Source organism: Aegilops tauschii, chromosome 3, assembly GCF_002575655.3.
Source record: "Aegilops tauschii subsp. strangulata cultivar AL8/78 chromosome 3, Aet v6.0, whole genome shotgun sequence".
Lineage (NCBI taxonomy): Eukaryota > Viridiplantae > Streptophyta > Magnoliopsida > Poales > Poaceae > Aegilops > Aegilops tauschii.
Window position 1 is genome coordinate 599,523,990 of NC_053037.3, and position 72,089 is coordinate 599,596,078.

Genomic DNA, 72,089 nt, shown 5'->3' on the forward strand with positions numbered 1-72,089 from the left:
GTGATTCCTCCCAACTTGAGGTTGGCGACTGGAGTCAGCAAGTTCACTGGTGAGTCCAAGCCTGACACTTGGCTTGAGGACTACCGAGTGGTTGTGCAGATTGGTGGTGGCAATGATGAAGTGGCCATGAAGCACCTTCCTCTGATGTTAGAGGGCTCGACCAGAGCATGGTTGAATCAGTTAGCACCTGGCAGTATTTATAGCTGGGAAGAGCTTGCCCGAGTGTTTGTCAGAACATTCGAAGGTACATGCAAACGGCCAGCAGGGCTAACAGAGCTACAGTCCTGTGTGCAAAAGTCGAATGAAACTTTGAGAGATTATATCCAGAGATGGATCACGTTGCACCACACGGTGGAGAATGTGTCTGATCACCAAGCAGTTTGTGCCTTCAAGGAAGGCGTCAAGTATCGAGAATTGAATCTGAAGTTCGGTCGAACCGGAGATATGTCTCTGAGTCGAATGATGGAAATTGCCACCAAGTATGCTAATGGTGAAGAGGAGGATCGACTCCGGAGTGGCAAGCACAAAACAGTCGCCCACGAAACTGGGGGAGGGAACTCTAGTCGGAAGCAAAAGCGTAAAGCCGAGCTAGCTGTTCCCGGAGAAGCCTTAGCCATGACTCAAGGAAAGTTCAAGGGGAAGCCCAAAGGGCCATGGAACCCCAAGAAAGTAAAAGATCAAGATGGAAATGATGTGTTGGATTTACCATGCCACATTCACACCAAAAAGGATGAGGAGGGTAATCTCATTTATCCGAAACATACCACTCGACAATGTCGGATCCTAATCCAGCAGTTCCAAGAGAAACATCCCAAAGAAAAGGAGAAAGAATCGGACAAAGTTGAGGATAAGGAAGAGGACGATGATGGTTACCCCCACGTCAATTCCACTCTGATGATTTTTGCTGATGTTGAGAGCAAGAGTCGACTGAAAGTCATCAACAAAGAAGTGAACATGGTCGCTCCGGCGACGCCCAATTATTTGAAGTGGTCTCAGACTGCCATTACATTCGACCAGTCTGATCACCCGACACACATAGCCACCCTTGGGAGGCAAGCGTTGGTGGTCGACCCAGTCGTCGAAGTCACTCGGTTGACTAAGGTTCTGATGGATGGTGGCAGTGGCCTGAATATACTGTATGCGGAGACCTTGAAAGGAATGGGCATTCCGATGTCCAGACTCAGTGAAAGCAATATGAGTTTCCATGCATTCCGATGTCCAGACTCAGTGAAAGCAATATGAGTTTCCATGGGGTTATTCCTGGCAAGAAGGCTGAGTCACTCGGCCAGATCGCCCTCGATGTGGTTTTCGGTGATTCCAAGAATTACCGCAAAGAAAAGTTGACGTTTGAAGTCGCCGATTTCCAGAGTGCTCAACATGCTATTCTGGGCAGGCCAGCTTATGCACGTTTCATGGCTCGACCATGTTACGTTTACCTCAAATTGAAGATGCCTGGTCCTAAAGGAGTGATCACTATCACTGGCAATCGGAAGAAGGCAGAAGAGTGCTTCCAGAAGGGCTCAAAGATCGCCGATGCGCAAATGGCAGTAGTGGAATTGCAGGAGTATCAAAAAAATGCAGATCTGAGTGATTTGTTGCGAGCTAAGAAGCCTGCCACGGATTCAGCATTTCAGTCGTCTGGTGAAACGAAGCCGATTCATATTCACCCGACCGATCCCAATGCTGCTCCGACTCACATTTCGACAACACTCGACTCCAAATAGGAAAAAGCGCTCATCCAGTTCCTCCGTGAGAACTGGGACATCTTTGCATGGAAACCTTCTGACATGTCGGGTGTTCCCAGGGGGCTGGCCGAGCACCGTTTGCGAGTCGACCCAAAAGTGAAACCAGTCAAAGAACATCTTCGACGGTCCGCCGTACAGAAGAGAAAAGCAATCGGTGAAGAAGTGGCTCGGCTCCTAGCAGCTGAGTTTATCCGAGAGATTTACCACTCCGAGTGGCTAGCCAATGTTGTCATGGTCCCGAAGAAGGACGACTCACTTCGCATGTGCATTGACTTCAAGCATATCAATCGGGCCTGCCTGAAAGATCACTTTCCTCTCCCCCGCATCGATCAAATAGTCGACTCGACTGCAGGGTGTGAGCGCTTGTCCTTTTTGGATGCTTATTCCGGGTATCATCAGATCCGACTGTATGGACCCGATGAGATAAAAACAGCTTTCATCACTCCATTTGGGTGCTTCTGTTATGTCACCATGCCATTCGGCCTGAAGAATGCTGGAGCCACATTCATGAGGATGATTCAGAAGTGTTTACTCACTCAAATCAGTCGGAATGTGGAAGCATACATGGATGACATTGTGGTCAAGTCACGTAAAGGTTCCGACCTGTTGACTGACCTTGCTGAAACTTTTGCCAACCTCAGAAGGTATGATATCAAGCTTAATCCATCAAAGTGCACATTCGGAGTTTCGGGCGGAAAATTACTCGGATTCCTCATTTCCGAACGGGGGATCGACGCTAACCCAGAGAAAGTTGGTGTCATTCTCCGAATGAAATGCCCTGTGCGTGTGCACGATGTCCAGAAGCTTACAGGTTGTTTGGCCGCCTTAAGTCGATTCATTTCTCGCCTCGGTGAAAAGGCATTGCCTCTTTACCGACTGATGAAGAAGTCTGATAAGTTCGAGTGGACTCCTGAAGCTGATGCGGCATTTGCAGAGCTCAAAGCCCTGCTTTCCACCCAGCCGGTGCTTGCTGCCCCAATCAGCAAAGAGCCTTTACTGCTTTACATTGCAGCCACTGGACAAGTCGTCAGTACAGTACTTACGGTCGAGCGGGAAGAAGAACGAAAAGCCTATAAAGTTCAGTGCCCAGTATACTATGTTTCTGAAGTTTTGACTCCATCAAAGCAAAGATATCCACATTATCAGAAGCTTGTTTATGGGATTTATATGACCACGAAGAAGGTTGCACATTATTTCTCTGACCACTCCATTACAGTCGTCAGCGACGCTCCATTATCAGAGATTCTGAACAACAGAGATGCAATCGGTCGAGTGGCAAAGTGGGTGATTGAACTCCTTCTCTTGGATATTAAGTTTGAGGCAAAGAAAGCTATCAAGTCCCAAGCAATAGCAGATTTCCTCGCCGAGTGGATCGAACAGCAACTGCCAACTCAAGTCCACTCGGAGCACTGGACCATGTTCTTTGATGGTTCCAAGATGCTGAATGGTTCCGGTGCTGGGGTGGTACTGGTATCCCCCCGAGGAGACAAGCTCAGATATGTTCTCCAGATTCACTTTGATTCCTCCAATAATGAAGCGGAATATGAAGCACTCTTATATGGGTTACGTATGGCCATCTCGCTCGGCGTCCGTCGCCTCATGGTCTACGGTGACTCAGATTTGGTAGTCAATCAAGTGATGAAGGAGTGGGATGTCAGAAGCCCAGCTATGACTGGTTACTGCAATGCGGTGAGGAAGTTGGAAAAGAAGTTTGAGGGGTTAGAGCTCCATCATATACCCCGACTGAAAAATCAAGCAGCCGATGATTTGGCAAAGATAGGCTCCAAGAGGGAAGCCATTCCCAGTAACGTGTTTTTGGAACACATTCATACACCTTCAGTTTAAGAAGATCCTTTCACTGAAGAGCCCCCGCAGCCTAAGAGTGCCACAGATCCGACTGAAGTCGAAGTCCCAGCCGTGGTCGACCTGATCACAGAGGTTTTGGTCATCACTCCCGACTGGACAGTGCCATACATTGCGTATATCCTTAGGAAGGAACTCCCAGAGGATGAAGAAGAGGCTCGACAGATCGTCCGTTGATCCAAAGCCTTTACTGTGATAAGAGGACAACTGTTCAGGGAAAGCGTAACCGGAGTCAGCCAGAAATGCATAACACCAGAAGAAGGTCGAGTGATCCTCAACGACATCCACTCGGGGACCTGTGGTCACCATGCGTCCTCTCAGACCATTGTGGCCAAAGCATACCGAGCTGGATTTTATTGGCCACGAGCAAATGAAATGGCAAAAGATATAGTCGACAAATGTGAAGGCTGCCAGTTTTACTCCAATATGTCCCACAAGCCTGCGTCAACCCTGAAGACTATTCCACTCGTCTGGCCCTTTGCTGTTTGGGGATTGGATATGGTTGGACCCCTGAGGACTGGCAGGAGCGGCTTCACTCATGTTCTTGTAGCAGTCGACAAGTTTACCAAATGGATTGAAGCCAAGCCTATCAAGAATCTTGAAGCCAGTACTGCCGTCAGCTTCATCAGAGAATTGATATTCAGATATGGAGTTCCGCACAGCATCATCACTGACAACGGGTCAAACTTCGATTCAGATGAGTTCAGAGCCTTCTGTGCTTCCCAAGGCACACGAGTCGACTATGCTTCAGTCGCCCATCCCCAGTCGAATGGACAAGCAGAAAGAGCAAATGGCTTGATTCTCAAAGGACTGAAACCCCGACTGATGCGTGATCTCAAGCACGCAGCAGGCGCCTGGGTCGATGAACTTCCATCAGTTCTTTGGGGATTGAGGACAAATCCCAATCGGTCGACTGGCCGAACTCCATTCTTCTTGGTTTATGGAGCTGAAGATGTTCTACCGAGTGACTTGCTTCACAATGCACCCCGAGTCGAGCTCTTCTCTGAAGATGAAGCAGACACAAGCCCGGCAGGACGCAGTCGATCTCCTAGAGGAGGAAAGAGAGATGGCCTTAATCCGGTCGACCATTTATCAGCAAGACTTGAGTCGGTTCCACGCCAGAAACGTGAGGGGCCGGGCCTTTCAAGAGGGAGACTTGGTTCTTCGAGTGGATCAGCAGAAACCACACAAGCTCGCCCCTTCTTGGGAAGGTACCTTCATTGTCACCAGAGTTCTCCACAATGGAGCATACCATCTTTACAATGTCGAGCATCAGAGAGACGAGCCACGGGCTTGGAACGTGGAGCTGCTCCGCCCCTTTTATACTTAAGTACTCATTCGGATGAGATGTAATAAGAAATACCTTTGTAGTTTGTTTATCAAAGACAAGAGCTTTACAGTCTTCCTAAATGGTTGTTGTTGCTTTTGTTTGCGTCTGAAATCCCCCAGTAGGTGACTTTGCCGCGAATCCGTTTCGCCTAAAGTTTGAAAAATCGTACCGAGTAATGAGCAAGCCTCTCACTCGGGGGCTTAGCCGCGAATCCATTTCGCCTAAGTCTGAAAAAACCTACCGAGTGATGAGCAAGCCTCTCACTCGGGGGCTTAGCCGCGAATCCGTTTCGCCTAAGTTTGAAAAAACCTACCGAGTGATGAGCAAGCCTCTCACTCGGGGGCTTAGCCGCGAATCCATTTCGCCTAAGTCTGAAAAAACCTACCAAGTGATGAGAAAGCCTCTCACTCGGGGGCTTAGCCGCGAATCCGTCTCGCCTAAGTTTGAAAAATCCTACCGAGTGGTGAGCAACCCTCCCAATCGGGGGCTTAGCTGCAGTCCAGTACTCGTCTAAGTTTGAAAAATCCTACCGAGTGGTGAGCAACCCTCCCACTCGGGGGCTTAGCTGCAGTCCAGTACTCGCCTAAGTTTGAAAAATCCTACCGAGTGGTGAGCAACCCTCCCACTCGGGGGCTTAGCTGCAGTCCAGTACTCGACTAAGTTTGAAAAATCCTACCGAGTGGTGAGCAACCCTCCCACTCGGGGGCTTAGCTGCAGTCCAGTACTTGCCTAAGTTTGAAAAATCCTACCGAGTGGTGAGCAACCCTCCCACTCGGGGGCTTAGCGGCAGTCCAGTACTCGCCTAAGTTTGAAAAATCCTACCGAGTGGTGAGCAACCCTCCCAGTTGGGGGCTTAGCTGCAGTCCAGTACTCGCCTAAGTTTGAAAAATCCTACCGAGTGGTGAGCAACCCTCCCACTCGGGGGCTTAGCTGCAGTCCAGTACTCGCCTAAGTTTGAAAAATCCTACCGAGTGGTGAGCAACCCTCCCACTGGGGGGCTTAGCAGCACTCCAGTACTCGCCTAAGTTTGAAAAATCCTACCGAGTGGTGAGCAACCCTCCCACTCGGGGGCTTAGCTGCAGTCCAGTACTCGCCTAAGTTTGAAAAATCCTACCGAGTGGTGAGCAACCCTCCCACTCGGGGGCTTAGCTGCGGTCCAGTGCTCGCCTAAGTTTGAAAAATCCTACCGAGTGGTGAGCAACCCTCCCACTCGGGGGCTTAGCTGCAGTCTAGTACTCGACTAAGTTCGAAGTCCATCCCTATCCGCAAGGACGACGAGGTGCAGGTCGACTGCAACTTTCTCCTTCAGAGCTGCGCCACAAGTACAACATGCGCTCCACCCTTATCCGCAAGGACGACGAGGTGCGGGTCGACTGGAGCATCAACCTCAGAGCTACATCTCAAGCACAAAGATTATTCTGTGTGAAGAACAAATTCCACTCGAAGACAAATACAAGCATATTAAGAGATAAATCAAGTTCAGATAAATCCTAAAGTCCAAGACCACGGATCAAAGTACTCGGGCATTCAGCCCAAAGGAGATTAACGGTTACAAAATCACTCGGCATTCCGAGGCAAATTTAAGGCAGAGCATAAAAGTTTGTTCACTCCGCAGGAGGAGGGCTCAGGCTCGACGAATTCGTCCAGGTCGATCCCGTCAGCAATCCGAGTGGCGGCAGCAATGAAAGTCTCCATGAAGGACTAGAAGTCGTGCCTCTTGGTGTTAGCAACTTTAATCGCCGCCAGCTTCTCTTCCCGCGAGCTTCTCGACAGTGGACGCGAACCAGAGATAGAGCCACATCAGCGCCGCACCGGGCAGAAGATTCTTCCATTCTTGAATTCGACTGGGAGCTTCGTTGAGCCGAGCCATCATAGACTCGAGGTCATTCTGAAGTGTTGCCATGGGCCAGAGAGCTGTGTCAATCCGCGACATCGCGACTTTCAGTCGGGCGAGATAATCGACAACACCAGTGATGCGGGATTCCAGTCGGAGCACGTTCATGGCAGCTTCATCCTTCACTGGAGAGTTGATGGGGTCCAAGCTTGGTTCAATTCGCCCGGTCTCTTCCTCGAAGTCCCGACAAAACTCTGCATACACAATTCAAGGGTAAGCCAATGATCATATGTCGAGTCAACAAGAACAAACCAGTCGGATGAAAGGAAACACCTTCAAGCATGACGAACAACTTCTTAGCAAGGCTTCCCAGATAATTCTCCAGATCGTTCCTCCTGTGGGCAATACCTTCCATCTTCTCGTTCAGATTTTCCTTGTCCTTCTTTAGGCGAGTCGCTTCCTTATTGGCTTCGTCAAGGGCAGTTTTGAGCCTAGAGTTTTCTTCCTCCGATTTGCCGACTGAAGCCAACTTCTATTCAGCGAGCGCGGTTTTCTCATCAGCTTTTTCTACGCGGCCGCCAGATCTTGATCCTTTTTCACCAGAGCTTGGTTCAGTTTCTCTGAAAGAAATAATGTTGGATTCAGAAAAAGCAGAATGAAATCCGGTTCAGGGAAAACTCAGTCGATAGGTCTTCCTTACTAGCGGCGTCATCCTTGGCTTTCTGCAGTTCTGTCTTGGCCAGCTCCAGATCGAGGTTGAGCTGAATCTGTTGCTTCTCCAGGTCAGCAAAACGAGCTCCAAGATCACAAGATTTCTGCAACCAAAGAATAGGTCAGTCGACTGGTGAAAAGATTGGTTATTTCGGAGAGGTAAAAGGATAAAGCCAACAAATTCTAAGACTACTGCCGAATCAAACATCCAACAGTAGTCTCGGGGACTACACCCAGTGGGTGCACTTAGCGTGCCCCCACTGGTTCAGTTTACACTCGACAAGGCCTGTCCAGCACACAGAGTCTTCAGACCATAGTTGACTGCCAGCAGTCGACCACGGTCTCGAGGACTACACCCACTGGGTGCACTCAGCGTGCCCCCACTGGTTCAAAGTTCCACTCGACATGGCCCGACCAGACCGAGTGAAGAAATTCAAATTCTGATGCTTAGACCATAGTCGACCGCCCGCAGTCAATTATGGTCTCGGGGACTACACCCAGTGGGTACACTCAGCGTGCCCCCACTGGTCAAAAGATTCAATCGACAACAACATTATCAGCTCAAAGTGCGAATTTGTTCAGTGACAAATCAAAACACCCAGTGGGTGTATAGATGCAAGGCGCAGACAGATGCAAAGATTCTTGGAAAGAAAGTTTTCAGGTACCATATCCTAACAGAACAAGCCAGTGGAGTCAGTCGACGATCTACTAACCTGGACGTTGCTCTGGAGAGCGGAGCTGGCATCATAAGCAGCTTGGCTGGCTTCCCACACCATCTTCATCTTCTCCATCATAATGCCCGCCTGGCGTATAGCCTCTTTTGCAGCACCCACTTGGTCCTCTGGGACATGATGTGTAGCAAAAAGTGAAGGTCGATCGGTGGGAGTCTGTGCAGCTAACGAGGAAGGTTGAGCACTCGACAGCGGTATGGCGAAGGAGACGGAAGTCCGATTGGCATCGCCGGCATCCTAAATTACCGATTCCGCCACCGGTGTGGATTGAAGCGTCTTGCCAGCGGAAGTTTTCCTGTTTCTTCTCCCCAAGGGCCTCTATGGCTTGTCCTCGTCGTCGTCGGGGAGGTCAATGATGTTGAGGGCTGTAAAAAGATCAGTCGCCAAAGTTTCATCACCCGATTGGATATATCGCAGTTCAATCGACAAATCGAAGATAAAATCACGAGGATTGTACCCGGATTGGAGGTCACCGCATCTTCCATTTCCTCATCCTCGTTCTTATAAGCAGAGGTCCCAGAGGTAGCGGCACTGCCAGTTTCAAGATTCATTCGGTCAAACCAAGGGAAAAATAAACAGCACAGAACGTCGAGTAAAAGCGAAAGAAGAACACTCACGCAGAAGCAACGGGAACGTCAATCTTGATTCTCGGCAGCGCCTTCCGAGTCTTCTGCACTACAACCTTGGACTGCTTTGGAGCTTTTTCAGTTGGTGCCGGAGAGGACGTCTGAGGACGCTTTGACGACTACCCGGTCTGAACGGTCGCCTTGTCACGGGCGCTCGCCGGGTCGTGGGTAAGTTTGGATCGCCTTTCCCTGCGGGGAGGAGAGTCGACCTCTTCTTCGTCACTCGGGTCGTCGCTCTCCTCGTCCCCCTCTCCGTCGGAATGCCAGTCGCCGCTTTCACCTCCGCTTGCCTCCCCCTCCGGGTCCTGCTCCTGCTCTCCGTTGGGCATCGAATACATTTCAGTAAGGGCCTAGAAGAAAACTAGCAAGACAAAGTCATTCGGTGAAGCATAAACAGTTGCATGTTAAATCAAGATGACACTCGGTAATTCGGAATCGGGCCTTGTCTGGTTCATAGGATTGGTCAAGTGGAGGGATTCTCCTGGCTCCTCTGGGGTTGTCCTTGTTGCCAGTGGTACTCCTCAACCACTTCTCCACCGTATCCTCGTCGACTTCTTCTGGGTGCACCCGAGTGGAATCTTCAATGCCCGAATACATCCACATCGGATGGTCGCGGGCTTGAAGTGGCTGAATGCGTTGTTTGAGGAAGACTTCCAGCAGATCCATTCTAGTTACACCCTCACGGATGAGATAAACCACTCGCTCAACCAGCACTTTCACCTCCGCTTTCTCCCCTGAAGTCACTTTCAAGGCAGAGGGCTTCTCTACGCGAGCCATAGAAAAAGGAGGAAGTCCAGTCGACTGACCTGGAGTCGGCTGGACTTTGCAGTAAAACCAGGTCGACTGCCACCCTCGTACTGACTTAGGAAGAATTATGGCTGGAAAGAGCTCTTACCCCTCATCTGAATCCCAAGACCCCCACACATCTGGATCACTTGAGTCCTCTCGTCACTCGGGTTGGCCTTTTTGACCGACTGGGAGCGACACGTGAAAATGTGATTGAAGAGACCCCAGTGTGGTCGACAACCCAAGAAGTTTTCGCATAGAGACACGAAAGCAGCAAGATATATAATGGTGTTGGGGGAAAAGTGATGAAGTTGTGCTCCAAAGAAATTCAAGAAAGCTCGAAAAAAAGGATGCGGAGGCAGAGAAAATCCACGGTCGACGTGAGTGGTGAGGAGGACGCACTCACCCTCCCATGGTCGAGGTTCGGTCTCATCCTCCGGGAGCCACGCCGATCCGTGAGGAATCAGCCCCTCCTCCGCCAGATTGTCGAGGTCATCCTGACTGATCGTCGACCGGATCCAGTTGCCCTGGATCCAGCCGCGCGGCAAACCGGACCGCGACGAGGATCCGCCCCGGCTGGACTTTTTCCCCTTCGCCTTCGCCGTCGCCTTCTTCGCGCGCTCCAGAGCCACCCTCTTTTCTTTCCCCATCGCCGTGGACGGAGCTCGAGCGGAGCGGCGGCGCTGGAGGAGGAGCAGGCGCAGTGGGGAAAACTGAGAAGAGAGAAGAAGAATGAGGACGCACTGTTCAAAAACCCCGGTCCAGCGCCTTATATGGGGTTGCTTCCGAGTGACTGACCTGTAGGCCCGGGCAATCTTATCAAATCCCGCAACAGTCGCGCGCATGATACGTGGCAAAAAAGGCGGCGCAGGAATCGCGGCGGCCTTGCCTTATCCAGCCCGATTACTGCGGCCTCCTCCGCCCCGTGCGCTTCTCGAAATTCGAATCCCGCGAGATCCGCGGGCAGCAGAACAACTTGTCATACGGAAGATCTCCACCACATTAGCACTCGGACCTCTTCCAGGGAAAGTTCACTCGACAAAACCAAGAATGGATCAAGGTGACTGAAAAAGAAGTTGGTGTCACCACCTCGGTTCGTTGATCCAAAACAAGACACACCCGAAGCGCGAAAAATGAGTCGAAAGTATTTTCAACTCCTTCTCCACTCAAACCCTGATCCATTCGGGGGTTAATGACGAAGACATGTACCTAGGGTAGGGTCACAGGCCTGACCTAAATACCCTCCCCAAGGACATCACTCTAAAGCCAGAAGCATTCGAGGGGTACCATCACCCACTCGATCAGAAACATTTCCACTCGGAGGAATCAAGATCACTCGACCGTAACAAGAAACACTCGACGGACAGAAGACCTAAAGTCACTCTACACGGCAACGGTCGAGCATTAACTCCTAGACTTAATAGCCATTTATAACACTTTATTACGGACGCTACCAGTAACGCCCCCCTCTTGATGTACCTTAAATCCCTTGTAACGTGGGCTGGCCGGGGTCCTGGCGCACTCTATATAAGCCACCCCCCTCCACATGCACAAGGGTTCGCACCCCCTGCAACACACACGCATATAATCCAGTCGACCGCCTCCGGGCTCCCAGACGTAGGGCTGTTACTTCCTCCGAGAAGGGCCTGAACTCGTAAAACTCGTGCGTACAACTTCTCCATAGCTAGGATCTTGCCTCTACATCCCTACCCCCCATTCTACTTTCAGACTTAGAACCACGACACCGACTCCTGCCTGCATCTACTACTATTACTCCACACATCGACCGCTATCCAGCATGCATCTAGAGTATTAAGTTCATAAGAACAGAGTAACGCTTTAAGCAAGATGACATGATGTAGAGGGATAAACTCATGCAATATGATATAAACCCCATCTTGTTATCCTCAATGGCAACAATACTATACGTGCCTTGCTGCCCCTACTGTCACTGGGAAAGGACACCGCAAGATTGAACCCAAAGCTAACCACTTCTCCCATTGCAAGAAAGATCAATCTAGTAGGCCAAACCAAACTGATAATTCGAAGAGACTTGCAAAGATAGCCAATCATACATAAAAGAATTCAGAAGATTCTAATATTGTTCATAGATAAACTTGATCATAAACCCACAATTCATCGGTCTCAACAAACACACCGCAAAAGAAGATTACATCGAATAGATCTCCACAAGAGAGGAAGAGAACATTGTATTGAGATCCAAAAAGAGAGAGGAAGCCATCTAGCTAATAACTATGGACCTGAAGGTCTGAGGTAAACTACTCACACTTCATCGGAGAGGCTATGGTGTTGATGTAGAAGCCCTCCGTGATCGATGCCCCCTCCGGCGGAGCTCCGGAACAGGCCCCAAGATGGGATCTCACGGGTATAGAAGGTTGCGGCGGTGGAATTAGGTTTTTGGCTCCGTACCTGGTAGTTTGGGGGTACGTAGGTATATATAGGAGGAAGGAGTACGTCGGTGGAGCAACGTGGGGCCCACGAGGGTGGAGGGCGCGCCCCCCTACCTCGTGGCTTCCTGGTAGCTTTCTTGACGTAGGGTCCAAGTCCTCTGGATCACGTTCGTTCCGAAAATCACGTTCCCGAAGGTTTCATTCCGTTTGGACTCCGTTTGATATTCTTTTTCTGCAAAACTCTGAAATAGGCAAAAAAATAGCAATTCTGGGCTAGGCCTCCGGTTAATAGGTTAGTCCCAAAAATAATATAAAAGTGTATAATAAAGCCCAATAATGTCCAAAACAGAAGATAATATAGCATGGAGCAATCAAAAATTATAGATACGTTGGAGACGTATCAAATAACAGCCCATAATGCAATAAATATCAATATAAAAGCATGATGCAAAATGGACGTATCAACTCCCCCAAGCTTAGACCTCGCTTGTCCCCAAGCGGAAGCCGATAACGAAAAATATGTCTACATGTTTAGAGATAGAGGTGTCGGTAAAATAAAATACGGACATGAGGGCATCATGATCATTCTTATAACAGCAACATATTTATATATTGTCATATGATTTCTTATGCTAAAGTGACAATCTATTCACAATGTCAAGTATGAATCAGAAACTTCATTGATAACTAACAAACTATGATCTCGGTCATTGAAGCAATTGCAATTTATCATAACATCGGAAAGAGTCAATATAAGAGCTTTTCAGCAAGTCCACATACTCAACTATCATTTAGTCTTTCACAATTGCTAACACTCACGCAATACTTCTGGTTATGGAGTTTTAATCGGCCACAGAGAAAGATAGGGGCTTATAGTGTTGCCTCCCAACCTTTTACCTCAAGGGTAATGTCAATGATAATAGTTCATGCTAACTTACATCCAATTGGATATATATATCAGGATCCTTCCAACACAATGTGCTTGCCAAAGGATAAAATATAAAAAGGAAAGGTGAAGATCACCATGACTCTTGTACAGGGTAAGACAAGAATAAAAGATAGGCCCTTCGCAGAGGGAAGCAAAGGTTGTCATGTGCTTTTATGGTTGGATGCACAAAATCTTAATGCGACAGAACGTCACTTTATATTGCCACTTGCGATATGGACCTTTATTATGCAGTCCGTCGCTTTTATTTCTTCCACATCACAAGATCGTATAAAGCTTATTTTCTCCACACTAATAAATCATATATATTTAGAGAGCAATTTTTATTGCATGCAACAATGACAACTTACTTGAAGGATCTTAATCAATCCATAGGTAGATATGGTGGACTCTCATGGCAAAACTGGGTTTAAGGATATTCGGAAGCACAAGTAGTATCTCTACTTGGTGCAAAGAATTTGGCTAGCATGAGGGGGAAAGGCAAGCTCAACATGTTGGATGATCCATGATAATATACTTTATTTCGGATATAAGAAAACATAACCCATTACGTTGTCTTCCTTGTCCAACATCAACTCTTTAGCATGTCATATTTTAATGAGTGCTCACAATCATAAAAGATGTCCAAGATAGTATATTTATATGTGAAAACCTCTCTTTCTTTATTACTTCCTATTAATTGCAACGATGACCAAAACTATGTTTGTCAACTCTCAACAACTTGTATTCATCATACTCTTTATATGTGAAGTCATTACTCTCCATAAGATCAATATGATCTCTTTATTTCTTTTTTATTCTTTCTTTTTCTTTTATTCCCTCACGATCATAGCAAGATAATCAAGCCCTTGACTCAAAACGAATCTTTATTATATATAGCTCACGGACTCGATTACATAGAAGGATCATAAAGCAAAGCTCAAAACTAGATCATACTAAAACTTTACTCTACTAGATCAAGATATTACTAAAAGGATCGAACTAAGAAAAAGGTAAAGATAGGAGTGTGATGGTGATACGATACCGGGGCACCTCCCCCAAGCTTGGCAGTTGCCAAGGGGAGTGCCCATACCCATGTGTTTATGTCTCTTTCTTCGGAGGTGGTGGTGTGATATTCTTGGCGATGATGCCCCTAAGGATACGATTCTCTTCCTCGAGCTTATTGACTTGTTGCTTGAGGTCCATTATTTCCTTACGGAGCTTACCCGTGACGGCTAAAGCTCCTTTCACCCATGGATGTTGCATAGCTGCGGGAGAGCAAGTAACACTCTTTTTCATATTTTCATAAGAAAGAAATCTGACATTGGAGGGGATGAACGAGTTTGGAATAGCTAAGCTCTGTAGTTCCCCCACCGTGAATCCGGCTCGGAAACGGGAAGTAACTTCTTGATCCTCCTCCATGGCATCTATCCTTTTCAAGTCGGCCTCCATCTCTTCCTCCGTTGATGGCCCAAAGTGGTCAGCATCACTGTTTGCTCCTGGTCCCGGTGTCGGATGAGACACCCGACTCACCCCGACTGACTCTTGAGAAGACATCTTGTTATAATCTGCGGCAGAAACAACTCGAAACAGAAATAGGAGATATTTGCGTGGTACGGTGGTCAAAACCTTCGGGAGATTATATAATGAATTTTTACCGACCAAAAGAAGTATCGTGCAAGGAAACGGAGTCCGGAGAGCACACGAGGTGCCCGCGAGGTAGGGGGCGCGCCCTCCACCCTCGTGGATGCCTCGTGTCCTTCCCGGACTACTTCTTATTTTCCTATTTTCTTAAATATTCCAAAACGGAGAAAAACTACCATTAGAACTGTTTTGGAGTCGGTTTACTTACCATAGCACATACCTATTCCTTTTCGGAGTCTGAAACATTCTGGAAAGTGTCCCTTATGTACTCCTCCGGGGTCACGGTGTCAATAACATTAGTTTCAACATTTATAGGATTACCTGAGATATAATGTTTGATTCTTTGACCGTTCACCACCTTCAGATTTGTGCCTTCGAAGTTGTTGATTTTTATGGCACCGGAACGATAGACCTCCTCGATAATGTAAGGCCCTTCCCATTTAGAGAGAAGTTTTCCTGCAAAAAATCTTAAACGAGAGTTGAATAGCAACACATAATCACCTACATTAAACTCACGCTTTTGTATCCTTTTGTCATGCCATCTTTTAACTTTTTCTTTAAACAGTTTGGCATTCTCATAGGCTTGAGTTCTCCATTCATCAAGTGAGCTAATGTCAAATAGTCTCTTCTCACCGGCAAGTTTGAAATCATAATTGAGCTCTTTAATGGCCCAATATGCCTTATGTTCTAGTTCGAGAGGTAAGTGACATGCTTTTCCATAAACCATTTTATACGAAGACATGCCCATAGGATTTTTATATGCAGTTCTATAGGCCCATAAACCATCATCAAGTTTCTTGGACCAATTCTTTCTAGATCTATTAACAGTATTTTGCAAAATTAATTTAAGCTCTGTCTTACTAAGTTCTACTTGACCACTAGACTGCGGGTGATAAGGGGATGCAATTATATGATTAACATCATACTTAGCAAGCATTTTACGAAAAGCACCATGAATAAAATGTGAACCACCATCAGTCCTTAAATATCTAGGGACACCAAACCTCGGAAAAATAACTACTAGTTGGAATAGCTTCTACCCAGTTAGTAACGTAATCAACAGCAACTAAAATATGTGTATACCCATTAGAGGAAGGAAACGGTCTCATCTAATCAAAGCCCGAAACATCAAATGGTTCAATAACAAGTGAATAGTTCATAGGCATTTCTTGACGTCTGCTAATATTACCAATTCTTTGACATTCATCACAAGACAAGACAAACTTACGGGCATCCTTGAAGAGAGTAGGCCAATAAAAACCGGATTGCAATACCTTATGTGCAGTTCTATCTCCAGCGTGGTGTCCTCCATAAGCCTCGGAGTGACACTTGCGTAGGATCTATTCCTGTTCATACTCAGGTACACAACGTCTAATAACACCATCTACTCCTTCTTTATAAAGGTGTGGGTCATCCCAAAAGTAATGTCTCAAATCATAGAAAAACTTTTTCTTTTGCTGGTATGTGAAGCTAGGTGGTATAAATTTAGCAACAATGTAATTAGCATAATCAGCATACCAAGGAGCTACGAGAAGCATTTATGACAGCTAATTGTTCATCAGGAAAGCTATCATCAATAGGTAGTGGGTCATCAAGAACATTCTCTAACCTAGACAAATTGTCTGCAATGGGGTTCTCAGCTCCCTTTCTATCAATAATATGCAAATCAAATTCTTGCAGCAAGAGAACCCATCTAATAAGTCTAGGTTTAGCATCTTTCTTTTCCATAAGATATTTAATAGCAGCATGATCAGTGTGAACAGTTACTTTAGAATCAACAATATAAGGTCAGAACTTATCACAAGCAAATACAACTGCTAAAAATTCTTTTTCAGTAGTAGCATAATTTCTCTGGGCACTGTCTAGATTTTTACTGGCATATTGAATAACATTTAATTTCTTATCAACTCTTTATCCTAGAACAACACCTATAGCATAATCACTAGCATCGCACATAATTTCAAAGGGTAAATTCCAATCAGGTGGCTGAACAATAGGTGCAGAAATCAAAGCTTTCTTAAGTATTTCAAATGCTTCTACACAATCATCATCAAAGACAAAAGGGACATCTTTTTGTAAGAGATTAGTCAGAGACCTGGAAATTTTTGAGAAGTCTTTAATGAACCTCCTATAAAAAACGGCATGACCAAGGAAACTTCTTATACCTTTAATGTCCTTAGGACACGACATCTTTTCAATAGCATCAACTTTAGCTTTATCGACTTCAATACCTCTTTCAGAAATTTTATGCCCCAAGACAATACCTTCATTAACCATAAAGTGGCACTTTTCCCAATTCAAGACAAGATTAGTTTCTTCACATCTCTGCAAAACTCGATCAAGGGTTGCTTAAGCAATCATCAAAATAAGTTCCGTAAACGGAGAAATCATCCATGAAAACCTCAACAATCTTTCCACAAAAGTCAGAGAATATAGCAGTCATACATCTTTGAAAGGTAGAAGGTGCATTACATAAACCAAAAGGCATACGCCTATAAGCAAAGGTACCGAAAGGGCAAGTAAAAGTGATCTTTTTTTGGTCCTCTTTTGACACAGGTATTTGAGAGAAACCAGAATAACCATCTAGAAAGCAAAAATGTGTATGTTTGGATAGTCTTTCTAGCATTTGATCAATAAAAGGTAAAGTTATTTAGTTTGCGGAAATCAATTACCATTCTATAACCTGTAACAATTCTTTGTGGGATCAATTCATCTTTATCATTAGGGACAACAGTAATGCCTCCCTTCTTAGGGACACAATGGACAGGACTTACCCACTGACTATCAACAACAGGATCAATTTTACCTGCCTCTAGAAGCTTTAGTATTTCTTTTCTTACCACTTCTTTCATCTTAGGATGTTGGTGATCAACAACTGGTTTAGCGTCTTTCTCCAATTTTATTTTGTGCTGGCATAGAGTGGGACTAATGCCCTTAAGATCATCAAGAGTATATCCAATAGCAGCACGGTGCTTCTTCAGAGTTTTCAATAATTTCTTTTCTTCGTGCTCTAAAAGGTTAGCACTAATAATAACAGGATATATCTTTTTCTCATCAAGATAAGCATATTTAAGAGTATCAGGTAATGGTTTAAGCTCAAACACGGGATCACCCTTGGGTGGAGGAGGATCCCCTAGGATTTCAACAGGCAAGTTGTGTTTCAAAATAGGTCCCTGTTTAAAGAATACTTCATCTATTTCCCTTCTTTCATTCATAAACATATCATTTTCATGGTCGAGCAAATATTGTTCTAAAGGATCATTAGGAGGCACGGCAATAGAAGTAAGACCAATAATTTCATCTTTACTAGGCAATTCTTTATCATGGGGTTGTCTACGAAATTTAGCAAAATTAAACTCATGAGACATATCCCCCAAACCAATAGTAACAACATCCTTTTGCAGTCTATCCTAGCATTAACAGTATTCAAGAAGGGTCTACCAAATATAATGGGACAAAAGTTATCTTGTGGGGAACCAAGAACAAGAAAATCAGCAGGATATTTAACTTTCCCACACAAGACTTCAACATCTCTAACAATCCCAACTGGTGAAATAGTGTCTCTATTGGCAAGCTTAATTGTAACATCAATTTCCTCTATCTCAGCAGGTGCAATATCATGCATAATTTCTTTGTATAAGGAATGAGGTATTGCACTTGCACTAGCACCCATATCACAGAAGCCATGATAGCAATGATCTCCTATTTTAACAGAAATAACAGGCATGCCTACAACAGGTCTATGTTTATTTTTAGTATCAGGTCTAGCAATTCTAGCAGCTTCATCACAGAAGTAAATAACATGCCCATCAATATTATCGGCCAAGAGGTCTTTAACCATAGAAATACTAGGTTCAACTTTAATTTGCTCAGGGGGTGTAGGTGTTCTAGTGTTACTCTTATGAACCACAGTTGAAGCTTTAGCATGATCCTTTATTCTAACAGGGAAAGGTGGTTTCTCAATATAAGCAGTAGGAACAACAGGATCAACATTATAAGTGATAGTCTTTTCTTCAACTTTAATAGGTGCAACTACTTTTACTTCAATGGGAGGATTATATTTAAACCACTTCTCCTTAGGGAGATCAACATGAGTAGCAAAGGATTCACAGAAAGAAGCTACTATCTCAGAGTCAAGTCCATATTTAGTGCTAAATTCATGGAAAACATCGGTATCCATAAAAGATTTAACACAATCAAACTTAGGTGTTATACCTGACTCCTTACCTTCGTCGAGATCCCAATCTTCAGAGTTGCGTTTAATTCTTTCCAATAAATCCCATTTGGATTCAATAGTATTCATCATAAAAGAGCCAGTACAAGAAGTATCGAGCATGGAGCGATTATTGAGAGAAAGCCAAGCATAAAAATTTTGAATAATAATTTCTCTTGAGAGCTCATGATTGGGGCATGAATATAACATTGACTTAAGCCTCCCCCAAGCTTGAGCGATGCTTTCTCCTTCGCGAGGCCAAAAGTTATATATATAATTATGATCACGATGAACAAGATGCATAGGACAAAACTTCTGATGAAATTCCAATTTCAATCGGTTGTAGTTCCATAATCCCATATCATCACATAGCCTAAACCATGTCAATGCCTTCCCTTCAAAGATAAAGGGAAGACCTTCTTCTTGATAACATCCTCGGGCATACCTGCAAGCTTAAATAATCCACAAACTTCATCCACATAGATTAGGTGCAAATCGGGATGCAATGTTCCATCTCTTGTAAAAGGATTAGCTAGCAGTTTCTCTATCATACCCGAAGGAATTTCGAAGTAAACATTTTCAGTAGGTTGAGGAGCAACTCTTTGCTCTACTGGTCAGGGTGAAGATACCCCGAACAAGCCCCTCAAAGGATTACTTTCCATAGTAACAAGTGACAGTAAATTTCAGCACACTATATAAATTTTTCCTTACCAAATTCCACTTACCAAAGGCGCCCCACTCCCCGACAACGGCGCCAGAAAAGAGTCTTGATGACCCAAAAGTGTAGGGGATCTATCGTAATCCTTTCGATAAGTAAGAGTGTCGAACCCAACGAGGAGCAGAAGGAAATGACAAGCAGTTTTCAGTAAGGTATTCTCTGCAAGCACTGAAATTATCGGTAACAGATAGTTTTGTGATAAGGTAAATTGTAACGGGTGACAAGTAAAGAAAGTAAATAAGGTGCAGCAAGATGTCCCAATCCTTTTTGTAGCAAAGGACAAGCCTGAACACTCTCTTATATGAAGGAAAACGCTCCCGAGGACACATGGGAATTATCGTCAATCTAGTTTTCATCATGCTATACGTTTGATACAGATTACTACAGACTGTTCTAACAGATTCTGTTTTCTATGTGTTGTTTGCTTATTTTGATGAATCTATGAGTAGTATCGGAGGGTATGAACCATACAAGAGTTGGAATACAGTAGATATTACACCAATATGAATTTAGATTGAGTTCACAACAGTACCTAAGTGGTGATTTATTTTCTTATACTAACGGAGCTTACGAGTTTTCTGTTGAGTTTTGTGTTGTGAAGTTTTCAAGTTTTGGGTAAAGACTCGATGGACTATGGAGTGGCAAGAGCCTAAGCTTGGGGATGCCCAAGGCACCCCAAGGTAATATTCAAGGACAACCAAGAGCCTAAGCTTGGGGATGCCCCGGATGGCATCCCCTCTTTTGTCTTCGTTCATCGGTAACTTTACTTGGAGCTATATTTTTATTCACCACATGATATGTGTTTTGCTTGGAGCGTCATTTTATTTTGTTAGTATTTGCTTGCTGTTATTTAGAATAATGTTTTGCATCTCTATTTTCAATAAAACTCTCAAGGATAGCCTTTACCATGCTTATTTTGCAAGTTTACATGTTGCTGTTTCAAAACAGAAAGTTTACCGCTGTTGCAAAAATTCCCTAGAAAAGTCAGAAAATGATAAAATGTTGAAACGTTTTGCATAATAAGCTCTGATAAATTTTCTACAGTGTGGTAGAATTTCATAATGTTTGGAGTTAGGGAAGTATGATGAATCTTGCATTCTTTACAGACTGTACTGTTTTGGCAGATTGCTGTTATGTTTGCATTGTAGGCATATGTTTGCTTGTTTAATGATTCTATTTGAGGATAGGAGTATTAAATATACAGAGGAATTTAGTATGCAATGTTGATTAATAATTTTGGTGATTTGTTACAGTAGAAAATGATAAGGTTTTTGCATTGGTTTATACTAACTTATCTCACGAGTTCTTGTTGAGTTTGGTGTGGATGAAGCTTTCGAGATTTAGGAAACCGTGATATGAGAGGAATTAAGGAGACACAAAAGCTCAAGCTTGGGGATGCCCAAGGCACCCCAAGATAATATTTCAAGAATTCTCAAGCATCTAAGCTTGGGGATGCCCCCGGTAGGCATCCCACCTTTCTTCTTCAACAATTATCGGTTAGTATCGGTTGAGCCTAAGTTTTTGCTTCTTCACATGATGAGTGCTATCCTTGAAATGTCATTTTGTTTTGTTTTGCTTGCTGTTTGAATAATATCCCAAGATCTGAAATTCTTAAATGAGAGAGAGTCTTCACATAGCTACATAATTATTTAACTACTCAATTATCTTCACTTATATCTTTTTGGAGTAGTTTGTCATTTACTCGTGTGCTTCACTTATATCCTATGAGTAAATAGTTGAATGATTTGAATGTCATAAATCTAAAATTATATATGTTTCATATGCCTTTCCCATGGGGAGTAATGCCTTCACATATAAGAAGTAGAGGTGGTAAATTTTTTGAAGGTTAGCAAACATTGTATTGGTCACTTGAACAATTCATGAAAGAATATTGAAGGAAGAGAGATTTCACATATAAATATACTATCTTGTACATCTTCTATGATTGTGAGCCCCATTAATTATTTTCGAACCTGAGCAAATTAGTTGAAGTTGGACAAGGAAGACAACATAATGAGTTATGCATGGGTATATTTGTATAGAAGTTATATTGTTATGGATCCTCTAACATGTGGTGCTTGCTATTTAGAATCCTTTGCTAGCCAAAATATTTGTACTAAGCGGGAATACTGCTTGTGCATCCAAATTCCTTGAACCAAGTTTCTTCCATGAGTGTCCATCATATCTACCTATATGCGGTATTTACCCGCCGTTCCAAGTAAATTTGCATGTGCCAAACTCTAAACCTTCAAATAATAATCTGTTTTGTATGCCCGAATCGCTCATGTAGTGACTAGGGGCTGTCAGTATCTTCCATGCTAGGTGGGTTATTCTCACGATGAGTGGACTCCGCTCATCATTCATGAGAAAATGGCTGGTAACTGGGATGCCCAGTCCTATGATCAAAAGATCAAAAACAAAATCGCAAATAATTTAAACAAACTCCCCCAGGATTGTTGATAGTTGGACGGCACCCGTTGTTTCGGACAAGCCGTGGAGTGTGATTGTTGGTGGAGGGGGAGTAAAATCTTTACCTTTCTGTCTGGGAACCGCCTATAATGTATCTAGTATGGAAGATATTGGGAACTCTTGGTCGTTATGTTGACAATGAAAGCATACCTCTCAAAATTATTTTCATCTCTGTTTTTGCTTCGAGCTCTGGCACCTCTGCAAATCCCTGCTTCCCTCTGCGAAGGGCCTATCTTTTACTTTTATGCAAGAGTCAGTAGTATTCCTTCTCATTCCAACCTACTTTTTAGTTGGCAAGCATCATGTGGTGGAGAAAGATCTAAGCATATATGGCCATTCAAATATATTTGAGCATGAATTATTATTGTTGACATTACCCTTGAGGTAAAAGGTTGGGAGGCGAAACATTAAGCCCCTATCTTTCTCTGTGTTCGATGAATACTATTTGTTCTAAAAATATGCTTTGAGTGGTAGCAATCATGAAAGACTATATGATAGTTGAGTATGTGGAGTTTGCTAAATCAAAGCTCTGACATAGACCCTTCTTGAAAATAAGATGAATTGCAATTGTTTGATGACTAAGAGCACGGTTTGTTAGTTTTCAAGAAAGTTTATGATCTATACTTTAACATGTGAATAGTTTGTTACTTGATCATGAAAAGTTTTATGAGATGAGCTACTGTTATGACATATGATGATGCTAGAAAAGGTGATTGAAATTATCATTGATCAAACTTGTGCACCTTCTAGCATTCACACTTCATAAATTGTTTCTTTTATCATTTACCTACTCGAGGACGAGCAGGAATTAAGCTTGGGGATGCTGATACGTCTCCAACGTATCTATAATTTACGAAGTATTCATGCTATTATATTATCTGTTTTGGATGTTTATGGGCTTTACTAAACACTTTTATATTATTTTTGGGACTAACCTATTAACCGGAGGCCCAGCCCAAATTGCTGTTTTCTTGCCTATTTCAGTGTTTTGAAGAAAAGGAATATCAAACGGAGTCCAAACGGAATGAAACCTTCGGGAGAGTTATTTTTGGAATGGAAGCAATCCAGGAGACTTGGAGTAGACGTCAGGGAAGCTTCGAGGAAGCCACGAGGCAGGGAGGCGCGCCCCCCACCCTCGTGGGCCCCTCGTGGCTCCCCTGACCGACTTCTTTCGCCTATATATGTCCATATACCCTAAAAACATCGAGGAGCACAATAGATCGGGAGTTCCGCCGCCGCAAGCCTCTGTAGCCACCAAAAACCAATCGGGACCCTATTCGGGCACCCTGCCGGAGGGGGGATCCCTCTCCGATGGCCATCTTCATCATCCCGGTGCTCTCCATGACGAGGAGGGAGTAGTTCACCCTCGGGGCTGAGGGTATGTACCAGTAGCTATGTGTTTGATCTCTCTCTCTCTCTCGTGTTCTTGAGGTGGTACGATCTTGATGTATCGTGAGCTTTGCTATTATAGTTGGATCTTATGATGTTTCTCCCCCTCTACTCTCTTGTAATGGATTGAGTTTTCCCTTTGAAGTTATCTTATCGGATTGAGTCTTTAAGGATTTGAGAACACTTGATGTATGTCTTGCATGTGCTTATCTGTGGTGACATTGGGATATTCACGTAATCCACTTGATGTATGTTTTGGTGATCAACTTGCGGGTTCCGTAACATTGTGAACTTATGCATAGGGGTTGGCACACGTTTTCGTCTTGACTCTCCGGTAGAAACTTTGGGGCACTCTTTGAAGTTCTTTGTGTTGGTTGAATATATGAATCTGAGATTGTGTGATGCATATCGTATAATCATACCCACGGATACTTGAGGTGACATTGGAGTATCTAGGTGACATTAGGGTTTTGGTTGATTTGTGTCTTAAGGTGTTATTCTAGTACGAACTCTATGATAGATCGAACGGAAAGAATAGCTTCGTGTTATTTTACTATGGACACTTGAATAGATCGATCAGAAAGAATAACTTTGAGGTGGTTTCGTACCCTACAATAATCTCTTCGTTTGTTCTCCGCTATTAGTGACTTTGGAGTGACTCTTTGTTGCATGTTGAGGGATAGTTATATGATCCAATTATGTTATTATTGTTGAGAGAACTTGCACTAGTGAAAGTATGAACCCTAGCCTTGTTTCCTAGCATTCAATACCGTTTACGCTCACTTTTATCGCTTGTTACCTTGCTTTTTTTATAATTTCAGATTACAAAAACCTATATCTACCATCCATATTGCACTTGTATCACCATCTCTTCGCCGAACTAGTGCACCTATACAATTTAGCATTGTATTGGGTGTGTTGGGGACACAAGAGACTCTTTGTTATTTGGTTGCAGGGTTGATTGAGAGAGACCATCTTCATCCTACGCCTCCCACGGATTGATAAACCTTAGGTCATCCACTTGAGGGAAATTTGCTACTGTCCTACAAACCTCTGCACTTGGAGGCCCAACAACGTCTACAAGAAGAAGGTTGTGTAGTAGACATCAGTGACATGTACAAATTTTTTAAATGACTAAGACTTGATAGAAATGAGTGAAATTCCATATCACTGACTGGAACTTCACAAAAGTGACATAAATTTCATACAAGTGACAAACACAAAGTGGCTGAAACGTGAAAAATTTCAGCCACATGCATTTTAGCAGTTCCAAATTAGTTAATGGTCCGTTTGATAAAAGAGCCCGACTCGTGGTTTTCTCTCCTTAATCACAACTATGCCTGGAACGTTGTTCAAATGAAAAATAATGCAAAAAAAAAATTGATCCATGTCCATGTGATCCGCAAAAGTTGGCATGTACTTCTTTGTGTTTATGTTGGAAAACCATTTAATGTTAGGGAGTTTTTAAGGTATATATGATTAATTGTTTTGAAAAAAATCACTTTGCGCCCCCATTAAAGTGTAATTCCACAAATAAAAAATGCAAGCACAACAAATAACAAAAGGAAGTAATTAAATAACACATGTGAGAAAATTAGAAGTGCAATTGCACTATGCAAATGCAAAAATTAGTGCAACTGAAAGAGATACAAAACTAAAATATAAACAAAACAATAACAAAAAATGTAACTAGTACTTAAAAAAAGTGCCTCAAAATTCATAACAAAAGTGTCTAAATTCTATGTAGCAATTTTGTTAAGCTTATTTTTTGGATTTCACACATATATCTTGGTATTTTCTATTGCCAAGTTGCCTGAACATTTTTCTGCTCTAGTCACTTTCTGTGATCCATACATTTGAATTGTTATTTGCTTGTTTAGCAACAATTGTTGTTTTCTTTGTAGTTAAAAAGAAGTGAGAGAAGAAACGGAGTCTCTAGGAGATTTTCATTTACATTATCGAAGGCTCACAAATAGATATAGCCCAACTATAAAACACTAAGAGACAAAAAGGGCATAAAGGACGCCACAATTGACAAAAGCTTAAGAAAATGAATATATAAAAAACTAATGTTGATGGAAGTCTTATATCTTATATCTTATATATATATTTACTAATTGGAGGCATCATACGAAGCTCCACGTTAATCCTTAAGGTTAGAAAATTTTATCCATTAGATTTACTAATGATCGACCAATGGCCGTTGGATCAAGCTATCCACCTCTCCACCCGTGCCTCCTTCCGTGGGAGAGAGTAAAAGGAAAAAAAAGCATCTAATCATCTACACCCATGCCTCCTTCCGTGAAAGAAAGAGACTAAAGAAAAAACGCATCTAATCCTCGCCGCCTCTACCTGCGCCTCCCCACAATCTGCTCCACCTTCAATCCAGCGAGTGTGTTGTTTCTTCTCCATCGGCGCCTCCATGCAATCTGCTCCACCTTCCATTGATCTCCGTCGCCGTCATGCGACATAGGTTTCGCCCTCAGCCTCCACAGCAGTACAAGCAGCCAGGCGTGCGTCGCTCCGGCGGACGGCACCTAGAACAACAACCACGCGCATCATCTGTATTAGCCGTGGTGACGAGCAGATAGATCCATCATCCATGTAGGGGTGTTGATGACGGTGTTCATGTGGATACTCAATTCAGTAGTAGGCACGGGATCTTGCCATCAAGCATGCTTGCCGAAGATGTGCCCCATGTACAGCGACATGCAGATTAACCGGTCTAGCAAGTAGTCTCCTCATTCGCCATGCTCTACGTACATAACTAGCTTTGGCAGATTGGTCGATGCATACAGCCGGATTCTTCCTGTACGTGTGCCTGTGTTCTGCGTACACCCCCAGGCTCTGGCTTCCAACACCCTTCGGGCCCCTTTTTGTCTTCCTCCGTAGATATCTGTACCTATGCATTTGCATTGGAGCTGGACAAGGAGAATCGAGATCCCTTTTGCTGCAAAGGTAGTTGTACGCTATCACAGATCAGTTATTCTGTATCTACAAATACAGAACACTGGCAGAAAAGTTGAGTCAAATATTATAGTTTTTACTATTCCAACTACTATCTATGCAAATCTATCTGTTACAATATACATAACATTGAGCTTAGATGGGAGTCGAATTAATAAAAAAAAACAAGCCAACTACTATGTACTACGACTTATGCTTTAATGCCAATAGAATTAAATAGCAACCTAAATTTGTGGTATAATTTTTTTTTGAGGGAAAATTTGTGGTATAATTTCATATGAAGACTTAGCAGTATTGTCTCCTTGCATTTTTTTAGATCGCATGAAGTGAAGATAAAGAGGAGTGTGGGGATGTTAATATGGCCATGGTAGCTCACGCTGATGGCCACATATCATGATGGCGAAGGTGTGACAGAGCTCGGAATCAGGTACAGATAAGTCTGCATCGAGGAGCATGTGTACAGTATACATCTGGGAAAAAATGATTTGTTGCAGAAGCAGCAAAAATAAAAGCATTCCAGCATCCATGGCGTGGCTGTTTAAGGCACACGTACACTAGCATGAAGTGACGAGTCATGCCAGGAAAAGTTCATGAAGGATAATACATACCTTCTAGGATGTAATGATTTCTCTATCTCTTCTTTAGTAACAATGTAGGAGGTATATATAGAAGCCGGAGGTCCAACTATTCACCCTAGCCCCCGCGTCGTCCCCCCCCCCCCCCCCCCAGGGCGACTCGGGCGGAGCCAGAAACCTAGCCGCCGCCGCCGCAAACTCCCTCCTCCTCTCCCTCCGCCGCCGCCGGAGGACGCCGCCGGGCTAAGCCCGGGGGCCGACGGCGGTGGCGGGGGATCTCCTCTCGCGCGCGTCTCCAGGGTGGGGCGGACCCCAAGGCGTGTGGTGGCGCGACCGATCTGGGATCTGCGGCGCGGCGGATGGCTGTAGCAGGCGGCGGGAGGCCGGCCCGTCCTGGCGGCGGGCGGCCCAGTCGCAGGCCGCGGCCAGGGCTGCGGGCGCTGCGGATGGCCCTTCAGGCGGCTGCGGTCGGCGGCGGCCGGCTTGGCTGCGGTGGCGTGCGTGCTGCCTTCAGATCGGCGATGGCGGCATGGAGGGCCTGGTGGTCTCGTCGGCGGCACCTTCGTTCAGATCTGTTCTGGCCGGTGCAGCCGGCGGTGGTGGTCATCTCTTACGTCAGAGGTGGTCGACCTGAGGCGCTGGGTGTTCAGATCTCGGGATCCGTCATCTAGCACCAGCTGCGAGTCGGGGAGACGTAGTTTCCGGTGAAAACCGAGTCGACGGCGGGTGATGGCGGCGTTCCATGTCGTTACCTTGATGAAGGCATCGTCATGTGACTACCGTCGACCCACTCGTACTGCTCCGGGGGAAACCCTAGGATCTGGTGTTCCAGACCGGATGATGGCGGCACTGCGGTGTCGTTTCTCTCTTGGGAGCATCGTTTGTGGAGCAGTGCTGGAAGTCAGAGGCAGGAGGTGGAGCGGCTTCGTCTTGCACGGAGCTTCGGTGGAGATGTCAAGTCATGCCTGATCGACAGGTGCTATGCTTGGTCATGCCTGGTCGGCAGGTGCTACGCACGACAGATCCTCCAAGGACTTCAAGCTGTGTCGGCTGGTGGTACTTCGCAGCATGGTGCTGAGGTGTATCAGTGGCGACCGCGACGTGTTCAGCTGTTTGCGCGCAGGGAGGAGGTGCCGTTGGGCGCCGTGGTGGCGTCGACGATAGCTGGACCGAGCAAGGTTGATGCATCAGTACAGTTCTGAAGATGGAGCGATGGCAGTTGGCGGCGGCGGCCTCTGAGAGCACGCCGGACCAGTGTGTGTCCCAAACCCGGCAAGTGGCTAGGTTGGGGTCTCGGGTCTTAGATGTTAGGCTTGGCTGCGATGTCTGTTTGGTATTAGGCCCAGGCTATCTGCGCCCCTTCATCAACTGGATAGGTGTAGCGACAGTTTGTTGCTTAGACGGCGGCTTTAGTCTTACTGTTGTATGACTTTGTAAGTTCTTGTGAGAATAATTAATAAAGTGGCCGTATGCATCGCCCAGATGCAGAGGCCGGGGGTCATCCTCCTTTTCTATATATATATATATATATATATATATATATATATATATATATATATATATATAGAAGCCGGAAGCCCGGACATGAAAAAACAATCAATAAAATAAGCTTTAATTTGCACACACAAATAATATTGGTACGTTGGAGCTAAATCTTAGGTCGCTCAAATTGAGTTGATATATCTGTTGGGGAACGTAGCAGAAATTCAAAATTTTCTACGCATCACCAAGATCAATCTATGGATTAACTAGCAACGAGGGGAGTGCATCTTCATACCCTTGAAGATCGCGATGCGGAAGCATTGCAAGAACGCGGTCGGTGGAGTCGTACACGAAGCGATTCAGATCGCGGCCGAATCCGATCTAAGCACCGAACAACGGTGCCTCCGGGTTCAACACACATGCAGCCCGGTGACGTCTCCCGTGCCTTGATCCAGCAAGGACAGAGGGAGAGGTTGGGGAAGACTCCGTCCAGCAGCAGCACAACGGCATGGTGGTGATGGAGGAGCGTGGCACTCCAGCAGGGCTTCGCCAAGCACTGCGAGAGACGAGGAGGGAGAGGGGTAGGGCTGCGCCAAGAGAGAGGGAGACTCATGTCTATGACAGCCCCAAAACCCCCACTATATATAGGGGAAGGGGAGGGGCTGCGCCCCCATCTAGGGTTCCCCCCCTAGGGGTGGCGGCCAGCCCTAGATTGGATGGAGGGGGCGGCCAAGAGGGGGAGAGGGGGGGGCGCACCCTAGGTGGGCCTTAGGCCCATCTGAGCCTAGGGTTTTCCCCCTTCCCCTTTTCCATGCGCCTTGGGCCTCTTGTGGGAGGCGCACCAGCCCACCTAGGGGCTGGTCCCTTCCCACACTTGGCCCACGCAGGCCTCCGGGGTTGGTGGCCCCTCCCGGTGGACACCCGGAACCCTCCGGTGGTCCCGGTACATTACCGGTGACGCCCGAAACTCTTCCGATGGCCAAAACGGGACTTCCCATATATAAATCTTTACCTCAGGACCATTCCGGAACTCCTCGTGACGTCCGAGATCTCATCCGGGACTCCGAACAACATTCGGTAACCACGTATATCTATTCCCTATAACCCTAGCGTCATCGAACCTTAAGTGCATAGACCCTACGGGTTCGGGAACCATGCAGACATGACCGAGACGTTCTCCGGCCAATAACCAACAGCGGGATCTGGATACCCATGTTGGCTCCCACATGTTCCACGATGATCTCATCGGATGAACCACGATGTCGGGGATTCAATCAATCCCGTATACAAATCCCTTTGTCAATCGGTATGTTACTTGCCCGAGATTCGATCGTCGGTATCCTAATACCTCGTTCAATCTCGTTACCAGCAAGTCACTTTACTCGTTCCGTAATGCATGATCCCGTGACTAACTACTTAGTCACATTGAGCTCATTATGATGATGCATTACCGAGTGGGCCCAGAGATACCTCTCCGTCATACGGAGTGACAAATCCCAGTCTCGATTCGTACCAACCCAACAGACACTTTCGGAGATACCTGTAGTGTACCTTTATAGCCACCCAGTTACGTTGTGACGTTTGGTAAACCCAAAGCATTCCTACGGTATCCGGGAGTTGCACAATCTCATGGTCTAAGGAAATGATACTTGACATTAGAAAAGCTCTTAGCAAACGAACTACACGATCTTGTGCTATGCTTAGGATTGGGTCTTGTCCATCACATCATTCTCCTAATGATGTGATCCCGTTATCAATGACATCCAATGTCCATGGTCAGGAAACCATCTATTGATCAACGAGCTAGTCAACTAGAGGCTTACTAGGGACATGTTGTGGTCTATGTATTCACACATGTATTACGGTTTCCAGTTAATACAATTATAGCATGAACAATAGACAATTATCATGAACAAGGAAATACAATAATAACCATTTTATTATTGCCTCTAGGGCATATTTTCAACAGTCTCCCACTTGCACTAGAGTCAATAATCTAGTTCACATCACTATGTGATTGTAATGAATCCAACACCCATGGGGTTTGTTCATATCTCGCTTGTGAGAGAGGTTACTAGTCAACGGGTCTGAACCTTTCAGATCCGTGTGTGCTTTACAAATCTCTATGTCATCTTGTAGATGCAGCTACCACGCGCTACTTGGAGCTATTCCAAATAACTGCTCTACTATACGAATCCGGTTTACTACTCAGAGTCATCCGGATTAGTGTCAAAGTTTGCATCGACTTAACCCTTTTTGACGAACTCTTTTACCACCTCCATAATCGAGAAAATTCCTTAGTCCACTAGTTACTAAGGATAAGTTCGACCGCTATCATGTGATCCATTCCTGGATCACTCTTGTACCCCTTGACTGACTCATGGCAAGGCACACTTCAGGTGCGGTACACAGCATAGCGTACTGTAGAGCCTACGTCTAAAGCATAGGGGACGACCTTCGTCCTTTCTCTCTCTTCTGCCGTGGTCAGGTCTTGAGTCTTACTCAATACTCACACCTTGTAACACAGCCAAGAACTTCTTTGCTGATCTATTTTGAACTCCTTCAAAATCTTGTCACGGTATGTATTCATTTGAAAGTACTATTAAGCGTTTTTTGATCTATCCTTATAGATCTTGATGCTCAATGTTCAAGTAGCTTAATCCAGGTTTTCCATTGAAAAACACTTTTCAAATAACCCTGTATGCTTTCCAGAAATTCTACATCATTTCTGATCAACAATATGTTAACAACATATACTCATCAAAAATTCTATAGTGCTCCCACTCACTTCTTTGGAAATATAAGTTTCTCATAAACTTTGTATAAACCCAAAATCTTTGATCATCTCATCAAAGCGTACATTCCAACTCCGAGATGCTTACTCCAGTCCTTAGAAGGATTGCTGGAGCTTTGCATACTTGTTAGCATCTTTCAGGATTGACAAAACCATCTGGTTGTATCACATACAACCTTTCCTCAAGAAAATCGTCGAGGAAACAATGTTTTGACATCCTATCTGCAAGATTTCATAAATAATGCAGCAACTGCTAATATAGTTCCAACAGATTCTTAGCCTCGCTACGAGTGAGAAAATCTCATCGTAGTCAACTCCTTGAACTTGTCGGAAAACATCTTAACGACGAGTCAAGCTTTCTTAATGGTGATACTTACCATCATTGTCTGTCTTCCTTTTGAAATCCATCTGCACCCAACAGCCTTACGACCATCAAGTAGTTCTTCCAAAGTCTATACTTTGTTTTATACATGGATCCTCTCTCGGATTTTATGGCCTCGAGCCATTCGTCGGAATCTGGGCCCACCATCGCTTCTCCATAGCTCGTAGGTTCATTGTTGTCTAGCAACATGACTTCCAAGACAGGATTACGTACCACTCTGAAGTAGTACACATCCTTGTCGACCTACGAGGTTTGGTAGTGACTTGATCCGAAGTTTCATGATCACTATCATAAGCTTCCACTTCAATTGGTGTAGGTGCCACGGGAACAACTTCCTGTGCCCTGCTACACACTAGTTGAAGTGACGGTTCAATAACCTCATCAAGTCTCCACCATCCTCCCACTCAATTCTTTCGAGAGAAACTTTTCCTCGAGAAAGGACCTATTTCTAGAAACAATCACTTTGCTTCCGGATCTGAAATAGGAGGTATACCCAACTGTTTTGGGTATTCTATGAATATGCAATTATCCGCTTTGGGTTCGAGCTTATCAGACTGAAACTTTTCACATAAGCGTCGCAGCCCCAAACTTTTAAGAAACGACAGCTTAGGTTTCTCTAAACCATAGTTCATACGGTGTCGTCTCAACGGAAATGCGTGGTGCCCTATTTAAAGTGAATGCGGTTGTCTCTAATGCCTAACCCATAAACGATAGTGGTAATTCGATAAGAGACATCATGGTATGCACCATATCCAATAGGGTGCAGTCATGATGTTCGGACACACCATCACACTATGGTGTTCCAGGCGGTATTAGTTGTGAAATAATTTCCACAATGTCTTAATTGTGTGTGCCAAACTCGTAACTCAGATATTCATCTCTATGATCATATCACAGACATTTTAGCCTCTTGTCACGACGATCTTCAACTTCACTCTGAAATTACTTGAACCTTTCAATAATTCAGACTTGTGTTTCATCAAGTAAATATACTCAGCATCTACTCAAATCATCTGTGAAGTAAGAACATAACGATATCCACTGCATGCCTCAGCACTCATTGGACTGCACACATCAGATGTATTACTTCCAACAAGTTGCTCTCTTGTTTCATCTTATTGAAAACGAGGCCTTTCAGTCATCTTGCCCATGTGGTATGATTTGCATGTCTCAAGTGATTCAAAATCAAGTGAGTTCAAACGATCCATCTGTATGGAGTTTCTTCATGCATATCTACCAATAGACATGGTTCGCATGTCTCAATCTTTTCAAAAACGAGTGAGTCCAAAGATCCATCAACATGGAGCTTAATCATGTGTTTTATACCAATATGACTCAAATGGCAGTGCCACAAGTATGTGGTACTATCATTACTATCTTATATCTTTTGGCATGAACATGTGTATCACTATGATCGAGATTCAATAAACCATTCATTTTAGGTGCAAGACCATTGAAGGTATTATTCAAAAGAGTAACAATTATTCTCCTTAAATGAATAACCGTATTGCGATAAACATAATCCAATCATGTCTATGCTCAACGCAAAAACCAACTAACAATTATTTAGGTTTAACACCAATCTCGATGGTAGAGGGAGCATGCGATGCTTGATCACATCAATCTTGGAAACACTTCCAACACATATCGTCATCTCATCTTTAGCTAGTCTCCTTTTATTCCGCAGCTTTTATTTCGAGTTACCAACACTTAGCAACCGAACCGGTATCTAATACCCTGGTGCTACTAGGAGTACTAGTAAAGTACACATTAATATAATATATATCCAATATACTTCTGTCGACCTTACCAGCCTTCTCATCTACCAAGTATTTAGGCCAGTTCTGCTTTAGTGACCGTTCCCCTCATTACAGAAGCACTTAGTCTCGGGTTTGGGTTCTACCTTGGGTTTCTTCACTAGAGCAGCAACTGATTTGCCGTTTCATGAAGTATCCCTTCTTGCCCTTTACCCTTCTTGAAACTAGTGGTTCAACAATTGATGCTCCTACTTGATTTCTACTTTCGCGGTGTCAAACATCGCGAGTTGCTCAAGGATCATCATGTCTGTCCCTGATATGTTATAGTTCATCATGAAGCTCTAATAGCTTGGTGGCAGTGACTATGGAGAACCATCACTATCTCAACTGGAAGATTAACTCCCACTCGATTCAAGCGATTGTAGTACTCGGACAATCTGAGCACATGCTCAACGATTGAGCTTTTCTCCCTTAGTTTGCAGGCTTAAGAAACTTGTCAGAGGTCTCATACCTCTTGACGTGGGCACGAGCCTAAAACCCCAATTTCAGCTCTTGGAACATCTCATATGTTCCGCGACGTTTCAAAATGTCTTCGGTGCCTCAATTCTAAACCATTCAACATTACGCACTGAACTATCACGTAGTCATCAAAACGTGTATGTCAGATGTTCGCAACATCCACAAACGACGCTCGAGGTTCAGCACACCGAGCGGTGCATTAAGGACATAAGCCTTCTGTGCAGCAATGAGGACAATCCTCAGTTTACGGACCCAGTCCGCATAATTGCTACTATCAACTTTCAACTAAATTTTCTCTAGGAACATATCTTAAACAATAGAACTAAAACGTAAGCTACGACATAATTTGTAAAGACCTTTTGACTATGTTCATGATAATTAAGTTCATCTAATTAAATTATTTAATGAACTCCCACTCAGATAGACATCCCTCTAGTCATCTAAGTGATACATGATCCGAGTCAACTAGGCCGTGTCCGATCATCACATGAGACGGACTAGTCATCATCGGTGAACATCACCATGTTGATCGTATCTACTATACGACTCATGTTCGACCTTTCGGTCTCTTGTGTTCCGAGGCCATGTCTGTACATGCTAGGCTCGTCAAGTCAACCTAAGTGTTTCGCATGTGTAAATCTGGCTTACACCCGTTGTATGCGAACGTTAGAATCTATCACACCCGATCATCACGTGGTGCTTCGAAACAACGAACCTTCGCAATGGTGCACAGTTAGGGGGAACACATCTCTTGAAATTTTAGTGAGGGATCATCTGATTTATGCTACCGTCGTTCTAAGCAAATAAGATGTAAACATGACAAACATCACATGCAAATCATAAAGTGACATGATATGGCCAATATCATCTTGCGCCTTTTGATCTCCATCTTCGAGGCGCGGCATGATCACCTTCGTCACCGGCATGACACCATGATCTCCATCATCATGATCTCCATCATCGTGTCTTCATGAAGTTGTCTCGCCAACTATTACTTCTACTACTATGGCTAACGGTTAGCAATAAAGTAAAGTAATTACATGGCGTTTTCATTGACACGCAGGTCATACAATAAATTAAGACAACTCCTATGGCTCCTGCCGGTTGTCATACTCATCGACATGCAAGTCGTGATTCCTATTACAAGAACATGATCAATCTCATACATCACATATATAATTCATCACATCCTTTTGGCCATATCACATCACATAGCATACCCTGCAAAAACAAGTTAGACGTCCTCTAATTGTTGTTGCATGTTTTACGTGGCTGCTATGGGTTTCTAGCAAGAACGTTTCTTACCTACGCAAAAGCCACAACGGTGATATGCCAATTGCTATTTACCCTTCATAAGGACCCTCTTCATCGAATCCGATCCGACTAAAGTGGGAGAGACAGACACCCGCTAGCCACCTTATGCATCAAGTGCATGTCAGTCGGTGGAACCTGTCTCACGTAAGAGTACGTGTAAGGTCGGTCCGGGCCGCTTCATCCCACAATGCCGCCGAATCAAGATAAGACTAGTAACGGCAAGCAAATTGAACAAATCATCGCCCACAACTACTTTGTGTTCTACTTGTGCATAGAATCTACGCATAGACTTAGCTCATGATGCCACTGTTGGGGAACGTAGCAGAAATTCAAAATTTTCTACGCATCACCAAGATCAATCTATGGATTAACTAGCAACGAGAGAGAGGGGAGTGCATCTTCATACCCTTGAAGATCGCGATGCGGAAGCGTTGCAAGAACGCGGTCGGTGGAGTCGTACACGAAGCGATTCAGATCGCGGCCGAATCCGATCTAAGCACCGAACAACGGTGCCTCCGCGTTCAACACACATGCAGCCCGGTGACGTCTCCCGTGCCTTGATCCAGCAAGGAGAGAGGGAGAGGTTGGCGAAGACTCCGTCCAGCAGCAGCACAACGGCATGGTGGTGATGGAGGAGCGTGGCACTCCAGCAGGGCTTCGCCAAGCACTGCGAGAGACGAGGAGGGAGAGGGGTAGGGCTGCGCCAAGAGAGAGGGAGACTCATGTCTATGGCAGCCCCAAAACCCCCACTATATATAGGGGAAGGGGAGGGGCTGCGCCCCCATCTAGGGTTCCCCCTCTAGGGGTGGCGGCCAGCCCTAGATTGGATGGAGGGGGCGGCCAAGAGGGGGAGAGAGGGGGGGCGCACCCTAGGTGGGCCTTAGGCCCATCCGAGCCTTGGGTTTTCCCCCTTCCCCTTTTCCATGCACCTTGGGCCTCTTGTGGGAGGCGCACCAGCCCACCTAGGGGCTGGTCCGTTCCCACACTTGGCCCACGCAGGCCTCCGGGGTTGGTGGCCCCTCCCGGTGGACACCCGGAACCCTCCGGTGGTCCCGGTACATTACCGGTGACGCCCGAAACTCTTCCGATGGCCAAAACGGGACTTTCCATATATAAATCTTTACCTCCGGACCATTCCGGAACTCCTCGTGACGTCCGGGATCTCATCCGGGACTCCGAACAACATTTGGTAACCACGTATATCTATTCCCTATAACCCTAGCGTCATCGAACCTTAAGTGTGTAGACCCTACGGGTTCGGGAACCATGCAGACATGACCGAGACGTTCTCCGGCCAATAACCAACAGCGGGATCTGGATACCCATGTTGGCTCCCACATGTTCCACGATGATCTCATCGGATGAACCACGATGTCGGGGATTCAATCAATCCCGTATACAAATCCCTTTGTCAATCGGTATGTTACTTGCCTGAGATTCGATCGTCGGTATCCCAATACCTCGTTCAATCTCGTTACCGGCAAGTCACTTTACTCGTTCCGTAATGCATGATCCCGTGACTAACTACTTAGTCACATTGAGCTCATTATGATGATGCATTACCGAGTGGGCCCAGAGATACCTCTCCGTCATACGGAGTGACAAATCCCAGTCTCAATTCGTACCAACCCAATAGACACTTTCGGAGATACCTGTAGTGTACCTTTATAGCCACCCAGTTACGTTGTGACGTTTGGTACACCCAAAGCATTCCTACGGTATCCGGGAGTTGCACAATCTCATGGTCTAAGGAAATGATACTTGACATTAGAAAAGCTCTTAGCAAACGAACTACACGATCTTGTGCTATGCTTAGGATTGGGTCTTGTCCATCACATCATTCTCCTAATGATGTGATCCCGTTATCAATGACATCCAATGTCCATGGTCAGGAAACCATCTATTGATCAACGAGCTAGTCAACTAGAGGCTTACTAGGGACATGTTGTGGTCTATGTATTCACACATGTATTACGGTTTCCAGTTAATACAATTATAGCTTGAACAATAGAGAATTATCATGAACAAGGAAATACAATAATAACCATTTTATTATTGCCACTAGGGCATATTTTCAACAATATCTGACACAAGACGCTAAACTTAGCTTGCTGATACTTAATGTATATTTTTCTAGGTACGGTGCCGGTGTTTCACTTGCTCCATTATTTTCTCTAATGAACTTTAACATATATTTGTTCTTCTCTGAATTTTGACCCAGCATGGCCTGTGAACATAGGCCCTTCAAAAACAAACTCAATTACCAACTGTTTTGCGGTATACTTCAGGTGGTTTGTTTTCCAGTCTTTGAGGTCACTGATATCCCGAAAAATGTGGTTTACAAAAAAAAAACTGGCTTTGTAACTTCCATCGTAATTGGTCCAACAGAACATACTTTTGCTTTCACCATAATTGTTCGCACTATTTTTCAATGTGTGTTGCCCGGTTTCAATTGTTTACATGATGCAGTAGAACTCACCAGGTGAAAAATAAATATATTAGTTTGGGTTACAAAAGTTGCTTATTGACCGATTGACGATGAAGACCTCTTGGTGTACATAATCTTATGTAATTCTTGATGTGCTTCCTCTTCTATGTTCTCAGCTGGGATGTCCATTTCACTATTTCCACACAAAATCTATTAGATATAATGGCAGTGGTCGGCTCCTGTTTTCTTTCATCTAGCTCAATATAGATGTCTTGGAGGTATACGACACATAAAAATGTAACAGCACATTGGATGACACATAAATAAATAGAAATGGTAGTCCTCATAGTGTAGATATATGACACTATTTGGAGGTATTGTTTTGTGCTCATATTTTGATTTTAAGATGTGACCTCGGTCGACTTCTAACCCATTCGCTATGCTTTTCAAATCAAGTGTATTTTTATTTATGTGCCAAAGTACAGTAGTCACCCAGTGGCTTCTATTCAACATCTAGATCGTGTAGGTGCACGGGTTGACGGCTAGTTATTCTAAGGTAGAATAAATTAATGGCACTGGTATTATCCTAAAAGGAAATAAAACAAAGAAATAAACCTAAAGCAAATAATGATAAAGTTGAAGAAAATGACGACAAAAGCAAATACAATAACATAATATATGTGGTTTGTAATTATCTAAAGTAGAATGAATTATGGGAATTTGTATTACCCTATTGGAATAAGTAATTAAGAAACAAACCCCTAAAACAAAGGATGACAACAACTTAGGAAATTGATGATAAAAACGAATGGAAAAGGTACATAAAAAAACAAATGTTCCCTGAAGTTATTCTAAGGCATGAATTGAGGGCATTAATATTACCCCAAAAGAAGATATAAAATGAAGAAAGATACAAATGAAATGTGACTATGCAAAAATTATAAATAAAAAATAAAGTAAAATTTCACTGGCACAATACCGATATTGCAAGTCTAGGAGAAACTAGAAGGAGGTTTTAATATGCATATTAAATCAAGAGTATGAACCAGGATGGATATTGAACACGTATACTAAAATTGTGCACGTGCGTTACTAAATTGCAGTTGCGGAGAACGCAAACTTACAGAGAGACTGCATGGAAATTAAGGTAAGAGAAGTGGAACTAAAATTATAGCAAAGTGTTAGCTTTACATATACCAGACTACCACTAAAGTTGCATGATAGAGATAGGTGTAACTGATTATGACAAACAAAATGAAATAAACTCACGATAGGATGTAATGTTTTTAATTTGAATGAGTAGATCAAGAAAGGGCGACTTCTGCCTGTTGATTAAAGCTGATATGCCCTTGTAGTCATAGTATTTAGATCAGCAAAGTAATCACACTAGCTAAGAATGTTGATGAACTTTGTTGCGGGAGATTTGACAGATCAGGAGAATATAAATGAACGGCATACAACCCTAGCCAACAGAATAAAATTGACTGAAAATGCTAAGGAGCTAGCCGAAACTAAATAAGAAAGCAAAGGCACCAAGTGCTAGTCGCAACGTAAATAGGAAAATTATATTTTTCCTGCTCATAAGCATCAAATACTCGTGCGAATGCACAACCAATTTTTTTTTTCTAGTTTGATTTTCATCTTGTTTTTCTGTTCTGCTCCGATTTTTTTCTTTTTTTCCCCTATTTCGGTTTTTTCTATTGTGGTCATTTTCTGATTGTGGTTTTCATTGAGTTTTTGTGTCATTGTTTTTTTATTTTTCTTCATATTCTGCTTTATGTTGTAACTTTTTTGGGGGTTTTCCTTTTTCCTTTCCAATTTTCTACTTTTTTTATTTTTAATTATTATTTAGTTTCATTTTTTTCCTTTTTGTTTAAAATTTATAAATATAATTATCCATACATTATTTGTTATAAATACACGATGAATATATATTTTCAATGTATGGTGAAGTTTTTTGAAATACTTCATGATTTCATAAAGAGATCATGATTTCAAAAGGTGTCCATGATTTTATCTGAAAATGTTAACTTCTTACCAACCGTTCATAGATTTTATCTGGAAATAAATAAGGAAACGCGTAAAGACCTGACGTAAAGTTAAAAGAAGAAGGAAATGTTCTTACCTTATCGGGCCGCATTGTTGGATGCCGACATAAGGGCCCTATGGATATTCAGCTAGTTGCGTGGAGCAATGGGTGTCAAGTAGGATATGGCTTTGGTGGCCTTCTACCCCCGCGCTGTCCGTCTCGGTGTTGACGGCGATGGTCGGGCCGAGAGACTGCGCTAGCCAGGGCGAGGGCGCTCTAGCTTTGCGTCATCGCTCAGTCAGACCTCACTGTCGACAACTTCAGCAGCTTCAAGCCATCCCTAGAGGTAAGGAGGCTCTTTGTCCCCTCGGTAGCTGACTCCTGAGTTTATTTCATATTGTTTGTTATAATCAGTTATACTTATCTATATCATGCAACTTTAGGGGTAGTCCAGTGTATGTAAAGCTAACCCTTTGGTATAATTTTGGTTCTCTGCAATGTGCAATTAAGTAGCTCGCATGCACAATTTCAGTATATGTGTTCAATATCCATCCTTGTTCGTACTCGTGATTTAATATGCATATTAAAACCTCCTTCTAGTTTCTCATGGAGTTGCAATTTCAGTATTGTGCTAGTGAAATTTGACTTTACCTTTTCTTTATTATTTTGCGTAGTCACATTTCATTGTATCTTTCTTGCCATCCCGATGACCTTTTTGAAGTGTGGCGGCGTGTATGATGCAAATTTTAGGCGAGGAAGGCACTGGTGATGATTTACCTTGCATGTCCAGCAGAGCTGGTCAAACGGGCCAGCCCGGCACGATACGGCCCGGCCCATGCTAATCATGCCAGGCATGGCACGGCCCACGGGGGCACGTTTAGTAAGTGGGCCGTGTCGTGCCGATCCGCGTGCTGCGCCTCCAAGCCCAGGCACGGCGTAGTTACTAAACAGACTGCGTCGGCCTGTTTAACATGCTGGGCTGCATATATAATTCCAAAAGGTATAAAAAAATAAACAGGTCATGCCATGTCAGCCCGCGTGCCCAGCCTCCGGGCCCGGGCACGGCTGGTTAGCCCGTGCCATGGCTAGTCCATGACGGACTGTGCCGGCATGCTCACGGGCTGGTCTGGTTGGCCCGGTCCCTTTGGCCAGCTTTGATGTCCAGCAGCGCGCTGGGTTCGTCCACCTCATGGGCAGCGCTGGCGGAGCCTGCCATTCTCGGCGACTTGCGGCGCCAATGAACGTCTTCTCTTGATCTCGCTTCGTAAAGGAATCAACCTAGCTAATGGCAGCAACACCACATGGCATGGGCAATGGTGTCTTGATGGTTTCACTTTCACCTCCATTATTCCAATAACAAACAGGCAGGCAAGTAGGCAACCGACTCCCCAATTGCAGTAGATACTGCTAGTCCGTCATCTACTACAGTTGCTTGCTGCATGTGTCAATACAAGACAAGACAATACCGTCAGATTCTGCTCCAGCCTCCATGCAGACGTAACAGAAACAAAATGGTCTCAGCATTTTTATTAGCAAAAAGGAAGGGCAGTGGAACCGTGATTGATTGGTGCAATGGCTTTTCTACCACACAAATAGTCACTCATTCACTCACAAGTTCCACGGGTTCTAGGGGAAGGGAGCACACAAGATGGAAAGACTGAATGCAGCATTGTTTCTCTAATCGATGGTACAAATTAACACTCTACGCCTAAAACAACAACAAAATTATACCAGAACATGTACCTACAAAGTTAACAAGAGAAAACTGCGTTCCACATAGTATAATTATGCTTCAATTTGATGAACTAACCCCAAAGATTGTTTCTACTATCCGACTTTATTGAGAAACTAACAAGAACATGAGATCGGAGAAAGAACACACACACAAATAATAAAGATCCTCGATAAAATGAAAAGTTCAGGGGAAACATGAACATGAGATTGGAGGCGTTGTCAAGGCCTTCAGCTGCGCCCCTCTTCGAGCTCAGGGGAAACCCTAGGTTCGTGGCCACTCTTGGTTTTGGGTTTGGTAGGTTTAGCTGTGTTGTTTCCTCCATTCGGGCCGAGCATCCCTTCTCTCTGCTCCGGGCACCATGTTCACGCCTGCCTGCGTTCGTGTCATGTGTTGTATCCCTCGATGTACTCATTCTACTCCTTCTATCAATAGAAAGATACGCAAGCTTTGCGTATTCGAGGAAAAAAAATGAAAAGTTACATCGAAGGCCTTCAAAATCATAATCTCTAAGAGTATCTACAACTGAACATGGCGAGAAATACCCGTCAACTTATACCCGGTTTCAGGACAATGACATTGCCTGAGGGGTTCTCAGCAAAACCCATCACTGCTTTATTGAAAGCGCTCAGGCAAGACAGGCAAAAGGTCCTACTGGGTGCCGCCGGTGGGGGACGGCTTCCTCGCCAGCGGCGCCGGCGGGTGGGTCAACGCCCAGGTGCTGCGCTGCAACGGCGGCACCATCTAAGCCTCCCTCGCTCGTCCTTGGCGAAATGAGCTAGTGGTATCTGGCTCCGTCAGCGTGTTCTCTTCTCTGCATGATCAAGGAGTTTGTGTTCATCGTTTTTGATATGGCTTACCACTCATGCCAAGTGGTAAGGAGTTTCTGTGTTCGAGTGACAAGCATTTGTGTTCCTATGCTATGCATGGGTGTGTGTGCTCCATGTTTGGCTGTACTCATTAGTGATCTAAATGCTCTGCTTATATTTATTCACGGAGGGAGTATTTGTTTTGTTTTCGGTACAATCCCTTTCCATATATTGTCTCAAGGATTTACATTCTTTTTAGATCAAGTCTCATGGATTTACATACTATTCATTTCCCGTTGCTGTCCAAAGGCACTTTGCTAGAAAACCAAACACAAATCAGTCAGGCCCAAGTATTCAAATTAATTGTCGCTCAAAAGGATGTTCTAGCACTAAAATATATGTAGATACATCCGATTCAGCAACAACTAATATGGATCGGAGGGAGTACTTCGAATCCAACACTACTTTGACCCATTTCTGTGCAAATTCACTTCAAACCCAAAACCCTGATCTGCAAATGACTTCGGACCGATTTGAGTTCATTTAGTCGCAGATGGCCAAGCTTGGTCCTGGTGGACATTACCAATTGCCCATTGGTCACTGGAGTCAAATGCTTTAGCCGGCGATATGTCCAGCATTTTACTGTATTAATGGAATGTGTTGTGTTCCTTAAAAAAATCAATGTTCTGTTAAGAGATAATCTAAAAACTATGTTGCGGTTAACTCCAACTCCATGAGTTGTGGTTTTGTGATATTTTTTCTCAAAAACCAAACTGAACTAAGCATACTCCCTCCGCTCCTAAATACAAGTCTTTTTTAGAGATTCCAATATGGACTACATACGGAGCAAAATGAGTGAATCTACACTCTAAACTACGTATGTAGTTCATATTGGAATCTCTTAAGACTTATAAGGAGTGGAGGGAGTACAAAAGGTTTGACATGGGAGCATCAATAAGCCGGCATGACTTTCATAATGGTAAGACATGCAGGCTTATTTACAAGAACAGACAATAATTTTGATGGGAGGGTTCTTTCCAAGTTCCAACAATCTTCAACAACAGAACTAGGCAATATAGGTAACATAATTGTCCGTGGTACATCAGAATGACAGTGTAGATGACCTTCCAAAACATACCCTGGGGGAGTGCCCATACACATGTAAATAAAACAAACCAAGAAAAACCATACACATATGGACAATCACAAAACAAGCTAGAGCATATTTAGGACCTTGCAAGCAGCACAGCACTCAGTCCATGTACAAACGAAAGAATGACCTATAAAATTCGCAAAACCAACCAACCAAAGCCACAGGTAGCCATTCGCACAAAGATGACCAGCAATGGATCGTGCCAATCAATCAATCATGATGAGAGGGATAAAAACAAGCACATATGATTGACTGATCTCATTCTGCGGGAGAACTGGAAGCAGACGCTTATTCAAAAGAGGTCGGCTTTCCGCTTTTGCAGCTCTTGCTTCCACCCTGGCTGCTGGTAGAACGCGTCCTTGGTGATGCCGAAGACGGTCTGGAACTCGCTCTCTGATAAGTACGCCTAGAGAAGCAACAGCCAAAGACATGAGCAATTCAGCTGCAACCTAAACAAGCTTAACCCTAGTCTAAGAAACAACGCTAAACCAGGAAACATAAAAAGTGCTTCGGAAGAATAACCTAGTAGTACGTGTGGACTCTCGATATTAAGTGTTCTCGAAAACAAACCTCTCTGCGTTTGTAGTCTATCCCACGGATAGGATCAGTAGATTTAGATATCAAGCGGTCGTAGCTAAATGTTGCTTCACCAACATGCTCAGTTTCTTGTTCCTCTGGCACCTCCAGCGCCTCAGGCTCTGCTACATCTACCTCGGATGGCACCTCATCCACTGCAGCATCTTTCTCTGACTGAAATTCAGAGGATTCCCCAGCTTCAGAGCGAGGAGATGCCTCCGATGGAGATATTACGACGACCTCCGCTTCTGCAATGATTAAAGGTATCAAGCTTTGAAAAACACAAATACCAGCAAGTCCATAAGGGCTCACTTCATCTATGGATCTCCCCACTAGTCTGGTGAACATCACTCAGATACTCCAGTATACCAGCAAATTAAATATACAGCACAGTAGACATGCATTCACTATTCCAAAGTTATTTGCAGAGAGATGAGCACAATTGTTTTGAAGTCTTGGTGGAACAATTTTACAGAAAAACACAAATCGGACAACCCACAAGTCATTATTGTTCTGTAAGAAGATGAAATTTAAAAGGGGGGTATGGCTGTACCAGTCTTTTCTGATGTTGTGCTCGTCTTGCTAGCTCTGAGATTGTCAGATGATCCAGACTGCTCAGCAGTCAGCACAGAGGATAGCGCAGCAACTGCAGCTGCTCTTTGTGACCCTTGACCTGAACGTGACGGAGGTGGAGTTTTTGGTTTTGAGGATGGATTAAACGCATTGGACAAGGCAGCCAGTGCAGAGGCACGTTGAGTGGGTCCATCACCCGAGCTTGGAGGCCTGCTATCAGTAGCCTGAAAGGGATTGCCTAGTTAGTTAATCACTAATGATATTTTGGTAGAGAAAATATTGAGCATTTACCTGCTTCTGCTGCGGAGTTGGATTGAATGCAGATGAGGACAAGGCAGCCAGTGCAGAGGCACGTTGAGTGGGTCCATCACCCGAACTGCTTGGAGGCCTACTATCGTTAGCCTGAAAAGGGATTGCCTAGTTAGTTAATCACTCATAATATTTTGGTAGTGAAAATACTGAGCATTTACCTGCTTAGGCTGCGAAGATGGATTGAATGCAGATGATAGAGCTGCTAATGCAGATGCCCTTTGAGTGGGTCCACCATTACCAGAGCTCCTAGATGCACCCTGTAAAGTAATTATGGCATCAATATCATGCTACTGTTATATTCTCTCTATTTTGCATCTCCAATCAATTCATGAAATTTGTATCATGTACTACAGCATGATCAAAGTCTAAACATTGGCTTTATGAAGTTCATTCTGTAAAAGCAATTCAGCTATACATCCGTGCAGTGCTGCAAGTTTTACCCAAATTACCTCTGAGCGTAATCCAAAAAGAAGTGAAAGTTTCTTTTGGAACGAATTCCCATGAATCTGCACAAAACAAGAAACCCGTTAATAGCCCATAACAAGCACTAATAGAACTATAACTAAGACTGCCTTCAGCAGTAAATGAAACCACAACTGTTCAGTAGGTTTTCACTTTAATTAACTTAAGAAGATCATACCATCACTATAATAAGTTAATAATAGACAACAGCACACAAAGATATAGCAGTATAAGATATCCGACAGCATACCACAGATTTTGTGTTATCCCAAGAGAAGTATGTCTTGAAGAAGCATGGTTCATTCCCTTCAGAGACTTTGTAAAGTGGTACATAAGGGGAAAGATCTTCAATCGACATCGCATGCTCTATGTATTTCTGTGGTAAAGAGGTATAAGAAGCATCAAGTGTTGCATAACTGTAAAACAACAGCAAACTATAATAACAAGGTCAAAGCTTCAGGTCACCTGGCCAATTTCGAACGCCTTTTGTTTCTCTTTTGGTTCCACACACTGACCAATCCAAATAAAGACCTCTCCGTGTGTGTCAAGAATCATCAAGTCTTCAGTCAACATATCATCTTGGCAAAAATTGAAGATCTCGGTAACCTGCCGAAGCTCATTGATATCACATAACCTGAATTTCTATAACCAAGTCTAACTTAAAAGAATCAAGGGCAAGAGGAATACCTCCAGTCTCCCTGATCAATGGAAAATTGATGATCATGTTACCATGAATGAAACCAAGCAACAAAAGATAATTAGGACAAGTACATGTACCATATAGATATTGACATAATGAGAGCAAAGAAGTCAAAGTAAGAAATCTACAATGACTAACCTTTCCTAATTGAGAAGGCATACAAATGAGGATCTCTGACAATAGTATCCTGCATGATGGGTTTGCTTGTATAGCTCTGTTTTCCATCAAGAGCAAACCAGAAAGCAGAACTCTCTGTTCCCTCCTTGCAATGTTTCACTGTCGCACCAGGCTGCAATATTGGATACAGAAATCTTAGCAAGGGGTAGTTGGGAATGGAAGTGATTCATGAAGTTTCGGAATCAATGCTTCATAAAAAAATAGTCATGGAACAACTTTGCAGCATTCCATAACCATGTTCATGTAATTCGATGTGATATTTTTAAAACTATGCTGTATCACAATTACTAAAACAGAAGAACTCTTTAGGTAACCGTGACACTGACCATCCATCAAGCTACAGTTAATAGACATTTCTACTGACATTTCTACTGAAATGTCTTCCACAAATAAACAGGGGCATGTAACAGAAAAGGTTGTGCCGACCAGTAAAGAGTCGAATAAAAAAATAGATACATGCTGCTGCAGATTGGCTGTATTTGAGATGTGCCATTGAAAAGCTCCTTCGTGATGTGTCATTAAGTGGCTGATTTCAGATATATATGCCATTATGAACAGGACGCCAGAGCTTGGAGATGGGCTGTGTTTACCGAAAAAGGGTTCCCCCCCGCTTTGTATTACAAAGCAACAACATCGATACAACCAACGATAGGTGCTGGGGCGGAAGCAGCACAGGCAAGCCCAAAAGAAAAGAAAGAGAAAATACAAAAGGAAGAAAATGCCGACAACGGCGGATCAACGAAAACGAAGATGACTCGCAACCGCTGCGCCCGCCGGAGAATTCCACCACGCTCCTAGCACCACGAAACGCCGCATACCAAGCAACACCTTCAAGAAGGAACGCGACGACAACGACGCTGCTACCGGACATGGCCTAGGGTTTCCCCCGGTACGCGAAGGGCCGTGGGAGGGAAGGGGGATATCCGACGCCCTTCAGGAAGGCACAGCGGCGCCCACAGGCGTCACCGCGTCGGTGCCGAACAAGCCGACAAGGATTTCTCCCAACCTCCAACCCACCACGACCCCAGACGATCCATCGCGCTCCACCATACTTGCCGTCCGCCAATATGCGCCACCACGTACTCGCAGTCACCAACGCCGTCTCACCGTGACAAGCGAAGCGAGACCGGCAGGATCGAGAGGAACCAACCGGAAACGAGGAGCAGCAGGGTCAGCGGCCACGTGGGAGGGGACAACCTCCACCACCCTCGGCGGTGACCGACCGGACGTAGCTCAGGAGCAAACCAGGCACCCCTGCCCGGCCGAGCCCGAAGCGGGCTCGTGAAGCTCCCGTCGCTGCGCTGCAGTACACGCGCCACCGTCTCCGCCACCCCCAGCCCAAGCCACACCTCCGTCCGCCGGAGATGACGCCGAAAAGCACACGCCAGGCCCACCCAGACCCAGATGGGGCCCAAAAGGGCCCAGATCTGGGCCGGAAGGGCTCCGCCGCCAGCCATCGCGCCGCCCCGCAGCCCCGCAGCCACGCCACCGCCACCTCGCCACCCGGAGCTGCGCCGCCTGCGAAGACGAGTCGCCACCGGATCCGACGCCGGCCTGGGTGCACCGCCGCCGGCGCCATCGCCCGAGCCACAGCGCCGCGCGGGGAGGAAAAGAACGGGGCCGCAGCCGCCGGCATCACGCGAGCCAGGCCCGGAGGCCTACGCCGGCGGCGGCGGGAGGGGATTAGAGGAGGGGGACCGCTGGGAGGGGGAGGGAAGGGGAGCCCCCGGTCGCCTCGCTCGGGGAGGCGACGCGGGGGGTACGGGGGAGGAGGGGAGGGGGAGGGGGAGCCGGGGCGCGCCCGCCGGCGGCCGGGGGCGGCGGGAGCGGGGGAGGGCGGCGGCGGCGGCGGGGGGAAACCCTAACGAGAGCGGGGCGGAGCGTCAATGCTGTTCACTATCAGATGGGCTGTGTTTAGGAAACACGTGGAAAGAGCATGGCTGTATTTTTATGTACAAGAACGTTGGGTGGGACGCTAATACTAAAACTAGGGTACAGTGAAGTCTGCAACAGCTCTACACAGGTCGGTACAGTGAAGCCTGCAACGGTTCTACACAGGTCGGTGCAAGGATGGCTCAGAAGGCACAAAAAAAAGGAGAAACGAGAACTCGATAATATTGGCGCAAGGATATGTGGTGGAAGCAGCCCAGTTACGACAATGGTGTGACTGGAGTTTACCCAGCAGTTTCAAGTGGTGGCATCAACAGAGTGATGGGACACAATGATTGAAGACTGTATCCAAAGTTCCAGAAGCAACCTTACTGCAAATTCCATGGCTCAAGGTTGCAACAGCGGCATCCTCAATGATGCAACGCGATGAGATTGTACAGCTTGAGATTGCCTCAAATAGCCTGGCAAGCAACTGAGTCTGTCCATGGAGAACGCTATGGAATGGCGTGGAAGAAGTCAGGACTGGTGTGAGGTTGACAAAGGAAACAGGGGTAGTTCCATCCATACTGACGTATTTTTAAAATCAGGCAATTTGAGATTCAAAAGGTAAAACAGACAATCTGCAATGGCATATCTCGAAGAGGGGTCCTTTTAGTAGCACATCTCTAATATGAACACACGGTGGCATGTATCTAAATTTTCCATCCAAAGAGATCAGATTGAATTTTTACCTGGTAAATTTTGGCAAAAGCCAGCAATCAGTACAAGTACTGAACTGCAATCAGTAGTAGTGCTGAAATGCGTCGGTACACAGAGAAATTATATTATATACCTAACTGGACCGGCACTTTTTGCTAATTGTGCAATAGCTTTATTTCAGTTGACACTGACATTGTGATACATGTTACCACAAGCCACCAGAATGGTGAGCTTCAATCTTCATATGTCACCTTTATAAGGTTCCCATTTCCATTCAAAATCAGCATATAAGCTTGAATTTTTCACGTGTTAAACTATTAGTGTCACTATTAACATCTTATATGTATGTGGTAATAACTTGTATCTGTAAGATGGACGAGTCATGGGTGAATCTGTCATTCAACAAACTCAATAGCAAATCACGTTATAAAGACTTCTGCAAAAGGTGCATAGAAATTTGAAATGATCCCTGTTTAAAGATGGTCATGTACCTTCAAGAATTCAGCAACTTTCGCTGCCCACTGCTGTTGCTCGTAAGTGCTAGAATTGCCATGCCATGTAAACATAGCACTTCCAGTTTGCAATACAAAACAGTCTGTGGAACTTAAAGATGTAGCTAGCTGTAAAATAATAACCGATTAGCTCAAGGGAAAAATGACAGAATTTATGTACAGTTGTAGATTTTGCGAATATTCTCTGTGCATCAGAGGTATAATTTTTCTTAGAAATTGGCACAAAGGTAGACTTTTGAAAGACTAATCTCGGTACCTTGAAGCCCAATAATATCACTTGCACAGCTTTTGTTGTACTAAATCAGTGACAATTAATATGGATCCGAGGGAGTATGTGTCTTTCTAGATATCAACAAAAATAACAGGGAGGCAGGTTATACCGCGTCAACGTGAAGCGTTTTATTGTTATGGATAGCTGTTCCAGACACCCGAAACAGAGCTATGCCATCGGGAGAGTAAGATCCACTGGCCGCACCCTTCTCTTCTGTAATCTTCTTGTATCCAGAACTGATACCGCCCTACATGATTAGTAAAAGAAAAATACTTAACATATATTATTTAGACTCAGAGACTGGAATGTACCCAGCGATTTTGGCTCTGGATAGAACTGCATGGAAATAATCCATGTACCAGAACTTTAATTTACTTTCCTTCACTGTGTTTACTTGTACTTGATCACTTCATTTATGGGTTCTCATAGGTTTCTGTTGGGTTTCATCTCTAGCCTATACCAACTTGCTTGGGACAAAAGGCTTCGTTGTTGTTGTACATTATTTTAGACTAAGAATTGAACTATGCAGTCCTTTTAGCATAACAGCATCAAAGGGAAGCCACCACTCAGGTGGTGAGTGATTGTCAAAAAAAGAAGATAAATTCAGAAACAGTGATACCTTCAAGATAACCATGGGCTGGAAAAGAGCAACAAATTGCGGTGGTTCCTTCCCTTGATAAATACGACCCTACAGTACAACTACAAATAAATTAAACTCTTCTCTTGGGAATAAATATTATATACACTTGTTTAAATGTGAAATAAAATGCAGCACCAGAACAGGCCTTCCTTTCAGTGAATTCCACATTGTATTGGCTAGTTCAGCTCCCATCACTTGATCATCCTGCACAGAGTACACCAAAAAGGTAAACATAAACACCAGCTCACTTTTAAAAGCACATGAGTCATGTTGATATAAAAATGTGATAAACAGAGATCAGTTAACTCCTTTAATAGCAATAACATGAGCTTGTCCTTGGAAATCTATTCTAACATAGAACGGACACACTTAAATTTAAGCTATGTATGGAAAGATTTTCGCAGGCAGATCTGGAGCATCCTAGCAACATCTGCAATTTAAAGATGAACCCTTCCAGCAAAAACATTCTGAGACTAGTTGCTGCAACACCTGTTTTATGCATGCATCCTGATTTATCTATTTATAACCTTTCTAATCTGATCAGGCAATGTGGCTTCGACATGTGCATTGACAGTGAATATAAATAATTCTACAGAAAGGCTTAAGCATACGTTTTATCTAAAGTACACCATCATGTAAGTAAATGCACAATATATAAAACAGTAAACGCCAAATCAACAAGACAATCACTAATTCATTATCACGCTAAGAAATTATTATTTGAAAAGAGCATCAACTATTGCGATCAAGCGAAAAGAAAAAGTTAGTCATTAGCTAAGTGGGGCAGCATGCAACGTATTATTACCGCTGTGCTTTCCTTCCCGATCCAGTAATTGAGATAATATTCTTCTTTCTTGTCACCCGAATGATATGTATAAAGAACAATATAACAGTCTCCACTGTAAAATTTTCCATTGTCCTCTTTTGGAAGTGGACTCCTAGTATTTCCATCGATGCACCACACCTGAAATAGAAACAATTTATTCGTAAGGTCATTTTCAATAATGCATTTTGGGAATAAATATTTTAAAGAATACGACTCATAAAGTAGGACATAGGATCAGCCAAACCTCGAGTCTTCCACCACCTTCAAGCAAAGGAGGAACTTCCTCGTTTACTGGAGTGCTGCTTTTTGGAGCTCCCTTTACATCAACGCCTTGTTGCTTCAATAAAGCTAGAAGAAACACCAAAGATCATCAGCAATAATCAAAATAGAATTTTTGTTATCCTGTTAGTTGTAACTGAATAAACTACCTGCAACTTTTCCCCGCCCATCCTCTGCACCTGAGTTCCCTGTTGCAGTACCCGCCGGCCATGATTCAAATTTTGACTTGAATGCATGGCTTTCATAACCCTGAATCACTTGTGTCACTCTTGTTGTCTTTGGCCTTTTCTGATTAATGATGAATTCCTACAAGAGGAAAAACCATAACAGTGTTACAAATCTGAAATGACAATCAAAAACATAAAAAGAGAAGGAGAGACTTTCTGTAAGCTCACCTCAACTGCTTTAGTGGCAGCTTTTCTGTCCTCGAGTTGTGTTACCCGACCAACCCATACAAACATTTCAGCCCCGCAGTCAAGTAAGAAACATCTTGTGTTCTCAAGGACTGCTTTTGTAAGAGGTATATCTTCAAACTTTAATTCACCGTCATTGATACTGCAAGGAGAACAATGGACAGGGCAAACAGTAAAATATCAATAGAGCCATGTCTTCCAACATCAAGTGATCTTTACAGATACTGCAACTATAAACATTTGACAAGTAACTGCTTCTAGGCAAACCTCCTGGCTACCTTTGCAACCCGACCTCCTAGTGGTCTTTTAAAGGCCTTTAGCTAGTGGTCCGGGCTATTTCCAGAAGGAATGTGGAATACACAGATTAGGGACACAAGAACTTGAGGCAAGCTATGACAGTCTGTGGGTCGCTGTATTGTATTTGTGTTGTGTTGTGGACTATTTGCTGTTACAATCATCTTTACTGATGCTAATAAAATCTTATTAATGTGTTGCTGCTCCCGAAAGGATACTTCTGTTTAGTTAATATCTTATAGAGTAGAAAGCAAAATTTATGTGTAAAAGACTAGCCTATGATGTAAAAAGGTATGTAGCCAAGGACTGGCTAGAAGCCTTTTTAAGTGTAGGAGGCACAACTGAATCAAATAACAAGCTATAAGTAAACATTCATCTGTATCGTCTAGAGATGAATAGAGATTTCAATTTATTTATTTTAAATGCCAACCATACGCTCATTTTTTAAATAATTATTAATTGGTACGTGCTTATCTTACAAATGTGAGAACATAAACAACAATAATGCCATGCACATGGCCCCAGCAAGTAGCAACAGTAGCTATATAATTTTGAATCATGATGATTAGTTTCCTTTAATTATCTTATTTCCTTTGGATTGGTTGCTACCATTAAGTATCAACAAAAGTCACTTCTATTAAGAAATACCTGTAGAGCTTGGGTGCTGTAGTTTCCAGTACAACATCGTCATCACTAACAGTTTTTTTCCCAATAGGTGCAAAACCTCCAAAAAGGACCCAGAATTCACCAGAGTCTGATTCCGCTTGTAGTTTTCCATCATCTGGCATTAGTAGAGTTAAACCACGTGAGTAGAGAAAAAGGCGCATCAGTTAACAAAGATACCGATGCCAGGTTAAATATCCCCTTACCAACGATTGCAACATCACACACACCCCCATGGTACTTCTCCTTTAAATGTTGGATCACTTCCAGTGATTTAGCCCTTTCTTGGATATTGGAGTTTGCACCATTGAATTGATAAATTTTATTTTCAGTATCTAAGATAAACACATCATCATGGTTTAATGATGACCGTGCAAAGGGAACCTGAACAATGTAGGCACCATATTAATGTAGCATACAGAATTGATAAGGTAAAATTTGAAAAGAATATGCAGGAAGAGGGTAAAATATCCCCTACCTGCTTAATTCTAATAGCTCTCTTTCCTTTGCAAATATATAACCGTGTTTCAAACGTCTCCTCTTCTGGCGTTTTGAACCCAGAGGCGAAACCACCCTCCATGGGTATAATGCAAGGTTTGAAGTATGACAGGAACTTGTCAGATTCATAACCTTGGAGTTCCCTATACTGGACTGCACGACCCCCAAGTACAGAATCGAGTTCGACCGTCTTGATTGCTGCAGTGCCAGCTTCATCCTGCACAACGACAAGTCATCAGTTGGTTGAAAATGTATTTCTGAGTGTCACAGAAATTGAATTTTACACGGTGTGTACTTGGCTTGAGTCTTTCCCAATCCAGAAGTGGACGTCGTACAGATATGCACCACCCTTAGGAGAAGTTGTCTAGAACAATACAAAGAAATAGCTTAGTAACTTTTGTATGATAGAAAGATCAATGATGCATCAGAGAATGCAAGAGTCAAAGCAATCACCTGCAAAACTATATATGAATCTCCAGAATAGAATTTACCATAATCAGATTTTGGCAATGCAACTGGCTTAAAATCTTCAATCCGCCATATTTCTATCCCACTAAGTGACGTCAAGGGGCACGCATACATAAATAAAGAAGTACAGCCCAAATTTGTGAGCTTAACGAACAAAATCAATTCAATCAAAGATAACCGACTGACAGTCGTGCGGAAGGATACACTTTTTGGCCAGCCCCTTGGAAAGCAGGATCCACCACTTTCGCGGTCGACATTTGGACGCAACTTTACCAGGGCTCACTCTGAATGTGATGAAATAGCAGCAATGGCTCCACTATACAGCAAGGGCCCTGAAATTTGAGAGTAGGTCATAAGCTGAAAAGGGAACACGCTAAACCAAATCAAACAACGATTGTAATATGAAAACGCATTTAGTTACTCCAACAAGGAAATAGAAGAAGAAAAAACTCCAATCAAGTGCAGATAAGATAACTAATGAAGTCGTGTGCGAGATGCTGAGAGTAGAATGCATCAAGCCATCGACAATGCTCATGAATCAGAGCTGGGCATCTGTCTAGATAAAGGTCTAAAGTAATCAGCATTGATGTGCTCTGTCTTTGAAAACAGATATCCGTCAATGGATAATTTGTATTAAAAAAAGCTTACGCTGTAAAACTAGCTGTGTTCAGATTTATGTCGGTGTCAACATTTTTTCCAGAAGCCTCACTCTCTCCAAACCCCATGACACGGAAACCTGCTCTTTCCACCCTGCTCCAAAGTCAGCAGAGAAGAGCACAGCTTCCCCTGCGCGCATAGGAGTCTGCCATGGTCACACAAGCAGCACATGGCCAATGTATGTTTTATTACTGCAAGGACTTGATGCATTTGAATGGATTTTTTATCTCGTCAAAAATGAGTCCCAATTGCACGCGTCTGGGAGAAGATTACCATCCCTGGGATGATAACCTGTGTCCTCAAGGTGATGCTAGTCCTCATCCGAGCTGTGAATTCCACTTGACATAGGCAATGTAACTTGCATATAATGAGAAAAAAATTCTGAGTGTGCGGAGGGAGAGTGACAGTCTGAAATTCAGCAAGCTGTCCAACGCACGGCAGAATAATGAATGAGCATTCATTATAATCCGGAGAGCGCGTATGTAACGCCGAGATCACGGCGTAATGGCCCGGATCTCACGATCTAGCGCGGCGGCCATTGCCGGGGCGGATCCGAGCGCGTGATCCCCGATCCTGCCGACGATCCCGGGCCCCACGGCCTTCCGCTGGCCCAGTCGCGGACCCTCGGCCCGTAATTCGGCGGCGAGCGAGCGCGGTGAGGAGAAGGGGAGAGGAGGATCTACGGAGCGGGGCGTGTACAGGGGACGCGGCTCACCGTGCCCGGGGAGGGGGTGCCGGTGGGGCCGCCGACGAAGAGGCGGGGTCCCCGCGCCGCGCGCGTAGATCCGCCGACGCACGCCCGGGAGGAGGAAGAGCGGTGATCCGGCGGCGGCAGCGAGGGAGTCGGCGTAGCGGGAGGGGCTCGTCCGTCGCCGGTGGGGAGGGATGGCGAGGCGAGAGTGAGGAGGGAAAGGGGGCGTCCGACCGCGTGTGTGGGAAGGAAGGGAAGGGAAGGAAAGGCAAGGAGGGAGGGCGGGTTGGCTGGGCTGAGCTGGGGTGGTGGTGCCGCGTCGATGGGGGGCTCGTGCCACCGCACCGGGGGTAATAATGGTCGCGCTCGTGGATGCAGATGCTGCTGCGTCCTGCATGAGCATGGCACGCCCATGGATCCATCCAGCCAGCCGAGCCAAGCCCGCCCCGGTCGGTCGGTCGGTCCCACGCCCGCCCGCCCAGTGGCGGCCATCATCACCCATCGCCGCAGCCTGGCCTGGTACAAGTGTACCACACCGCATACAATAAGTGCCACATGGCGCACGCAGCAGAGCCAGAGCAGTACATGTACATACATATACACACTGGCCGGTGACGCATACGGTAGTATATTCGGCTGCCTTGTCCGGCAGGAGAAGAATAATATCTTGTTTTTTTCCTTCGAGAGAGAAAAGGGACAAGGATATGTGTGGCATACGTTTTCTTCCTCTTCTTCTAACCGGCCGGTTGACGATTCCTTGCACGTTCCGTGTTTTTTCTGCCTTTGATTGATTTGACGGCGACAAGTTTGTGTTTGTTTTCTTGCGTTTGAAATGGCACAGAGAAGTGTATTGTGTATATGGGTATGTCTAGAATACATCTAGATGTGACATAGTTATGGCACATCTAAGCTGATGTCCACTCTATTTGTGGTTGTCCTAGTTTTTTTTATTTCTTGTTGCTGCATTATATATTTGTGAGAGCTTAGATGTGATATCTTAAAAAAACATTTAGATGTGAATTACACAAACTTTATGTATATATATGGCCACGAATGCGTCGTGCGGTTTGGCCGGCCGGACCGCCGGAGCATTTGTTTGTTTTAATCCGGTCCTGTCGGTGTCCACACTCGATAATATAAGGAATGTTTTTTTTCTTTTTAACGGCAACAAAAACTATAACATTAAGGTTGGTAGTATAGTATATTTATCTTTCTTTTTCTGCGGGAAAGTAGTATAATCTGTAGCATGCATGGCCATTGCAAGCTGCATAAGGCCAACTCCACCGCGCGACCCCAGACGGACGTCCGGTTTGACCGGATTTTGTCCCTTTGGGGCGGCAATGGGTTCGCCCATGTCGTGTTTGTCCGATGGGTCGTGGGTGCGCCCAACGCGCGGCCGCACCCCAAAACATGTCCGGGGTGGACGTGAATAAAAAAATATAAAAACTAGAATGAAATGGCTAAAAAGTAAATAAACGCATTTAAAAAAACATAAAACATATATAGGGGTCACGGCCACAAAACGGCCCAGTTTCTCAGTCCATTTAAACGGCCCAGTTTCATAATTAACATAAAAACAAAATAAAAAAACGCCTCCCGCGCGCTCCTGCCGCGACGGTCGATGCCGTGGCCGTCGTCGTCTTCACTGGCCGCCGGTGTCGTCGTCGTCGTTGACGAGGTCGACGTAGGTCGGCGGCGTCCAGAGGTGGGCCGGCGGTGCGTGGTAGACGGGGGCGGGCTGGACGGCAGGAGGTGCCTGCACCACCTCCTCCCGTGGCGACGCCTCCCGCTCCGGTGACCGCGGCGGCGTGGGGCATCAGTTCACGCCCACGGCGTCGGCCATTTCCGGGGCCGTGCACGACCAGCCCCACCCCTGGCCCACCAGGGCCGGGTGGAGCGCGGCCACCGGCGGCTCCTCCATCACCTCCTCCTTCGCCACCATCTCCAGCTCGGGGATGGCGACCTCGCCGGCGGCGGAGCAGGCCAGCATCTCCTCGAGAGCCCTCCCACTGGCGCTCATCATGCGTGCGCATGGAGTCCTCCATGACGCGCGCAACGAGACGGGCCTCCTCCTCCTCCTCCGTCATGCGAGGAGGTGGTGGTGGCGATGGAGATGGCGAAGGCGACGGCGTGGGCGTGATGCCGCGCACCCGCCTACGCCCGCGCTCCTGGGGAGCAGGCGCTGCACGCTCCCGACGTGGCCGCCGCGGCCCCGTCGACGTGCCAGCGAAGAACGACGCGCGCCTGGTGTCGTGCTCATCACGAAACCAGGTGTCCCAGAGCCCGGAGTCGGGGGCGTACCTGGCGTCGCAGAAGAGGTCGTCGGGGAGGAGGCGGCGGCGGCGCTCGATCTCCTCGTCGCGCACACGGCCGCTCGTCGGGACCGGCGGGATCGGGACCCGGTCGGCGGAGAGATGCCAGTTATTGGGGAGGTGAACGTCGCTCTAGGGGAGCGGCGTCCTCGTCTCCCAATAACGACGGCACACCGACGCGCGGATGTAATGCCGGTCGCGCTCGCCGGCGGACGTGGGCGCGATGGAGAACGCGGGCTCCTCCTTCTTCACCGAGCTGCGGCGGCGTCCCGACGAGGATCCAACCTCGCGGTTGTGCTTGCCTTTGCGGCCGTAGTTCCATAGCCCCATGGCTGCGGGAGGCCGGCCGGCGAGTTCTTGGCTAGGGTTTGGGACTGGGGCTGCCGGTTTTCGAGGAGGCCGCGGGGTGGCGTGGGGTAGTGTGGACGACGACCGGTCCACGGTTCCCACTTAAAGAAGGACAGCGACCTTTCGATGTGCGGATGACAGGTGGGGCCGCCCGCTCGTGCGCATTGATGTGGGCGGGTGGAAGCTAGGTGGCCGCCTGCCACGCGGCCCCGACGCGAACGAGGCGCGCGTCCGTTTGGTGTCCGCCGCGACCCAAACCCGGCGCAAGTTTGCACTCGAAATGGGTCGGCCCGGACACAAAACGGACAAGATGGGTCCGGGCCGTCGCGCGTTGGGCCGCCTCGTTTGTCCCTTTTACCCCAAACGGACGGGGCCGGACAGAATAGGGTCGCGCGGTGGAGTTGGCCTAAGGGCATGGCCAATGGGTAGCTTCAAACTGATGCCCCGCAGGTCCACCTAGGTTCGGAGCTAGCTTCAGATAAAAAGGTATAGCCTCGCGGGTGGAGGTGTAGCCTACAGAAGAGCCGGTCTCTTCGGCTGTGAGAGCGAAGCAAAAGAAGAAAAGTAGCAGCAACCGTCATGCATGCGAGGAGAGAGATAGGGAGAGGGAAAGAAAAATGGCATACATGTGAAAGGAGAGATGTTGCAAGATGGGGTCTGTTAGAAGGGAGAGAGGGATTTGGTGGAATTGTTGTTTTGTTGATGTATTGCTTGAGCCTCATGGGCATATATATAGGAGTACATGATCATCTTGGAGTACAAGGCAAGGTAGAATAATATCCTACGCTATCCTAGCTTTCCTAATAATCACGATACTCAACATCCCCCGCAGTCACAATGGTAGCGACGCAGACGGTGAGACTGGAGAATAATCCGAAGGTAAGCCAACGGACACCCCCCACAGTCGTAACGGTCGTTGCATCGCGGAGTCGTGGCTGGAGTGAAAACCGACGAGGTTGCTCAAGCAAAGCGGTAGCCCTTTGTGCCATTTGTCGATGTAGCCGAGAGCGTAGGTGGTGTAGCCGTAGTCGAGGTAGTCGTGCGAAGAACGCCGTGGTCGGTGTCGAGTCGGGGTTCGCCGGTGTCGAGGTAGTCGCCATGCAGCCGCGGAAGAAGAGTAGCAGCGGCGGCGGTGGCTAGAGAAGGAGCGCGGTGGCGGTGCTCGAAGTAGGCGATAATGAACCCGACAGCGTGACGAAGACCGGCGCGGACGGTGACGTTCCCGCACCAAGGGAGGCGGCGCGGCGCATATCACGTGGAAGTCAACGCGCGTGGACGGCGTTGGACCGCGGGCCGCAGCGTTACGGCCCGAAGGGGCAACGCAACGGCGGCGGGCAGGTCGGGTCGACGGCGGGGAAGACCTCAGGGCGGTTGCAGGGATCGCGTGCCACGCTCGCTACGGCCCGACGGGGCGACGCAGCGGCAGCGCGAGGGTCGGTGCAGCCTCGGGGACGGCCTGGAGCGGACGGCCTCGGTGCGGCGGTTGACCGCGGGCCGCGACACTACGGCCCGAAGGGGTGATGCAGCGGCAGCGCGCGAGGTGGTGCAACCACAGGAACGGCCTCAGGGCGGCGGCGGGGATCACGTGCCGCGGCACTACGGCCTAAAGGGGCGACGCAGTGGCGGCGCAGATCGGTGCAGCCACGGGGAGAACCACAGGGCGGCGGCGCTGCGGCCCGACGGGGTGACGCAGCGGCAGCTTGTTGCTCGATCGAAGAGATACGCGTACTTGAGAAACTTGAGAAAATTCCAACATGCGGCGGCTATGCAGATCGGATCAGCCTGTGACGTGCAGATTGCCACATGTGCATGCACAGAAGCATTGCACGGATCATCGTGGCGCGGTGAGCCAGCGTAGCGGCTGGCCACACCAACACATGCGCGCGTGTAGGCACAACACGCCCACGCGGGGAGCATCAGTGCCCGCAGGCCATGCAGCGCGGGACGACCGGCGCCGGCCAGCAGTGTGCAGCGCGCGACGAGACGCCGCTACGTGAAGCTGGGGCGCGCGATGGGGCGTCACTGTGCAGGAACCGATCTGGATGTCAAAGTACAAGCGCACAAATGGTCGACGGACGGCGGCGGGCGACGCAAACCGATCTTAATTAGATCGGAAAACCAAAAAAAATCACCGATCAATACGACCGGCGAGAGAGAGAAAAAAATCCGGACCAAAGGATCGGAAAAAGACTCTCTAGGGCAGCCGGTCAACACGACCGGCGGCCGAACCCTAGGTACGGGCGGCGCGGCCCCCGGCGGCGGTCATGGAGGCCGACCGCCCCGGGGGCGGCGCGGAGCGGAAGCGGCGGGCGACGGTTAGGGTTTGGATCGGTTAGGCTAATACCATGTTAGAAGGGAGAGAGGGATTTGGTGGAATTGTTGTTTCGTTGATGTATTGCTTGAGCCTCATGGGCATATATATATGAGTACATGATCATCGTGAAGTACAAGGCAAGGTAGAATAATATCCTACGCTATCCTAGCTTTCCTAATAATCACGATACTCAACAGGGTAAACTGGAGTGCAGCCTCGGTTGGATGAAGAATTTCACAAACGATAGTTTCATTTACTTTTGCTTAGTTTAAGAGCTGGGGTGCTGCCTCCTTTGTACATGTCCTAACAGGCCTCCCAACACATGACGATAAAGGGTTTCCCCCCACTTTGCATTATAAAGCAACCACACGATACAATAAGCATGTTGAGACCGTCGCACAACTAAGTCCAAAGAAAACAAGAAGAAGTAACAGAAACAAATGCCGACACCGGCAGCTTGACGACACGAAGAAGATCGGCAACCGTTCAAACCCCCCCCCCCCCCCCGCGCGCGGAGATTTCCCACCACGCACCAAGCACGCCAAATCGTTGCATATCCGAGCAACACCTTGAAGAAGCAAAGGGCCGACGACGACGCTCCTGCCCGGACAAATCCTAGGGTTTCCCCCGGTACGCGAAGGGCGGTGAGGATGGGGGGGGGGGTTATACCCGAAACCCTTCAAGAAGGACCGACAACGCCCGCGGGCGTCACAGCCTCGGTGCCGGCCGAGCCGACAGGGATTTCTCCTGACCCCCAACCCTCGCCACCCCGACCGATTCGAGTGCTCAACCCACTATTAGGAAAATTCTTATACATAAGTTTACCAGTAGCGCCTGTTTGGGCCCCCACGCTACTGGTCTGTACCGGTAGCGCCTGGTACAAAACGCGCTACTACTATAGAATAGCAGCAGCGTTGGTTAGCATGGGCCGCGCTGCTGTTACGTGGGCCGCAGGGCCAAAACGGTAGCGCACCTAGCTGTGCCCCGACGCTACAGCTAGTGGGCTTGGTAGTAGCGTCGGCCCGTACGGAGCACTACTACTACACCAAAAGAAAACCCCGGCCCCCCCCCCTCGTCTCACTTCGATCGTCCTCCCCTCCGCCCGACGCCGTCGCGGTTAGGGTTCCTTCCCCAGCCACCGCGCGCCACCGCCAACGCCGCCGCAGGTAGTGCTCCTCCCCCCTCTAGCCGCCCCCTCTATCGTCGCCTGCGCACTCTCGCCGGCCGCCTTGTTGGGGATCGTAGCAGAAATTAAAATTTTCTACGCATCACCAAGATCAATCTATGGAGTTTACTAGCAACGAGAGGGGAGGAGTGCATCTACATACCCTTGTAGATCGCGAGCGGAAGCGTTCAAGAGAACGGGGTTGATTGAGTCGTACTCATCGTGATCCAAATCACCGATGATCCAAGCGCCGAACGGACGGCACCTCCGCGTTCAACACACGTACGGAGCGGTGACGTCTCCCATGCCTTGATCCAGCAAGGAGGAGGGAGAGGTTAAGGAAGAAGTCTCCAACATCAACACGACGGCGTGGTGGTGGTGGAGTGACAGTTCTTCGGCAGGGCTTCACCAAGCACACGCGGAGGAGGAGAGGTGTTGGGGAGGGGAGGGGCTGCGCCTTGGGAAAGGTGTTGCAGCCCTCCCCTCACCCCCTCTATTTATAGGGAGAAGGGGGAAGGGGCCGGCCCCTCTAGATGAGATCTAGAGGGGGGCGGCGGCCAAGGGGGAAGGGAGCTTGCCCCCCAAGCAAGGGGGGGCGCCCTCCCTTTAGGGTTCCCCCCAAACCCTAGGCGCATGGGCCCTATGGGGGGTTGGCGCCCAGCCCACTTAGGGCTGGTTCTCTTCCACCTACAGCCCATAAGGCCCTCCGGGGCAGGTGGACCATCCCGGTGGACCCCCGGCACCCCTCCGGTGGTCCCGGTACAATACCGGTATACCCCCGAATATTTCCGGTGACCGTATGGTGACTTCCCATATATAAATCTTTACCTCCGGACCATTCCGGAACTCCTCGTGACGTCTGGGATCTCATCCGGGACTCCGAACAACATTCTGTAATCACATACAAACCTTCCTTATAACCCTAGCGTCATCGAACCTTAAGTGTGTAGACCCTACGGGTTCGGGAATCATGCAGACATGACCGAGACACCTCTCTATCCAATAACCAACAGCGGGATCTGGATACCCATGTTGGCTCCCACATGTTCCACGATGATCTCATCGGATGAACCACGATGTCGAGGATTCAAGCAATCCCGTATACAATTCCCTTTGTCAATCGGTACTTTACTTGCCCGAGATTCGATCGTCGGTATCCCAATACCTCGTTCAATCTCGTTACCGGCAAGTCACTTTACTCGTTCCGTAATGCATGATCCCGTGACTAACTACTTAGTCACATTGAGCTCATTATGATGATGCAATACCGAGTGGGCCCAGAGATACCTCTCCGTCATACAGAGTGACAAATCCCAGTCTCGATCCGAGCCAACCCAACAGACACTTTCGGAGATACCTGTAGTGCGCCTTTATAGCCACCCAGTTACGTTGTGACGTTTGGTACACCCAAAGCATTCCTACGGTATCCGGGAGTTGCACGATCTCATGGTCTAAGGAAATGATACTTGACATTAGAAAAGCTTTAGCAAACGAACTACACGATCTAGTGCTATGCTTAGGATTGGGTCTTGTCCATCACATCATTCTCCTAATGATGTGATCCCGTTATCAATGACATCCAATGTCCATGGTCAGGAAACCGTAACCATCTATTGATCAACGAGCTAGTCAACTAGAGGCTCACTAGGGACATGTTATGGTCTATGTATTCACACATGTATTACGATTTCCGGATAACACAATTAAAGCATGAACAATAGACAATTATCATGAACAAGGAAATATAATAATAACCATTTTATTATTGCCTCTAGGGCATATTTCCAACAGTCTCCCACTTGCACTAGAGTCAATAATCTAGTTACATTGTGATGAATCGTACACCCATAGAGTTCTGGTGTTGATCATGTTTCGCTCGTGGAAGAGGTTTAGTCAACGGATCTGCGACATTCAAATCCGTATGCACTTTACAAATATCTATGTCTCCATTTTGAACATTTTCACGAATGGAGTTGAAGCGACGCTTGATGTGCCTGGTCTTCTTGTGAAACCTGGGCTCCTTGGCAAGGGCAATAGCTCCAGTGTTGTCACAGAAAAGAGTCATCGGCCCCGATGCATTGGGAATAACTCCTAGGTCAGCAATGAACTCCTTCATCCTGATTGCTTCATGTGCTGCCTCCGAGGCTGCCATGTACTCCGCTTCACATGTAGATCCCGCCACGACGCTTTGCTTGCAACTGCACCAGCTGACTGCCCCACCATTCAAAATATACATGTATCCGGTTTGTGACTTAGATTCATCCAGATCTGTGTCGAAGCTAGCATCGACGTTACCCTTTACGACGAGCTCTTCTTCACCTCCATAAACGAGAAACATATCCTTAGTCCTTTTCAGGTACTTCAGGATGTTCTTGACCGCTGTCCAGTGTTCCATGCCGGGATTACTTTGGTACCTTCCTACCAAACTTACGCAAGGTTTACATCAGGTCTGGTACACAGCATGGCATACATAATAGACCCTATGGCCGAGGCATAGGGGACGACACTCATCTTTTCTCTATCTTCTGCCGTGGTCGGGCATTGAGCCGTGCTCAATCTCACACCTTGCAATACAGGCAAGAAACCCTTCTTGGACTGATCCATATTGAACTTCTTCAATATCTTGTCAAGGTATGTGCTTTGTGAAAGACCTATGAGGCGTCTCGATCTATCTCTATAGATCTTGATGCCTAATATGTAAGCAGCTTCTCCAAGGTCCCTCATTGAAAAACACTTATTCAAGTAGGCCTTTATACTTTCCAAGAATTCTATATCATTTCCCATCAATAGTATGTCACCACATATAATAAAAGAAATGCTACAGAGCTCCCACTCACTTTCTTGTAAACACAGGCTTCTCCATAAGTCTGCGTAAACCCAAATGCTTTGATCATCTCATCAAAGCGAATGTTCCAACTCCGAGATGCCTGCACCAGCCCATAGATTGAGCGCTGGAGCTTGCATACTTTGTCAGCATTCTTAGGATCGACAAAACCTTCCGGCTGCATCATATACAATTCTTCCTTAAGGAAGCCGTTAAGGAATGCCGTTTTGACGTCCATTTGCCATATTTCATAAACGTAGAATGCGGCAATTGCTAACATGATTCGGACGGACTTCAGCTTCGCTACGGGTGAGAAGGTCTCATCGTAGTCAACTCCTTGAACTTGTCGATAACCCTTAGCGACAAGTCGAGCTTTATAGATGGTAACATTTTCATCCGCGTCCGTCTTCTTCTTAAAGATCCATTTATTTTCTATCGCTCGCCGATCATCGGGCAAGTCTATCAAAGTCCATACTTTGTTTTCATACATGGATCCTATCTCGGATTGCATGGCTTCAAGCCATTTGTTGGAATCTGGACCCGCCATTGCTTCTTCATAGTTCGAAGGTTCACCGTTGTCCAACAACATGATTTCCAGGACAGGGTTGCCGTACCACTCTGGTGCGGAACGTGTCCTTGTGGACCTACGAAGTTCAATGGTAACTTGATCATGATCGTCATCATTAACTTCCTCTCTAGTCGGTGCAGGCACCACAGAAACATTTTCTTGTGCTGCGCTACTTTCTGGTTCGAGAGGGGTCATCTCATCAAGTTCCACTTTCCTCCCACTTACTTCTTTCGAGAGAAACTCTTTCTCCAGAAAGGACCCGTTCTTGGCAACGAAGATCTTGCCTTCGGATCCGAGGTAGAAGGTATACCCAATGGTTTCCTTAGGGTATCCTATGAAGACGCATTTTTCCGACTTGGGTTCGAGCTTTTCAGGTTGAAGTTTCTTGACATAAGCATCGCATCCCCAAACTTTAAGAAACGACAGCTTAGGTTTCTTTCCAAACCATAATTCATGCGGTGTCGTCTCAACGGATTTCGACGGAGCCCTATTTAAAGTGAATGCGGCAGTCTCTAAAGCATAACCCCAGAATGATAGCGGTAGATCGGTAAGAGACATCATAGATCGCACCATATCCAATAGAGTGCGATTACGACGTTCGGACACACCATTACGCTGAGGTGTTCCAGGCGGCGTGAGTTCTGAAACAATTCCACATTTCCTTAAGTGTGTGCCAAATTCATGACTCAAATATTCCCCTCCATGATCTGATCGTAAGAACTTTATTTTCCTATCACGTTGATTCTCAACCTCACTCTGAAATTCCTTGAACTTTTCAAAGGTCTCAGACTTGTGTTTCATTAAGTAGTCATACCCATATCTACTCAAGTCATCAGTGAGGGTGAGAACATAACGATAGCCACCGCGAGCCTCAACGCTCATTGGACCGCACACATCAGTATGTATGATTTCCAATAAGTTGGTTGCTCGCTCCACTGTTCCGGAGAACGGAGTCTTGGTCATTTTGCCCATGAGAATGGTTCGCACGTGTCAAATGATTCATAATCAAGAGACTCCAAAAGTCCATCTGCATGGAGTTTCTTCATGCGTTTGACACCAATGTGACCAAGGCGGCAGTGCCACAAGTATGTGGGACTATCATTATCAACTTTACATTTCTTGGCATTCACACTATGAATATGTGTAACATCATGTTCGAGATTCATTAAGAATAAACCATTGACCAGTGGGGCATGACCATAAAACATATCTCTCATATAAATAGAACAACCATTATTCTCGGATTTAAATGAGTAGCCATCTCGCATTAAACGAGATCCAGATACAATGTTCATGCTCAAAGCTGGCACTAAATAACAATTATTGAGGTTTAAAACTAGTCCCGTAGGTAAATGTAGAGGTAGCGTGCCGACGGCGATCACATCGACCTTGGAACCATTCCCGACGCGCATCATCACCTCGTCCTTCGCCAGTCTCCGCTTATTCCTCAGCTCCTGCTTTGAGTTACAAATATGAGCAACTGCACCGGTATCAAATACCACTAGTAGAAAAAGAGGCTTCCATACACCCCCATTAGTCCCCAAACTAATCGAACCGCGACCAAAGGGGTCTTTAGTCGCGGTTCGGGAGGAGACCCGCGACCAACTATCTGGGCCCAGCGCGCTCGGTCGACAGCTGGCGAACGGGAGGGGCTTTAGTCCCGGTTGGCCTGGCCAACCGGGACTAAAGGTTCTCAGGCTGGCCCGAAGGCCTTTAGTCGCGGTTGGCCAGACCAACCGGGATTAAAGGATAGACCTTTAGTCCCGGTTGGTCTGGCCAACCGCGACTAATGGCCCGAACCTTTAGTCGCGGTTGGCCAGACCAACCGGGACTAAAGGTTAGACCTTTAGTCCCGGTTGGTCTCCAACCGCGACTAAAGGGATTTGAGGCCTCATTTTCAAACTCTAACCCCCCATGTGGATCGCCTTTTCAGTTTTAGAAAAAACAAAAGAAAATGATGGAAATGTCAAAAAAATAAAATAAAATAAGTTTCTCATGTGATATGTGGTCTAGTTGTTGGGAAAATTAACAAATATGAATTTCGACTTTATTTGCAAAATCTCTCTGGAAATTCTTAAAATGGGCATAACTTTTGCATACGAACTCGGATGAAAAAGTTTTTTATATGAAAAATCATCTACTCGAAAAGTTACATCCGAATTTAACTCGGGGAACCCCGTTAAACATTTTCAAAATCCTCAAAAACCTAATAGAAAAAAAGATACGGGGCTTTTAAGATCTAGAGAGGCAAAAAAATTCAAAAAAATTCAAATTGTGGTCAAACTGTGGTCAAACAATGGTCAAACTAATTATTCTAGAATATTAGTGTTACTAAATAATTATTTCAGTTTTTTTTAAATTTTGGTCAAATCTGGTCAAACTGTGGTCAAACAGTGGTCAAACAATGGTCAAACTAATTATTCCAGAAATATTAGTGTTACTAAATAATTATTGTTTTTTAAAACAATAGTTTCAAACTCAAACAGTGAAATGTGTCACTTCATGCTCAAGCTAAATTCCTGAGGGTTAATAGAATTGACATCCAGTATTGTCAGGAAAACAACAAGTGCAGACTTGGAAACGAGGGAGAATAGAACCCGGAAGTTAAGCGTGCTCAGGCTGGAGTAGTGAGAGGATGGTTGACCGTTCGGGAAGTTAGATGATTTGTAATGATGAGGGGTGATTAGAGATTAGAGGATAAATTGAGCAGTGATGAGGGGTGGTGATTAGAGATTAGAGGTTAAAATAATTTAGAAATTTGAAAATAAAAAAAAATAAAAAAATTCGCAAAAAAACCAGGTTTAAACCTGCGGAGGAGGCCTTTAGTCGCGGTTAGCCACGAGAACCGGGACTAAAGGACGGGCCTTTAGTCCCGGTTAGCCACGAGAACCGGGACTAAAGCCTTTAGTCGCGGTTCGTAAGAGGCGCGACTAAAGGGGGGGGTCTTTAGTCGCGCATATTTAGTCCCGGTTGCACAGCCGGGACTAAAGGCCTTTGCGAACCGGGACTAAAGGCCTTTTTTCTACCAGTGTACCCAGGAGCTACTACGAGCGCTGGTTAGGTACACATCTATAACATGTATATCACATATACCTTTGGTATTGCCGGCCTTCTTATCCGCTAAGTACTTGGGGCAGTTCCGCTTCCAGTGACCGTTTCCCTTGCAATAAAAGCACTCAGTCTCAGGCTTGGGTCCATTCTTTGTCTTCTTCCCGGCAGCTTGCTTACAAGGCACGACAACTCCCTTGCAGTCTTTCTTGAAGTTCTTCTTACCCTTGCCTTTCTTGAACTTAGTGGTTTTATTCACCATCAACACTTGATGTTCCTTTTTGATCTCCACCTCCGCTGATTTCAGCATTGAATATACCTCAGGAATGGTCTTTTCCATCCCCTGCATATTGAAGTTCATCACAAAGCTCTTGTAGCTAGGTGGGAGCGACTGAAGGATTTTGTCAACGACCGCGTCATCCGGGAGATTAACTCCCAGCTGAGACAAGCGGTTGTGCAACCCAGACATTTTGAGTATGTGTTCGCTGACGGAACTATTCTCCTCCATCTTACAACTATAGAACTTGTCGGAGACTTCATATCTCTCGACCCGGGCATGAGCTTGGAAAACCATTTTCAGCTCTGGGAACATCTCATATGCTCCGTGCTGCTCAAAACGCTTTTGGAGCCCCGGTTCTAAGCTGTAAAGCATGCCGCACTGAACCAGGGAGTAATCATCACTACGTGACTGCCAGGCGTTCAGAACGTCTTGAGTTGCTGGGAAAACAGGTGCATCACCTAGCGGTGCTTCAAGGACATATGCTTTCTTGGCAGCTATGAGGATAATCCTCAGGTTACGGACCCAGTCCGTGTAGTTGCTACCATCGTCTTTCAGCTTGGTTTTCTCTAGGAACGCGTTGAAGTTGAGGGCAACATTAGCGTGGGCCATTTGATCTACAAGACATATTGTAAAGGTTTTTTTAGACTAAGTTCATGATAATTAAGTTCATCTAATCAAATTATTAACGAACTCCCACTCAGACAGACATCCCTCTAGTCATCTAAGTGATACATGATCCGAGTCAACTAGGCTGTGTCCGATCATCACGTGAGACGGACTAGTCATCATCGGTGAACATCTTCATGTTGATCGTATCTGCTATATGACTCATGTTCGACCTTTCGGTCTCTTGTGTTTCGAGGCCATGTCTGTACATGCTAGGCTCGTCAAGTCAACCTAAGTGTATTGCGTGTGTAAATTTGGCTTACACCCGTTGTATGCGAATGTTAGAACCTATCACACCCGATCATCACGTGGTGCTTCGGAACAACGAACCTTCGCAACGGTGCACAGTTAGGGGGAACACTTTCTTGAAATTTTAGCGAGGGATCATCTTATTTATGCTACCGTCATTCTAAGCAAATAAGATGTAAAACATGATAAACATCACATGCAATCAAATAGTGACATGATATGGCCAATATCATTTTGCTCCTTTTGATCTCCATCTTCGGGGTGCCATGTTCATCATCGTCACCGGCATGACACCATGATCTCCATCATCGTGTCTTCATGAAGTTGTCTCGCCAACTATTACTTCTACTACTATGGCTAACGGTTAGCAATAAAGTAAAGTAATTACATGACGTTCCAGTTGACACGCAGGTCATAAATAAATTAAGACAACTCCTATGGCTCCTGCCGGTTGTCATAATCATCAACATGCAAGTCGTGATTCCTATTACAAGAACATGATCAATCTCATACATCACATATATCATTCATCACATCCTTCTGGCCATATCACATCACGTGACACTTGCTGCAAAAACAAGTTAGACGTCCTCTAATTGTTGTTGCAAACTTTTATGTGGCTGCTATAGGTTTCTAGCAAGAACGATTCTTACCTACGCCAAAACCACAACGTGATATGCCAATTTCTATTTACCCTTCATAAGGACCCTTTTCATCGAATCCGATCCGACTAAAGTGGGAGAGACAGACACCCGCTAGCCACCTTATGCAACTAGTGCATGTCAGTCGGTGGAACCTGTCTCACGTAAGCGTACGTGTAAGGTCGGTCCGGGCCGCTTCATCCCACGATGCCGCCGAATCAAGATAAGACTAGTAACGGCAAGTAAATTGACAAAATCGACGCCCACAACAACTTGTGTTCTACTCGTGCATAGAAACTACGCATAGACCTAGCTCATGATGCCACTGTTGGGGATCGTAGCAGAAATTAAAATTTTCTACGCATCACCAAGATCAATCTATGGAGTTTACTAGCAACGAGAGGGGAGGAGTGCATCTACATACCCTTGTAGATCGCGAGCGGAAGCGTTCAAGAGAACGGGGTTGATGGAGTCGTACTCGTCGTGATCCAAATCACCGATGATCCAAGCGCCGAACGGACGGCACCTCCGCGTTCAACACACGTACGGAGCGGTGACGTCTCCCACGCCTTGATACAGCAAGGAGGAGGGAGAGGTTGAGGAAGAAGGCTCCAATAGCAGCACGATGGCGTGGTGGTGGTGGAGTGACAGTTCTCCGGCAGGGCTTCGCCAAGCACACGCGGAGGAGGAGAGGTGTTGGGGAGGGGAGGGGCTGCGCCTTGGGAAAGGTGCTGCAGCCCTCCCCTCACCCCTCTATTTATAGGGAGAAGGGAGAAGGGGGTCGGCCCCTCTAGGTGAGATCTAGAGGGGGGCGGCGGCCAAGGGGGAAGGGAGCTTGCCCCCCAAGCAAGGGGGGGCGCCCTCCCTTTAGGGTTCCCCCCAAACCCTAGGCGCATGGGCCCTAGGGGGGGTTGGCGCCCAGCCCACTTAGGGCTGGTTCTCTTCCACCTACAGCCCATAAGGCCCTCCGGGGCAGGTGGTCCCGGTACAATACCGGTATACCCCCGAATATTTCCGGTGACCGTATGGTGACTTCCCATATATAAATCTTTACCTCCGGACCATTCCGGAACTCCTCGTGACGTCCGGGATCTCATCCGGGACTCCGAACAACATTCGGTAATCACATACAAACCTTCCTTATAACCCTAGCGTCATCGAACCTTAAGTGTGTAGACCCTACGGGTTCGGGAATCATGCAGACATGACCGAGACACCTCTCTATCCAATAACCAACAGCGGGATCTGGATACCCATGTTGGCTCCCACATGTTCCACGATGATCTCATCGGATGAACCACGATGTCGAGGATTCAAGCAATCCCGTATACAATTCCCTTTGTCAATCGGTACTTTACTTGCCCGAGATTCGATCGTCGGTATCCCAATACCTCGTTCAATCTCGTTACCGACAAGTCACTTTACTCGTTCCGTAATGCATGATCCCGTGACTAACTACTTAGTCACATTGAGCTCATTATGATGATGCAATACCGAGTGGGCCCAGAGATACCTCTCCGTCATACGGAGTGACAAATCCCAGTCTCGATCCGAGCCAACCCAACAGACACTTTCGGAGATACCTGTAGTGCGCCTTTATAGCCACCCAGTTACGTTGTGACGTTTGGTACACCCAAAGCATTCCTACGGTATCCGGGAGTTGCACGATCTCATGGTCTAAGGAAATGATACTTGACATTAGAAAAGCTTTAGCAAACGAACTACACGATCTAGTGCTATGCTTAGGATTGGGTCTTGTCCATCACATCATTCTCCTAATGATGTGATCCCGTTATCAATGACATCCAATGTCCATGGTCAGGAAACCGTAACCATCTATTGATCAACGAGCTAGTCAACTAGAGGCTCACTAGGGACATGTTATGGTCTATGTATTCACACATGTATTACGATTTCCGGATAACACAATTAAAGCATGAACAATAGACAATTATCATGAACAAGGAAATATAATAATAACCATTTTATTATTGCCTCTAGGGCATATTTCCAACACGCCTCCCCACTCCCCCTGCTGCCCCACTATGTCGGTCGCCCCCCAACTCCGTCGCCGCCCCCACTCCAGCCGGCTCGGGCTATATCGAGCCCCTGAGTCTCGACGCGATCTCGCCCTGGTGCCATGTCCGTTAACCCCCTAATCCGCTCCCTCACCCTTCCATCTTCCTCTGAGTCCGATGACGAGAGAGACGGTGTTGTTGAGAGCCCCGCTGCTCTAGTGTAGTGGTGTAGGCTATCGAGATGCATCCGCCCCTACCCTGCTCTAGTGTTTGCTGCTTTGGTTGTGGTTTTTTGTGTTCCTTGCAGTAGTTGTTTTTTTATGCTATTATAGTTGGTGTACCACTGTTTTTTTATAATGAATATAACCGATTACCAGCCCTCGGATCTGCAGCTGTGCAATTGTTCGCATATGGATTGGGTTAATTCTAGCATCTCTAGATCCTACTGTTAGTATCACATAGGATCCTCATGGGTTTATAACCTCATATCATCTTATATGTTACTAGATCTTAGGATTATAATTGTCCATCAAATTGCTTCTCGCGGAAGAATCACTTCATCTAGAGATCTGTGATATACATGGCAGTTCTTGTTATATGCAATGTCCTCACACTCCAGAATCAAATAAGTTTTGAAATTTTGTTTTGTTTATATGCACAAGATAAACAACAAAGATTGTCCAAAATCATCATATGTATTCATTAGCCTTTGTGACTAG

General features: G+C 45.8%; 1 protein-coding gene across 2 annotated transcripts; it reads right to left on the minus strand.

Moving 5' to 3' along the window:
- Window positions 1-43,200: 43,200 nt before the first annotated feature.
- On the minus strand, window positions 43,201-55,323 carry LOC109774496 (villin-2). 2 transcript variants are annotated; one of them, XM_020333223.4, is made up of 25 exons: window positions 54,962-55,261; window positions 53,794-53,921; window positions 53,575-53,674; window positions 53,417-53,485; window positions 53,102-53,338; window positions 52,830-53,007; window positions 52,609-52,741; window positions 51,649-51,808; window positions 51,403-51,559; window positions 51,219-51,322; window positions 50,954-51,112; window positions 50,284-50,352; window positions 50,128-50,196; window positions 49,618-49,755; window positions 49,217-49,345; window positions 46,098-46,248; window positions 45,947-45,957; window positions 45,725-45,865; window positions 45,510-45,635; window positions 45,247-45,303; window positions 44,956-45,054; window positions 44,777-44,887; window positions 44,466-44,709; window positions 43,907-44,160; window positions 43,201-43,742 (listed from the first exon to the last, which is right to left on the minus strand). In XM_020333223.4, the coding sequence occupies exons 2-25, from the start codon at window positions 53,844-53,846 to the stop codon at window positions 43,629-43,631; spliced, it is 3,063 nt and encodes a 1,020-aa protein (XP_020188812.1). In that variant the 5' UTR covers window positions 53,847-53,921; window positions 54,962-55,261; the 3' UTR covers window positions 43,201-43,628. The 2 variants fall into 2 exon arrangements, 1 of the variants encoding a protein (XP_020188812.1); XR_012205710.1 differs by lacking the exon at window positions 45,947-45,957 and having other exon boundaries at window positions 45,725-45,874; window positions 46,094-46,248; window positions 54,962-55,323.
- Between the last annotated feature and the right edge of the window lie 16,766 nt (window positions 55,324-72,089).

Coding starts and splice junctions, on each gene's coding strand:
- LOC109774496 (XM_020333223.4), bottom strand. CDS start 53,846: ATGTCGACCGCGAAAGTGGTGGATCCTGCTTTCCAAGGGGCTGGCCAA. Junction 51,113..51,218: donor AAGGTGGTGGAAGACTCGAG/GTTTGGCTGATC, acceptor TTTCTATTTCAG/GTGTGGTGCATCGATGGAAA. Junction 45,055..45,246: donor TTTTTGGATTACGCTCAGAG/GTAATTTGGGTA, acceptor ATTACTTTACAG/GGTGCATCTAGGAGCTCTGG.